A 63,007-nucleotide genomic window follows, 5' to 3' on the forward strand; every position below is an offset into this window, starting at 1 on the left:
CCCCTCCCCCCCCACACACACAACACCCACCCCCTCCCCTCCCCCCCCACACACACAACACCCACCCCCTCCCCTCCCCCCCACACACACACAACACCCACCCCCTCCCCTCCCCCCACACACACACAACACCCACTCCCCACACACACAACACCCACCCCCTCCCCTCCCCCCCCACACACACACAACACCCACCCCCTCCCCTCCCCTCCCCCCCACACACACACAACACCCACCTCCTCCCCTCCCCCCCCACACACACACAACACCCACCCCCTCCCCTCCCCCCACACACACAACACCCACCCCCTCCCCTCCCCCCCCACCCCACACACACAACACCCACCCCCTCCCCTCCCCCCCCACCCCACACACACAACACCCACCCCCTCCCCCCCACACACAACACCCACCCCCTCCCCTCCCCCCCACACACACGACACCCACCCCCTCCCCTCCCCCCCACACACACGACACCCACCCCCCACACACAACACCCACCCCCCCCCCACACACACAACACCCACCCCCTCCCCTCCCCCCCACACACACAACACCCACCCCCTCCCCTCCCCCCCCACACACACAACACCCACCCCCTCCCCTCCCCCCCCACACACACAACACCCACCCCCTCCCCTCCCCCCCCACACACACAACACCCACCCCCTCCCCTCCCCCCCCACACACACAACACCCACCCCCTCCCCTCCCCCCCACACACACACAACACCCACCCCCTCCCCTCCCCCCACACACACACAACACCCACTCCCCCACACACACAACACCCACCCCCTCCCCTCCCCCCCCACACACACACAACACCCACCCCCTCCCCTCCCCTCCCCTCCCCTCCCCCCCACACACACACAACACCCACCTCCTCCCCTCCCCCCCCCACACACACACACACAACACCCACCCCCCTCCCCTCCCCCCCACACACACACCACCCACCCCCTCCCCTCCCCCCCCACCCCACACACACAACACCCACCCCCTCCCCTCCCCCCCCACCCCACACACACAACACCCACCCCCTCCCCCCCCACACACACAACACCCACCCCCTCCCCCCCCACACACAACACCCACCCCCTCCCCCCTCCCCCCCACACACACAACACCCACCCCTCCCCTCCCCCCCCCACACACACAACACCCACCCCCTCCCCTCCCCTCCCCCCCCACACACACAACACCCACCCTCTCCCCTCCCCCCCCACACACACAACACCCACCCCCTCCCCTCCCCCCCACACACACAACACCCACCCCTTCCCCTCCCCCCCCCACACACACAACACCCACCCCCTTCCCCCCCCCTCCCCCCCCCCACACACACAACACCCACCCCCTCCCCTTCCCCCCCCACACACACAACACCCACCCCCTCCCCTCCCCCCCACACACACACAACACCCACCCCCTCCCCTCCCCCCACACACACACACAACACCCACCCCCTCCCCTCCCCCCCCACACACACAACACCCACCCCCTCCCCTCCCCCCCCACACACACAACACCCACCCCCTCCCCTCCCCCCCCACACACACAACACCCACCCCCTCCCCTCCCCTCCCCCCCACACACACACAACACCCACCCCCTCCCCTCCCCCCACACACACACAACACCCACCCCCTCCCCTCCCCCCCCACACACACAACACCCACCCCCTCCCCTCCCCCCCACGCACACACAACACCCACCCCCTCCCCTCCCCCCACACACACACAACACCCACCCCCTCCCCCCCACACACACACAACACCCACCCCCTCCCCTCCCCCCCACACACACACAACACCCACCCCCTCCCCTCCCCCCCCCCACACACACAACACCCACCCCCTCCCCTCCCCCCCCCCCACACACACAACACCCACCCCCTCCCCTCCCCCCCCCCACACACACAACACCCACCCCCTCCCCTCCCCCCCCCACACACACAACACCCACCCCCTCCCCTCCCCCCCCACACACACAACACCCACCCCCTCCCCTCCCCCCCCCCACACACACAACACCCACCCCCTCCCCCTCCCCCCCCCCACACACACAACACCCACCCCCTCCCCTCCCCCCCCCACACACACAACACCCACCCCCTCCCCTCCCCCCCCCACACACAACACCCACCCCCTCCTCTCCCCCCACACACAACACCCACCCCCTCCTCTCCCCCCACACACTCAGCTCCCCCCCCCCCCCTCCTCCTCCTCCCTTACCGGGCTCTCTCGGCCTGTCTGGCGGGTAATGCTAAGCGCTGTCCGCTGTGTACCCGCGGGGCGGGGTGCCCGGGCTGGCAGCCTCTGACTCTGGGCTCTGTCCCCCCGCTCCTCTCGCTAGGCCTCGGCTGCCGGGCTTCAGGCCGCTCATCGCCGCCGCCGCCGCTGCTGCTGCTGCGGGGCTTCCTCACTGCATCCCTCCCCCGAGGGGCCCTGGCCCTGCCGTTCAGTGTGTGATCCGAGCGCTGGGACTGTCCTCACATCCTCCCCAGGACAGCGCGGGCCGGCCGGGCCGATTCTCCCCTAGCAACCACGCGGCGCCGCCAATCCCGCGCTCACAACGTGCGCGCCCACGTGACATTACGTGACAAGGGTGAGGAAGGGCGTGCGCGCTGCCAGGATGCGGGGGGCGCGCTGCCAGGATGCGGGGGCGCGCTGGCGGGAGGTGGGGGCGCGCGCAGTGGCTGGAAAGAGAAACAATAGTTTGAATTGATTTATTATTTGATTTGTAAGAACATAAGAACTAGGAGCAGGAGTAGGCCATCTGGCCCCTCGAGCCTGCTCCGCCATTCAATAAGATCATGGCTGATCTTTTTGTGGACTCAGCTCCACTTACCCGCCCGCTCACCATAACCCTTAATTCCTCTACTGTTCACAAATCTATCTTGGTCTTAAAAACATTCAATGAGGTAGCCTCAACTGCTTCACTGGGCAGGGAATTCCACAGGTTCACAACCCTTTGTGTGAAGAAGTTCCTCCTCAACTGGCGGCACGGTAGCGCAGTGGTTAGCACTGCTGCTTCACAGCTCCAGGGTCCCGGGTTCGATGCTCGGGTCACTGTCTGTGTGGAGTTTGCACATTCTCCTCGTGTCTGCGTGGGTTTCCTCCGGGTGCTCCGGTTTCCTCCCACAGTCCAAAGATGTGCGGGTTAGGTTGATTGGCCATGTTAAATTGCCCCTTAGTGTCCTGGGATGCGTAGGTTAGAGGGATTAGCGGGTAAAATATGTAGGGGTAGGGCCTGGGTGGGATTGTGGTCGGTGCAGACTCGATGGGCCGAATGGCCTCCTTCTGCACTGTAGGGTTTCTATGATTTCAACTCACTTCTAAATCTGCTCCCCCTTATTTTGAGGTTATGCCCCCTAGTTCTAGTTTCACCCTCTGGTGGAAACAACTTCCCTACTTCCATCCAGCCCCGCAACCCCCGCAAGGCCGGTTCTCTCCCCCCCCCCCCCCCCCCCATCCACGGCATGATCGCTGGACCACCCGATCATTCCCATGTCCAGCCCTGACTCCCACCCCGATCTCCAGCCCCCCGCTACCAATTCCCTCCCCCCAACAGTTACATCCCCAGCATGCTGCCCTCCCCTCAGCCCTCCCCTGCTTCCCCTATGCAGTGTGGCAGCGGGACCCCCCGACCCCCACCAATCGCCCACAGACCCCGCCCACATCAGGCCCCATCCCCTAGCCCCCATATGCCCTGCCCCTTGGCACTGGCCCATGCCTGAGGGGCAGTGCCAACATGCCTCCTGGGCATTGGCACTCTGCCCCCTTGGCAGTGCCAGGGAGCACAGGCTGGCACTGCCAGGGTACCAATGCCCCAGGGGACATCCCTCCCCCCGCTGCCCGACCTTCTAGGGGGCCCGATTGCCTCCCCTTCACTCTAGTGGGTTTGGGCCACGAGTTCCCCGAAAGTGGGGAGCTATAGTAATCCCCACTGGAGTGAAACACTCTGGTGGAGGGAGAGATGCTAGCGGGCCAGGAGACTTCAGTCCTGGGCCCACTAATTGTATTTAAATTCTATTTAAATGACAATTTAAATGGTCTTGGCATCTCCCCACTGATTACCGACATGGAGCAGACACTATCGGAAATCCGGCGCTGGGAGATGCAATTAGGGCGCAAACGCTCACGCGAACTCCGCAAATCAGTTGACACGAGAATCTCCTGGCCCACTGCACCTTTGTCATTTGCTTTGAACCATTTCTCTCCACCAATTATAAAAGTATTGTAAAGGTCAGTGAGGGGTTGCTTTTTTGACTAAAGATAAAGCATCATCTAATTGGGAATTGTATAACCAACAAAACACAAGCACCTTTCATCTGGAGGTAGTTTGATGCATACATTGCTCATTGTTCCCTTGTGTGTCAATGTATTCAAGAATGTTAGACCCCAATTTTAGCTACGGACCAGTTTTCGGTGAGCGAGATTAGGTACCATGCTGATTTGCCGAGCTGCAACAATATAATTTCACCTTCCCCTAAAGAGATTCCAATCACGCATTCCTCCTTCCATTATCTTCCACAAGAGACCTGATATTTCTAAAGAGGCCAATGTCACATCTGGAGTCACGCACAAGTAGATTGCAGTTTTGCCACAATTATGGGTATCTTGGGTCAGAGCTCAAGTCTTTACTCATGGCCAAGTGAATGCAGAATCTGTATTATTCTTCACTCCTTGCAGCACCAATTGGTGTAGGAAGGCACAAGGATGGGTGAAATGCTGACTAATGGCAAGTGCATGCGGGCAGATCACATGATAAAACCTCCAGGAATACAATTCACCGCATTTAGCAACCATGTTTGATACTTGAGTATATCCAAGTTGTAAGTGACTTCCTCACTAAGTCAGTGAGGATTTTATTCACTGAAGTTTAGAAGAGTGACAGGGAATCTTGTAGAAACTTATAAAATTCTAACAGGGTAGATTCAGAAAGAATGTTCCCGATGGTGGGGGAGTCCAGAACTAGGGGTCATAGTTTGAGGATAAAGGGTAAACCTTTTAGAAGTGAGGTGAGGAGAAATTTCTTCACCCAGAGGATGGTGAATGTGTGGAATTCACTACCACAGCAAGTAGTTGAGGCCAAAACATTGTCTGATTTCAAGAAGAAATTAGATATAGCTCTTGGAACTAGAGGGATATGGGAGGAAGGGGGGAATCAGGATATTGAATCCGATGATCAGCCATGATCAAGTTGAATGGCGCGGAGCAGGCTCGAAGAGCTGAATGGCCTACTCCTTCTAGTTTCTATGTTTTTCTATGTTTCATCCTCAGTGGGTCCTCTCGTGACGGAACAGCCCAATGTGGGATTGGCACGGATGTCCACCAGAAATGGCAGTTTGGATTGTCACTCTTTGGTGCTTGGGGTGAACAGGGAACCTGGAGGAACAGAAAAGAGAAACAGAAAGGAAGCAGAAGATGCTCCAGTCAGAAAAAATATATCGTGTGGAGAGTAAAAGCATTGAAAGTGAACCAGTATGCTTTTATCACAGTATGACAGGGCATCTCAAAGCCTCCTATTGGAAGCGGAAGGCTAAAACAGTGGCAGTAGTAAGAACAATTAAAGAATCCCCAGAAATGTTGTACCGGAAGAATAAATGAATACTTAAAATGTAGCATTGGAACAAGTGAAACAAGTTCTCTCAGAACACACTAGAAAGAAGGATCTGGTTCAGGATAGTCAGGAGAATTCTTCCTTGACCACTGCTGAAGTGAGTCAGGACTCTGGAGGTGCAAAATGTTTAATCTCAAAGGGAGAAGTGTTCTTTGACTCTGCTGACAAAACAAGTAAACCAATTAAAATTTTGAGAGATACTGGAGTAGATTGGTGGACACAGTAAGAAGTTTAACAACACCAGGTTAAAGTCCAACAGGTTTATTTGGTAACAAAAGCCACACAAGCTTTCGGAGCCTTAAGCCCCTTCATTGGGCCATTGTTAAAACTCTCTGAGTGGGAGTGACTTTTGGAGAGAATTCCAAGGAGAGATCTTCAAAGGTGAAGCTGGGAATACCTGAGACGGAGTTTCAATGAAATTGTTTGACTTGGTGTTTACTGATGTTTAGGTGGATTCTTGAGAAATCCATGGACTCTGTCTTGGTTGAATCTGTCATTTATTACTCTGTGGCACGGTGTATTTGATCACAGCTGATCTGATAATTCACAAGCACCTCATACCTGCCCTGAATGTTTTGGTATAAGATAGATATTGTAAATTGTTTTTAACCTTTTGAATTTGTGAGGTAAATTTTGGTTTTGTTTGTTCAAAATCCATGGAATCCTGTGGCCTTTTTCTCAACCATTATCTACTTTAAACAAAACATTATTGATCCCTAACCGGATCTCCGCCAATGTCCTGGTGGTCTGGCCAAGGGTCGTAACAGCATCCCATCCACACCTTAATCATTTACTGCTTTTACTACCAGTGCACATTTGCAGCAGTAATGGCACGCACTGCAGAGACTCCCCAAGTCTTCTTCTTTGGCATCTTCCATACCTCTGGCCTTCACTGCCTAGGAGAACAACAGCAACAAATGCATGGGAAACAGGGTGGCACAGTGGTTAGCACTGCTGCCTCACAGTGCCAGGGACACGGGTTCAATTCCCAGCTTGGGTCACTGTCTGTGCGGAGTCTGCAGGTTCTTCCCGTGTCTATGTGGGTTTCCTCCGGGTGCTCTGGTTTCCTCCCACAGTCCAAAGATGTGCGGGTTAGGTGGATTGGCCATGGTAAATTGCCCCTTAGATTCAGGGGGACTAGCTAGGGTAAATGCATGGGGTGATGGGGATAGAAACTGGGTGGGATTGTGGTCGATGCTGACTCGATGGGCCGAATGGCCTCTTTCTGCACTGTATGGATGCTATGATTCTATGAGTAAAGTCCAACAGGTTTATTTGGAAGCAAAAGCCACACAGTGTGTGGCTTTTGCTACCAAATAAACCTGTTGGACTTTAACCTGGTGTTGTTAAACTTCTTACTGTGTTTATTACCCCAGTCCAACGCCGGCATCTCCACATCATGATTCTATGAAACATACAAGTTCCCCTCCAAATCAGTCACCATCCTGATTTGGAAATATACTGCCGTTCCTCCACTTTCATTGGTTCAAACTGCTGTAACTCCTTCCCGAACAGCACTGTGGGTGTACCTACACTGCATGGACTGCAGCGGTTCAAGAAGGCGGCTCAGCACCACCTTCTCAAGGGCAATTAGGGATGGGTGATAAACGTTGGCTTAGACAGTGATGCCCACGTCCCGTGAATGAACTTAAAGCAAAAGATGAGCAGAGCCAGGGCTAGGTTGGGTCACGTTACAGATCTGGAAGTACATGGTCTTAGTGATTTTTGGTTAGACGCTTCGAGGAAATATAACACGAAGGTTATGAACAGACTGGTTTCATTTCAGACAGTAGCCAGGGAGAGGGACACTGTCGGTGGCTAGGGAATGGAAGTTGTAGTCGGGGCCAGAAACAATGGCTTCAGTTTCTCAAAATTTGGTTGGAGGAAATCTCTGCTCATCCAGTACTTGGTGTCAGATAGTCAGTCTGATAAATTGAGCTACAGTGGAGGAGTCGTGAGAGCTGGAGGGCAGGTGATCATATAGCCAACTATGCTGCTGGATATTGTGACTGAGGAGCTGCAGGTAGGTAATAAATAGGAGAAAGCCATGGATGGATCCTTGGGCAACACCTGAAGTATCAGTGCAGGAATAGGAAGAGACACTATAGCAAGTGACACTCTGGCTCTCTTAGATCAATAAGAATGGAACCATAATATGAAGGCAAAATGCTGCAGATGCTGGAATCTGAAACAAAAACAGAAAGTGCTGGAGAATGAGGGGGGATCTTATAGAAACATATAAGATTATGAAGGGAATAGATAAGATAGAAACAGGGAGGTTGTTTCCACTGGCAGGTGAAACTAGAACTGGGGGGCATAGCCTCAAAATAAGGGGAAGCAGATTTAGGACTGAGTTGAGGAGGAACTTCTTCACTCCAAGGGTTATGAATCTGTGGAATTCCCTGCCCAGTGAAGCAGCTGAGGCTACCTCGTTGAATGTTTTTAAGGCAAGGATAAATAAATTTTTGAACAGTAAAGGAATTAAGGGTTATGGTGAGCGGGCGGGTAAGTGGAGCTGAGTCCACAAAAAGATCAGCCATGATCTTATTGAATGGCGGAGCAGGCTCGAGGGGCCAGATGGCCTACTCCTGTTCCTAGTTCTTATGTTCTTATGGAGAAACCCAGCAGGTCTGACAGTGTCTGTGGGGACAGAATAGGGCCAATGTTTCAAGTCAGGATGACCCTTTGTCAGTGCTGGAACTATGGAAGAATAGAACCATGCAAGTTCAGTCCCACCCAGCTGGTAGACATGAGAAATGCAATGGAGGACAATGGTGTGGCAAATCATGTGAGTGGCTGCAGACAGATCAAGAAGGAGTATTATGGATCCTCGTTTTCACCTCCTTCAGTCTGAGCAACCCTCTGAAAGCTCTGCACTCCTCTGATCCTGGTCCTTGTCATTTTCATCATTCCACCATGAGGGCCATAAGTCCATAAAACATAGGAGCAGAATTAGGCCACTCGGCCCATCGAGTCTGCTCTGCCATTCAATCATGGCTGATATTTTTCTCATCCCCATTCTCCCGCCTTTTCTCCATAACCCCTGATCCCCTTATTAATCAAGAACCTATCTATCTCTGTCTTAAAGACACTCAATGACCTGGCCTCCACAGCCTTCTTGCGGCGAAGAGTTCCACAGATTCACCACTCTCTGGCTGAAGAAATTCCTCCTCATCTCTGTTTTAAAGGATCGTCCCTTTAGCCTGAGGCCGTGCCTTCAGTGTTGAGATCTGAAGTTCTGGAATTCTCTCTCTGCTTCTCCCCCCTCCTCTAAGACTACTTCTTAAAATCTATCTTTGATTTGATTTATTGTCACATGTATTATTATACAGTGAAAAGTATTGTTTCTTGCGCGCTAGACAGACAAAGTATACCATTCAGAGAGAAGGAAAGGAGAGAGTGCAGAATGTAGTGTTACAGTCATAGCTAGGTTGTAGAGAAAGATCAACTTAATGCGAGGTAGGTCCATTCAGAAGTCTGATGGCAGCAGGAAAGAAGCTGTTCTTGAGTCGGTCGGTACGTGACCTCAGACTTTTGTATCTTTTTTCCGACGGAAGAAGGTGGAAGAGAAAATGTCCGGGGTCCTTAATTATACCAAGCTGTGATACAACGAGAAAGAATGCTTTCTATAGTGCATCTGTAAAAGTAGCTGCCATGCCAAATTTCCTTAGTCTTCTGAGAAAGTGGAGGTGTTGTTTCCTTTCCTTATTGACTGCGGTCTGTGGGTTAGGAAGTCTATGATCCAGTTGCAGAGGGAGGAGATGGGCCCCAGGCCACGAAGTTTGGAGATGAGTCTTGGGGGAATAATGGTGTTGAAGGCTGAGCTGCAGTCTATGAATAGGAGTCTGACATAGGTGCCTTTGTTATCTAGGTGATCCAAGGTTGAGTGTAGGGCCAGGGAGATGGCGTTTGCTGTGGACCTGTTGCGGCGATAGGCGAACTATAGTGGATCCAGGCAGTTTGGGAGGCAGGAATTGATTTGTGCCATGACTAACCTTTCGAAGCACTTCATAATGATGGATGTCAGAGCAACCAGACAATAGTCATTAAGGCACGCTGCCTGGCTTTTATTTGGTACCGGGATGATCATCTTCTTGAAGCAGATAGGGACCTATGTGATGAAGCTTTTGTTCTAATGTCACCCCATGTGACTTGGCACCAAAGTTGTTTGATTACGCACCTGTGGAGTGCTTTGGGTCATTTCATTACAGTAAAGGCATTACAGAAATGTAGGTTCTTGTTGTTGTCACAGACCTGCCATTAGAACGAATGGCAAAAATGCTGGGAAACTTAACCTAATCTACAACCCTGGAGAAAATGGATACATTGAAGGGAAAACTAGGTAACTGCATGAGGGAGAAAGGGTGGGTGGGGGGCGGCGGGGGGGGGGGGGGGGGGAGGTGTTCTGCTGATAGTATAAGCTGCAGAGGGGTCAGGAAGAGGCTCAAGCGGACCATGAATGGACCAGTTGGGCTGAATGGCCTGTTTCTGTGCTTTCAATTCTATTTTTGAGTTGCGAGAGATACAGCACTATATCTTCTTGTCAGACAATGTACAGCCTTCTGGTCTTTTGAAAAGTTGCTTATCTATAATTTCTTCCATATACGGCTAAGATTCTATTCCAGTGCTTCCCAAACTATTTTCAAATTTGATCTCATTTTCACGCTTGAAGATTAGCACAGTCCCAGGCGCCAACCAAAGCAAAGCAGCATTAGATCAGCATTGTAACGTTCAGGATATAATTATTAAAGTTCATGTGTTATAGATCAACAGATAAAATGCATCATACGAATATGAAAATCCCAGGCTCTCAGGGGGCTCCTGCGGTTGTTAAATTTGCGTCTGCTTCCATCGTCACTGCAGTGAGGAGACCTCCGGGAAACCTCTTACATATTTAGGTGAACGCATTGTCACTTCACAGCACGTCCAATCACTGCGGCCCAAGTGTCCCAATGCTGAGACAATGCAAGGAGTGGGGGAGATAGAGTCATGGAAACAGGCCCTTCGGCCCAACTTGTTGATGCTGCCCAGTTTTTACTATTAAGCTAGTCCCAATTGCCTGCATTTGGCCCATCTCCCTCTGTACCCATCTTACCCATGTAACTATCTAAATGTGTTTTAAAAGATAAAATTGTACCCACCTCTACTACTACTTCTGGCAGCTAGTTCCAGACACTTACCACCCTCTGTGTGAAAAAATTGCCCCTCTGGACCCTTTTGTATCTCTCCCCTCACACCTTAAACCTATGCCCTCTAGTTTTACACTCCCCGACCTTTGGGAAAAGAAGTTGACTATCTACCTTATCTTATTTTATAGACCTCTATAAGATCACCCCTAAGCCTCCTACGTTCCAGGGAAAAGAGTCCCAATTTATCCAGCCTCTCCTTATAACTTAAACCATCAAGTCTCAGTAGCATCCCAGTAAATCTTTTCTGCACTCTTTCTAGTTTAATACTGTCCTTTAATTATCCTTCAGCTTTAACTAATCCTTTAGATTAACATGATTTTCTATCCTGTGACCCCCATTTGTTGTTTCCACCACCCCAATTGTATTGTGGGTCAACCCACAGCACGTGGACTGCAACATTTCAAGAAGGCAGCTCACCACCTCTTTCTCAAGAGGCAACTAAAGAGTTAAAGTTTAAAGTTTATTTATTAGTGTCACAAATAGCCTTACATTAACACTGCAATGTAGTCACTGTGAAAATCCCCTCGTCGCCACACTCCGGCGCCTGTTCGGGTACACTGAGGGAGAATTTAGCATGGCCGACGCACTTAACCAGCACGTCTTTCAGACTGTGGGAGGAAACCGGAGCACCCGGAGGAAACCCACGCAGACACGGGGAGAACATGCAAACTCCACGCAGACATTGACCCAAGCTGGGAATCGAACCCAGGTCCCTGGCGCTGTGAGGCAGCAGTGCTAACCACAACTAGGGATGGGCAATAAATGCTGGCCAGCCAGCGATGCCCATGTCCCATGAATTAATAAGAAATAAATAAATTGGGGTGGCAACCCAAAGCTTGAGAACTGCTGCTCTGTACCTCAGGTTGCCAAATTATCGCTATCACGCTGGAGCTTCCGAGAACTTAATTATCGACATTGAGAAATTCAGGAGTTTGTTAGTTTTAAAAGTGTTGGAGCTAGGGTTAAAGGTTGTTTGCTTGAAAAAGAGACAGGAAACCATATGATGAAACCTCCAGGAATTCATCCAACCAGAGTTGGCAACCCTGTCTATACCTGAAATAATAATCATCTGTTTGATCCGTGGATGCTTAATGTGCCCGCTGAGTGTTTCCAGATGTTTCTGTTTATGTTTCAAATTTCCTGCATCTGCAGCTTTAGAAAGACTTGCACTTATAAAACACTTGAACACGTCTCTTAGCAATAGAGAATCGTGTATAATCCATTACTTTGAAATTGACTGTTGTCATTTAGGGGAGCATGGCAGCTATCTTTCGCAGAGCAAGATCCCATGGGGCGGCACGGTGGCACAGTGGTTAGCGCTGCTGCCTCACAGCTCCAGGGACCTGGGTTCGATTCCCGGCTTGGGTCACTGTCTGTGTGGAGTTTGCACATTCCCCCCGAGTCTGCGTGGGTTTCCTCCGGGTGCTCCGGTTTCCTCCCACAGTCCAAAGATGTGCAGGTTAGGTGGATCGACTGTGCTAAATTGTCACTTTGTGTCAGGGGGACTAGCTCGGGGGACTAGCATGGGGTTATGGGGATAGGGCCTGGGTGAGATTGTGGTCAGTGCAGACTTGATGGGCCGAACGGCCTCCTTCTGCACTGTCCGGATTCTATGATTCTCTATGATACGCAACACAAACATGAAGGATAAATTAACCCGATTTCTTTTTATTTTTTTTGGTGGTATTGGATGAGAAAAATGACTCGGACAATAGGCAAACTTCTTGCTCCTTTAATACTGCAATGAGATTTTTTTCCATATACACAAATGTGATGTTATAAATAAAAATATAGAAACATAGAAACATAGAAACCCTACAGTGCAGAAGGAGGCCATTCGGCCCATCGAGACTGCACCGACCACAATCCCACCCAGGCCCTACCCCCACATGTCAAGATGAGGCTGGTACAAGTAAAAGTGACCACTGTGGGGCATTCTAGGCTGAGAGGTCACACTCTTAGGATAAGGGGTAGTAAATTTAAAACAGAATTGAGGAGAAACTACTTCTTCCAAAGGGTTGTGAATCTGTGGAATTCACTACCCCAAAGTGCGGTGGATGCTGGGATAGTGAGTAAATTTAAGGAGGAGTTAGACAGATTTTTAATTGGGAATGGGGTTGATGGGTTATGGGGAGAAGGCAGGAAAATGGGGATGAGGAGCATATCAGCCATGATCGAATGGCGGAGCAGACTCGATGGGCCGAATGGCCTAAACTTTCTCTTATATCTCATGGACTTATGAAAAAGCTGTTGTAAGTAAACAGCTGGTTCACAAATGTCCTTTAGCAAAGCATCTCTGCTGCCCTTAGCCAGTCTGTCCTTTGTTTAATTCCAGTCCCACACCAAAGTGGCAGACTCTCAAATACCCCCTGAAGTGATCTAGTGAGCCATCTTGGTTGAGAACGGAGCAACAATTATTGGTTTGATTTGATCGTAAGAAGGGGAAAGCAGCAAGCCTGCTACACAGAGTGATGATCCATCCTTTCTTTTTAAACAGCATCGCCCTTCAAGTTGCTGACCATCCAGTTTTCCATATGTTTTTCTTCCCAGGAGAGCATTTTCCCCGCATTTGTACAGCTGGGGAAGCTGTCTGGCCGGTGGACTCTTATCATGCAGGCATGAGGTCTCTCTCTTTCTTGCCAAGCCCACACAACAATACCCTCCCCTCGCTCTGGGAGCTCTGAAAGAACCACTGACTGGTAAGATACCACCATCCTACTTCCCTCTGAAATAAAATCACGCGCTACATGAGTGGTGCTGTAAACTACTGGGCTATGGGTTGGGCGCAGGAAGGTGGGATTAGAAAAGACACCCAGGCGTCCTTGAGCTGGCATGGACAAGGTGGACCGAATGGCCTCCTTCTGTGCTGTAAGTTTTCTATGGTTCTATGTTGCAGGATAAACTCGTCCATTGACAATGAGGCATCGTAGCCTGATTCACAAGTATTGTTACCCAATTTGAACAGAACTCTGTTTCTTTACATGGCGTCAGTGACTGCACTTAATTGACTATAAGGCACTTCTATGAAACTCACAAAGGTCAGAATATACCATCTTTCTACACAAGCCTTGAAGACATCAGTGCTCCAGAATCTGAAATGTACAAACCTGAGACATTGTGTACATTTTGCACAATGTAAGTTAATTTGTTGAATCTGATTTACACCATTTAAAATACAAATGCTCCATCTGTTTAAATTTTAATCCTTTCAAAGCCAAAAAGGACTACAGATCACAAACTCACTCAAGTCATGCATTGTCTGTACCTGTAAAGACTTGATTACCTGTAAAGACTCGCATTCCAACCATTATCTTGAAATTAAGTCTTTGTCTATATATGCCCTGTTTGTGAACCAAACTCTCCGCTCACCTGATGAAGTAGTAAGAAGTCTCACAACACCAGGTTAAAGTCCAACAGGTTTATCTGGTAGCACAAGCTTTCACAGCACTGCTCCTTCATAAGGTGAGTGAAGAGCTAGGTTCACAAACAGGGCATACATAGACACAGACTCAATTTACAAGATAAACTTAATGTCTGTGTCGATATGCGCAATCTTCTTGGAGATCCTCTCCACTTTGAGCCGGCGGTTTGCGGTGTCGGTGGTAGCCATGATATGGAGATGCCGGCATTGGACTGGGGTAGGCACAGTGAGAAGTCTCACAACGCTAGGTTGCCCTGTTTGTGAACCCAACTCTTTATTCACCTGATGAAGGAGCAGCACTGTAAATAAACCTGTTGTTGTGAAACAACCTAGTGTTATGAGACTTCTTACTGTGCCCACCCCAGTCCAACGCCGGCATCTCCACAACAAAGCCACTGCACAGAGAGTACAGGGCAAAACCCTCTATCCATCTCCTTGCTTGCTCCAAAACTGAATCCAATTCATGGTTCCCCACAAAAGAGACACACTAGATCCAAGCTGACAAGAACAGACATTCCACCTGATCTCAGCCTTGATCCTGCACTTGACCTGCGCTTCCAATTGTTTAACTGTTACTGATCATTCATTTTAGATAGAATATCCTGGTTCGCACCTTTAAACTCAGCTGGTTGAGTATCCAGTTCAGACCCACAGTGAAGTTGGGATTAAGTGCCTTGTGGAATATGATATATCCTGAGACACCATGGAACGGAAAGCTAACAAATTAGTGTGAATAATGCAAAATGCACTCAGCTTTAATTGTTTAAGTGAACGAGGTGAAGCTTTGTAGAATCTTCATCTTCAATCAGGAGAATCAGTGACATAGTGAATTGGAGCAAATAGCCATAATTAACCTCATTACTTTTTCTTGTTCCTTACTTTTATCAGGTCTTTTGGCGTCAATCATTGAATTGGATTTGTAAGAGAAAGAAGAAAATATTTTCCTAACAGGGAGGTGATGGCCTAGTGGTATTATCATCACTAGACTATTAATCCAGAAACTAAGCTAACCTTCTGGGGACACGGGGTTTGAATCCCGCCACGGCAGATGATGGAATTTGAATTTCATAAAGAATATTTGGAATTAAGAATCTACTGATGACCAAAAACCATAGTCAATTGTTGGAAAAACCCATCCGGTTCACTAATGTCCTTTAGGGAAGGAAATCTGCCATCCTTACCTGGTCTGGCCTACTTGCGACACCAGAGCCACAGCAATGTGGTTGATTCTCAACTCTTGGAAGCAAGGGATGGGCAATAAATGCTGGCCCAGCCAGCGACGCCAATGTCACACGAATGAATTTTTTAAAATGAGACAGCTTCCAATATACTAAATCAACACTAGTATATATTCCATGGGACTAAAGGAGAAAACCATGGAATTGTGGATGTGTTGATTGTCATCTTTCAAAATTTGTTGTTTCCTCTGACTAGAGGGTTTAGAACAAGGAGTCACAGTCTCAGGATACAGAGTAGGCCATTTAGGACTCAGATGAAGAGAAATTTCTTCACTCAGAGGGTGGTGAACCTCTGGAATTCTCAGAAGCTGTGGCTATTTAAGGAAATAGATAGATTTCTAGTCTCTAAAGGTAAATATTCCCAGACCCGTTTAATTATTCATAGAATCACTGCCGTACAGAAAGGTGTCATTCAGCCCACTGAGTCTACAATCGACTACAATCCCACCCAAGCCCTATTCCCGTAACCCCACACATTTACCCTGCTAATCCCCCTGACACTAAGGGGCAATTTAGCACGACCAATCTAACCTGCACATCTTTGGACTGTGGCAGGAAACCGGAGCACCCGAAGGAAACCCACGCAGACACGGGGAGAAAGTGCAAACTCCACACATTTGTCACAATGATGCCTTGTAATGTTAAGCCATTCGAAACCAAGATTTCCATTTCTGTCTATTTATTTACTTCATAATTGAGGATGGCAGATAACTGGCAGCGAATTGGAATGCAGCAATCTCAGGTGACATCACAAATAACAAGAGCAAAGTTCAGCCACTCACAGCTGGATACAGTTACTGCTACTGAACATCCACCTGACATCAGCAATCGTGACCAAGATGTTGGATTGTCATAAAAATCCAACTGGTTCATTGAATTCCTTTAAGGGAAGGAAACCTTACCTGGTTTGGCCTATACGTGACTCCAGTCCCACACCAATACGGTTGATTCTTAATAGCCCTGCGAGGAGACCCAACAAGCCACTCCGTTCAAAAAATGCCTGACACCATCACCTCAGAGCAACTAAGGATGAACAATAAATGCTGACATTGGCGGCCACTTTTATATCCCAGGAATGATAAAAACTTATTTGCAGCAATATCATTTTATTCTCTTGTGTTCTAAAAGCACCAGCTATGCTGGGTTACAATCCCAGATGCTCGGAAACCTCTCTTGTTTCACTTGTGCGTGAATTCAAGGGCAATAAATGTGAGTCGCGTAAATTTGAAGGTGAGTCATTGTGGCTTCAACAATGAATGATTTATTCTCAATATAATATATACACAGGATAATGGTGTGACAGAACTGCAACACAAGTCTACTCTCTTGTAGATGGAAGTGGTCATGGGTTTGAAAGGTGCTGTCTAAGGCTCTTTGATGAAATGCTGTGCAATTGTCTGACACTAAGACCTCTGGGATGCCATAACTTGTCAATGGTGGATGGTGGCCATTGTAGACTTCATCAGTTGGATATCCAGCCATTGAGAATGTGCGAACAGTTCTGCAAAGTCTGTGTGCAGTCTTGACCATGTCCGACCCGGCCATTCTCATGGATGCATATCTGCCGTTGGCGTCCATGACGGCTGGGCTTCACATTCAGACATTGGTTGACCATTCTTTTGATTTATCGATACCTGACCACCAAACGTAACTTTGGGCTATTGTTTTTGAAGTTATCGGAATGCTTGCTCCCCAAGACTGGGGCCACGGCTCCTGTGTTGACCTGCGTTGAAGAGATCTGCTGTTGACCATCAGGGCTATTTCTATTGGTGGTACCGTAGTGAGTTGGTACCTGGTCCTGGCGGCACGGTAGCACAGTGGTTAGCACTGCTGCTTCACAGCTCCAGGGTCCCGGGTTCGATTCCCGGCTCGGGTCACTGTCTGTGTGGAGGTTGCACATTCTCCTCGTGTCTGCGTGGGTTTCCTCCGGGTACTCCGGTTTCCTCTCACAGTCCAAAGATGTGCGGGTTAGGTTGATTGGCCAGGTTAAAAATTGCCCCTTAGAGTCTTGAGATGCGTAGGTTAGAGGGATTAGCGGTCGGTGGGATTGTGGTCGGTGCAGACTCGATGGGCCGAATGGCCTCCTTCTGCACTGTAGGGTTTCTATGATTTCTATGGTGTAAAGTGTGTGATTTAGATCCTTGTTAGGCTCTGCAGCCAACTTCTTTAAGAAAGTTAAACTAACGTTGTTGGGTTTTTATGTATTTGGTTCTGCCTGCTTCATTCTGCACCATGTTTGTAAATGACTCTGACTTTTACAACAAAATATACATACTTTCTGCACCAGCAAGTTTCTTGGGAATGCTCTCCCCCACATCGAAAACAAGCTTCCGCCACCAATGCCGTTCTACCCTTCTTGGGTTCTGCTGCATCCTCACTCAGGCTGTTTCTCGCAGCAGCACCTCATTGGGATCACCTTGGGCAGCACAGTGGCACAGGAGTTAGCATGGCTGCCTCACAGTGCCAGGGACCCGGATTCGATTCCTAGCTTGTGTCACTGTCTGTGTGGAGTTTGCTCGTCCTCCCTGTGTCTGCGTGGGTTTCCTCCCACAAGTCCAAAAGATGTGCTGGTTAGGTATATTAGCTATGCCAAATTCTCCCTCAGTGTAGCCAGGCGCCAGAGTGTGGCGACTAGGGGATTTTCACAGTACCTTCATTGCAGTGTTAATGTAAGCCTACTTGTTACACAAAATTAAACTTTAAAACTTTAACTTTATTATAGTTCACTTACGCTCTGCTCAGCACATTCAGTTGCCAGGGTCGTCTTTACAGCTTTTTCCGAAGAGATTTGAGTCCCAGCCAGCAGTCTTTTCTGTATTGTGAGGATGTTGATTCTGCACACGAGTCTCTTAGCATCTCCCCTAAAGCTGGGCCAAACTCGCAATGCTCTGTTAACCTCTGAAACTGGCCATGAAACTGGAGACAGTCTCCCCTAGCTCCCGGACTGCAGAATTATATTTATTCCTCAATATGATGATTGAACATTGGGAATTAAAATGATCCTTTACCATTTCCACTATTTGGTCAAAAGACTGTGCGCCTGAAGCGTCCGGCGATGTTAGACTCCTCAGTCGGCTTTACGCTAGTGGGCCACAGACAGAGTAGTATCACCTTTCGTTTTTCCTCTGTTGTGATCTCATTAGCTACAAGGAAATAATACAAAATTTCAACATATTGCCCCCAGCTTTCCAGTTCTGGGTCAAGCACTTCAATCTTCCCGATTAAAAGTATTTTTATATGCCATATAAGACCATAAGACATAGGAGCAGAATTAGGTCATTCGGCCCATCGAGTCTGCTCCGCCATTCAATCATGGCTGACATTTTTCTCATCCCCATTCTCCTGCCTTTTCCCCATAACCCCTGATCCCCTTATTAATCAAGAACCTAGCTATTTCTGTCTTAAAGACACTCAATGACCTGGCCTCCACAGCCTTCTGTACATTACTGTAAGTCTCTTCTTGGATCGCAGTAACTTCATTGCAGTGTTAATGTAAGCCTACTCGTGACACCTATATACTTTAAACTTAGATTTAATCCTCTAACTGCACACTGCGATCTCCTGATGACTATCAATGGTTTGCCTTGTTGCCAGTGTGGTAAAGTCATAGGTGACTCATTGTGGCTTCAATAATGAATGATTTACTATATAATATTATATGCAAGATTAGGATCTGACAGAACTGCAATACAAGGCTATTCTCTTCTCCCTATCCCCGCTCTCGATTGGCTCGGCTTCCTGCATGGCCCCTCCATAGGGTCTGGCCCAATCACAAGGCCCTCAAGGATTGCCCCCTTAAAGGGGCCATGTTACCACGCTAAAATTTGATGAAAAGCTTACACTTTGACAGGAGAAAGCAGAACGATGTGGAAAACCAGAGATTTGGAGATTCAAATTCATGGGACTTTAAAATCACCTTCTGGATTGAGCCCATAAAAAATATAAACGGAACGCTGGCTTTTATGACAAGCATAAAATATAAAAGTTGAGATGTATTGGTGAATCTATCAAAATTGAAGTTCACCTGAGGCCGGTCGTAGTTTCAAATTCCACTCCAGAAACTGGAGTGTATGATCTAATGCAGCATTCCACTCCAGTGCAGGACTGAGGGAGTGCTACTCTGTTGGTTGACGTGCTAAAATGAAGACTTGGCTTCCCTCTCACATGGGCAGAAAAGCATGTTGAGACATCCAGAGATCTGAAAGGTGCTATATGAACAGAAGTTGTTCTTCCAAGTCTTAATAACACCACATTTAAGTCCATAAGACATAGGTGCAGAATTAGGTCACTCGGCCCATCGAGTCTGCTCCGCCATTCAATCATGGCTGATAATTTTCTCATCCCCATTCTCCTGCCTTTTCCCCATAACCTCTGATCCCCTCATTAATCAAGAACCTACCTATCTCTGTCTTAGACACTCAATGACCTGGCTTCCACAGCCTTCTGTGTCAAAGAGATCCACAGATTCACCACTCTCTGGCTGAAGAAATTCTTCCTCATCTCTGTTTTAAAGGATTGTCTCTTTAGCCTGAAGTTGTGTCCCCTGGTTCCAGTTTTTCCTACTAGTGGAAACATCCTCGCCATATCCACTCTTCCAAACCCTCGCAGTATCCTGTAAGTTTCAATAAGATCCCCCCTCGTCCTTCTAAACTCCCAACGAGTACAGACCCAGAGTCCTCCACCATTCCTCATACAACAAACTCTTCATTCCAGGGATCATTCTTGTGAACCTCCTCTGGATCCTTTCCAAGGCCAGCACATCCTTCTTTAGATATGGGGCCCAAAACTACTCACATTGCAAGAGGATTGGAATTTAAAAGTAGGATGCTTTGGTACAGCTGTACAGGGCACTGGTGGCGCCACATCTCGAGTGCTGTGTACAGCTTTTGTCTCCTTATTTAATTGCGTTTCAGAGAGGTTTCACCCTGGAATTGGGGGTTATCTCAGGAGGAATCGCTGGATAGATTGGGCCCATTCACATTAAAGTTTAGAGGAATAAGAGGTGGCATTATTAAAACACAAGACTTGACAGGGTGGATGCTGAAGGGATGTTTCCCTTTGTGGGGGAGTCTACAAAAAGGGAGCACAGTTTAAAAATAAGAGATTTCTCATTTAAGATGTGTTGAGATTTTTTTTCTCTCTCAGGGAGATAAGATTCTTCACTAACAAGGGGGTCAAAAGGTATCAGGGAAAGTGAAATTGAGGCTACAATCAGATCAGCCATGATCTTACTGAATGATAGAACATGCTTGAGGGGCTGAATGGCCTACTCCTTCGCCTAATTAATATGCAACTCCAAAATATCACGATATTGAAGTCAGAGAGAGGATACTATGCAGATGTTGCTCGTATGAGGAAATAGAAACGTAAAGACTTTTGAGAATTGGAATGAACTTTTAAAAGGGGTTATTTAATGGAAGTATTCAAAACTATGAATGCACAAGATACAATAAATTAGACATTGGCAATTTCTAGTGCTTGAGGTATTTTGATTGAGGGATATACAAGTATTTTTTCTGGAGAAATTTTAGTAAATTCAAAATTGAGCTGATATGATTGCCAGAGTAAAGGACATGAGAATTGTTTCATCATGAGTTAACATTGAAGTCCTGTCCATCACACAAACCAACCTCGCATCCATTGACTCTGTCTACACTTCCCACTGCCTCGGCAAAACAGCCAGCATAATTAAGGACCCCACTCACCCCGGACATTCTGTCTCCTACCTTCTTCTGTTGGGAAAAAGATACAAAAGTCTGAGGTCACGTACCAACCGACTTATGAAGAGCTTCTTCCCTGCTGCCAACAGACTTTTGAATGGACTTCCCTTGCATTAAGTTGATCTTTCTCCAGCTATGACTGTAACACTACATTCTGCACTCTTCTTTCCTTCTCTATGAATGGTATGCTTTGTCTGTATAACACACAAGAAAAAAATACTTTTCACTGTATACTAATACGTGACAATAAATCAAATCATTGAGCACATCAAAGCAACGTTCTTTGTGATGATTGAATTACAACTCCAGTTTTCAAAGATGGACACCAATATTTAAAACCAAACTTCAATGCAATTGAGATAATTTATTAGAAACAAACAATCTGATAGGAAAACAATGCAGTGTAGCCGATAACCCTGAAAAAAAGGTGTGGTTGTGTTACAAAGGATTGACAAGAATACAAGACTAGCAAAACCATAAAAACAGAGGAATAATTTTGCGCTTTTTTTTTGTCTTTTTAATACTAGCATGTAAGAATTTCAAAAGTGAATTACATGTTAAGTATAAATGAATATAAATTGATAAATCTTTTGTAAGTGAAACTGCGTTACAGAAAATTGAAGTACTTCACCAGTAAAACTGGTTTCAATGCATTATTAACCAAATAAGATTTTCTATTGACAGAGAACTGCGGGATGGAAACCCAAAGTTTGTGGTAAATCTACCGTAACAATAAATCCTGTTGAAAAACATTAAACTTTGTTTGGATGTGTTCCTTTAATCAGCATTATTACTTGCCAATGAGAAGAATTAGAAATACTGTAGACGGCACAGAGATCCTGCATAGCAAGGCTGGAACTGTATTGTACCATTTTTCATCAAATAAAAACCCAATTGTGGTCCTTTAAGTTCCAGCTTCCTCTGAACCTTTGCCATTCTTTAACCAACTTGTTGCCTTTAAATTGAAGCCTGAACTGACATGCTTTGTTCTTGCTGTGGCCCTCAATGCTCCCCCTGCGGTTGGGGTCTACCAACCACCAGAGCAAATGTCAGTCACGGAGAAATGCTTTTAGTATTTGCAAGTTAAGCTACCTGTGTGAATCATGTAAAGGCAGAAAGATGTCGGGGGACTTGAAATAAAAACAGAACGATCATCGACCTGAAACATTAATTCTGTTTCTCTCTCTGCTGCCTGATCTGCAGAGTGTTTCCAGAGTTCCTGTTCTTATTTATGGGCAATTGGGCCACATTGCGGAACACCACAAGGGTGGAAGAATTCATTTTTCTTTCTCTTCTAAAATCTTTCCCCAATTTCTAAAAATAAAAGTAAGTAAAAGTTTATTTATTAGTCACAAGTAGACTTCATTAACAATGCAATGAAGTTACCATGAAAATCCCCTAGTCGTCACACTCCGGCGCCTGTTTGGGTACACTGAGGGAGAATTTAGCATGGCCAATACACCTAACTAGCACGTCTTTCGGACTGTGGGAGGAAACCCATGTAGACACGGGAAGAATGTGCAGACTCCGCACAGACAATGACCCAAGCCGGGAATCGAACCCAGGTCCCTAGAGCTATGAGGCAGCAGTGCTAATCACTGTGCCACCCCTTTTGGCCCCCTCACCTTGGTTCTCAGCTATCCAAATGCAGCCTTATTAAAATCCGTATTTCCCAAACTAACGGCACAGCCTAACACTTAAGGTGAAAGCGAAAACACTTGATCACATTTTAAAAATTGGCTTACATCCAGCAAGAGCTTCTTGCGGAGATTTCAGGAAATGAAATGTTCTGCAGTTGTAATAACAGATTCCTTGCTTCAGAGAAATTGTGGATCTTCTGCATTTAAATTGTGGAGTAAATCAAGGTTTCAAAGAATTATTTTTTGTTGTGAGCTTCAGCTCATTATGCAAACGATTGTGAGAATAGTTTGATGCTAATAAATAATAAAGAACATGAAATCGCATAAGTACTAGAAAAGGAAACCTTTGCAAGGATATGGGGAAAGATCAGGGTGAGGGGAGTTAAACAGTTTGGATTGCTCGAGAGAGCCAGCATAGTCATGATGGGCCGAATGGCATTCTTCTGTTTTTTAAAAAAGTTTATTTATTAGTGTCACAAGTAGGCTTACATTAACACTGCAATGAAGTTACTGTAAAAATCCCCTAGTTGCCACAGTCCAGCGCCTGTTCGGGTGCACTGAGGGAGAATTTAGCATGGCCTGCCAGCATGTCTTTCGGAATGTGTGAGAGGAAAGCGGAGCACCCGGAGGGAACCCACGCAGACATGGGGAGTACATGCAGACTCCACACAGACAGTGACCCAAGCCAGGAATCGAACCCAGGTCTCCTGGCGCTGTGAGGCAGCAGTGCTAACCACCATGCCGCCCTGTATTGGATCATTTTAAAGATAGGAGAAAACAAAATGAAGGAGGGACCAAAACAAAGGGAAGATAAAGCAGTAACAAAGAGGAAGGCAGTAAATCAAAAGGGTGGACATAAGCCAGGGAAGAGGGGAATCGAATGAGTTTTGATTTTCTGTGGTAGGATGAACAGAAGGCTCCTGAAACATAATTCTCCTAAAGCAATTGACACGAGAGACCTATCCTGACAACTAGTAAACTTTCTCCCAGTGGACTCTTTAGCTAAAAGTAAACAGCTCAGCAATACGGATCAGTCTAATGTCACAGAGTGGGGAAGCGGGGATAAGGTCCGAAAAACCTGCCAAGGTCAATCCCCACCCTGACACAACATTCCATTTTGTCAAATCACCATCTATATTTTGCTTGAGGGCTGGGAGGCTTTTATTTATATGGCAAGGCTAGCACTGAAACTGTGAAATTGTGTATGAAACGGAACACGAGGCGAACCCACAGCGACAGCACACCAAATGCCTTTCGGCAATCAGTGGCTGCTGTTAGTCTGGGAAACCAAAATCTGAACTTGTCTTTGTGTTCAGACACTGACAAGAGGTACCGCGTGTTTCCAGTATTTATTTCAGATTTCCAGCATTTTGTAATTAACCTCCTCTCCTGGTTTAGCAACCCTGTCAGAGCCAGCACTGAAGCGTCTGAGCACAGAGATCTACAAATACCCCCAAAAAATACACTTCAGTCACAACAATCACATTGCTGCCTTGTTGAGTTTGGTTTATCTCACACTATAATAAACTTCTGGTTGTCAAAAGAGATAACAGAAAGGCACGCAATTGCACCTCTCTAGACTGCTAAGACTCAACATTTCCAAGGTTACTTGTGGAAAGGGCATTTTTGTTGTCTGTGACACTGTTTAATACACCGGTGTTAATACACTGTGTTGATGCACAGTTTTGGGAGCTGCCCTGATCCTCCTACTATCACACCACAAATTCTGTCACACGTTGGTGTCTTGACAGCAGTGACTTACACATTCAAAACAACCAGCAAATATGCAGTTTTTGGGGGATGCCTGATTGGCTGGAAATTAATTACATGATGAGGAAATGTATTGAAGGACTGATGCTTCTTTTGAACCCCACTGTCTGCCAATTCCCGTTCCTGAGGCACAGACAGACTCCTCGTTGGGCTGTGCCATCTTAGGTAATCTGTGTCCTGTTCCTCACCCAATCATAGAATCCCTACAGTGCAGGAGGCCATTCGGCCCATTGAGTCTGCATCGACCACAATCCCACCCAGGCCCTATTCCCGTAACCTCACATATTTACCCTGCTAATCCCCTGACACTAGGGTCAATTTAGCATGGCCAATCAACCTATCAATCTTCATGTTTTAAGCCTCAATGCTAACTGTCGGCAGGCTATCAAACTGAGGGGAGTCGGATCCAATCCTGTCCTTGCCTCTCTGTAAGAAGTCTCACAACACCAGGTTATAGTCCAACAGGTTTATTTGGTAGCAAACGCCACTAGCTTTCGGAGCACTGCTCCTTCGTCAGGTGAGTGGGAGTTCTGTTCACAAACAGGGCATATAAAGACACAAACTCAATTCACAGAATAAGGATTGGAATGAGAGTCTTTACAGCTAATCAAGTCTTGATTAGACTAGATTAATTAAGACTTAATTAGCTGTAAAGACTCGCATTCCAATCATTATTCTGTAAATTGAGTGTGTGTCTTTATATGCCCTGTTTGTGAACAGAACTCCCACTCACCTGACGAAGGAACAGCGCTCTGAAAGCTAGTGGCATTTGCTACCAAATAAACCTGTTGTACTTTAACCTGGTGTTGTGAGACTTCTTACTGTGTTTACCCCAGTCAACGCCGGCATCTCCACATCTTGCCTCTCTGAACATGCAAACATATAGAGAGGGTATTAGGCAGTGATGAGAAGCAGCAGTCTCCTAGATTTTTCCTTCCGTCCCATCAAAAGCCCTACAAACGCCCTGGTTGGAAGCAGCAAAACAGGGGTGGGGCCTGGGAGTTTGCTAGCCTGGTCAGCTCAGACATTCAGTGCATAAAATGCAGCAAACAACAAGGGGGCCTGGAGAAGCAGTCTGAATCCCCACCTAAACTTCTGATCTCAGTCACACTGCCAGGTGAGCTCAGAGAGGATCAGCAGAAGCGAGGGAAACGGGCACCCTGCACAGCCTCACAAGGCAGCGACCCTGGAAAACTAGGAAATAAGTGGGGTGAGGGAGGGGAACAGAGAAAAGCTTATCATTGAAGACAAAGACATGGGCAGCAAATTAACAGGTCACAAAAATAGACCGCACCAAAATCACTCATTTGGGAGGACAGGGAGAGGGGTGTTTATATTTTGGCTGCATGTTCCACAAGTATGAGACTGCTTTTTAATGCATGACATTGTTTTGGGAGCAACTAAAAAAGGTGATCCTCGCAGCCAAGTCTTGGTAAGTGATTATCGAATGAACTCAAGTGCTAATTATAAAATTTAGACCTTCAATGTCCCCTCTTATCCAGGTGCTCAACTATTGCTCAGCAATTGGCCCAAAAACGTCGACTTATCCTAATTGCACAGCGAGTGTTTCAGAGCAAAGTGGCAACGTCAACTTTGTCACTTCACAGCTGTCGAGTCCTTTTGTTGCACCCAAGGTTTATTTTTCAAAAAGTTCTGGTTCAGTGATAATGTCCGTGTCAGACTTTTATAATCTCTGTAACTGCTGTCTTAAAGCAAAACCTGAAATCTCCATGTTAACCAAAAAAACACACCTTTTAAAGAAAAATGCAATTAGAAAGTGAGCCTCACACTCTGGTATTCCCCTACTGTAAACTTGCATTGTAAACACAATACAGAATACAATTGATATTCATACAGCGGGAAAGGCCACTTTTAGTAAATTTACAGGTGTGTAAGTTTTGAAAGTTACGAGTGGTATATCCTTTTTTCATGTCCTTCAACATCAGAGACCAACACATAGCTAGCATTTCAGTAATGTGGACCTTTGAGGATCCTACATCCAATTCTTAACAACTTTCATCAAACCTTCCCAGTAGAAAAGCCCGCGATTGCCATAATAAAAAAAGTAAGATTTAGAATCTAAAAATCCTACATCGCAAGTATACAGTCAGCAAATTACAACTAGCCGTCAGTGTTCGCATTATATTTTCTTTCATCTTCTGCGACAAGATTCAGCATCAGGCTCTGGTTAAAGCACTTCAGCACATACCCCAGGTTGATGCTGTGGTGCAAGACTGTGGGAGTGCCGCATTGCTGGAGATACTGTTCTTCAGGTGAGTTGACAAACGGAGCTACAGCCTGGTGGTGCCAGTTTGTTAAGATGGATATGAAAGAAACCCCACAGCTGTGCTTAAAGGTCGATTTTCTCCCTCAACCAACCGCACCGAGAATAAAGACAGATTATTCAGCTTGTTGTTTCTTACTGGGATCTGCGACGCACAAAGCTGCTGCCATGTTCGCCAATGTAAAGAGCTGTTGCACTCCCAACAAGGTAGTTCATCATATGCAAAGCACCTCGAGACATCTGATGCAAGGGTCTGAAGTTTCTTTTTTATAAACCACGTTTATTGCTCATGTTAGCGGAGAGGAACACAACTCCCTATATGTCTACAATTGTGTCTCGAAAGATACAATGATGGCTAGTTGGCTACCAAGCCCAAACTTGATGAATTCATGGTGTTTCTAAGTGGCGTGTAGGTTGGGTATAGCTGCCAATTCTGGCCACCAGGTTTTGCGGTTGACCAAGATGGTATTGTGGCTTTAACATTCGTCTTGCTGGTTTGACTGCTGGATTTAAGATTGCTTCAGTGTTCATAACTGGGATCAGGAAAAGAGAGTTCAGTCCAACGAGGCTGTGGTCATCGATTTCAAAGTGCGCCGGAAGGGAGCTTGATTTCCCCCTAACTGGGTAAGACTGGCATCACAAGCTGGCTAAATGCCATTGCTGTTTCCACAGGGCATCTACTCATCCTCAGGGAACCAGGGAGGCACAGGATGTCCATCAGTCTCTCAATGCCGTGAATCAAAGGAGGTTGTTTCCCGTTTACCTCTGTGTGTTTTGTGCAGCCGTCACATCCAACAGGAGACGGGGTTGCCTTTGTACTGAGGGGGGTGTGCATTTCCAATGGGGTGTGGCGAAAGGCCATCTTGACAGACGTTTGGTTCAATGTCCCGCATTTGACAGCCAGCCCGGCCTCACTCTGCAGTTTACAACAGTTTGAGCAAGAAATGGGTGGTGCGGTTCCAGGCTTCTCTCGGATGGTCCTCAGGTCAGTGCAGTAAGTGAGGGAGGTCAGGACAGTTCCCCAGAGACAGAACGCAGCCACTGCAATGCCAGAATTCCCACGGCCAGGATCAGTTCCTACGATGCAGCATGGAAGACTGGAAGGAGTGCCCGGAGACCAGACCAAATTAACGGCAGCCGTGTCAAATGGTGTTGAAAGAAAGGTCTTGGCCTCCTGCATGCATTCCACTGGGTCCAAGACAATCTCTCTGCTCAGAACAGGTTCCTGGTTCTGGGAGATCACATATACCTGGCTCTTTGAGCATATTGCCTGTCGTAGGACTGCAGTTCCAGCGATAATTCCTGCAACACTGGTTAGATACACAAGACCCATCATGCAGGCGACCTACAAGGAAAGAAAAAAGACCAAAGACTTGAAAATCCATCTAATCCAGCTCAATTTTTTAATCCCTTCTCAAATCTGCAGTCAATCTATACAACATATTAGGGTCACTGATGAAACAGACAGAGATTGTTGTTGAAATGTTAATTGGATTGGCAGCATTGCCGTGTACCCAGTGCACAAACAGAACATGTTGATGTGCCAAAGCTGCCTTTCAAAGCTTCACTTAACCACCAATATCAGCCACAGCACCAGGGACCCGGGTTCAATTGCAACTTCGGGTCACTGTCGGTGTGGAGTTTGCACGTTCTCCTTGTGTCTGGGTGGGTTTCCTCCGGGTGCTCCAGTTTCCTCTCACAGTCCAAAAGATGTACAGGTTAGGTGAATTGGCCGTGCTAAATTGACCATTAGTGTGAGGGGGACTAGCAGGGTAAATATGTGAGGTTGTGGGAATAGGGCCTAGGTGGGATTATGGTCGATGCTGACTCGATGGGCCAAATGGCCTCCTTCTGCATTGAAGGGATTCTATGATCAGCAGATAAAGCAAAGTTAGTGATGAACAAGATTCCAGACTAATTACCCAAGGCTCTCCTGCAACTGATAACCAACTAGTTCCCATAACTGAAAAAAGGTGTCTAAGAGGCAGTAGGTGGGTCAAAGAATTAATTACATTTCCTCTTCCTACCATTTTGCACCTATCATTCCACTGGAAGATGTGGCAAAAACTTCCCTGACTCTTGATGATGATGGAAAGTCATTGGAACCTTAATCCCTATATCAAATCTCTCCTGCCTTCCACCCTAATACAGACCTGCCCTCCTGCTCTTTCCTCCTTTCTCTGTTTCTTGCCTAAAACGTGTTACATCTCCAACTTTCTCCACTTCTGATGAAAGGTCATCAACCTGAAACACACAAGCTCTGTTCCTCTCTTCACAGACGCTGCCAGACCTCGGCACTTTGTTTTTATTTCACATTTTCAGCATCTGCAGTATTTTATTTCTCCATACATAGTGTCTCTCTTCAAGAGTGCTAATTGGTTGATAGGAAATATAGAACATAGAAAAGCTACAGCACAAACAGGCCCTTCGGCCCACAAGTTGCGCCGAACATGTCCCTACCTACTAGGCTTACCTATAACCCTCTATCTTACTAACTTCCATGAACTTATCCAAAAGTCTCTTAAAAGACCCTATCAAATCCGCCTCCACCACTACTACCGGCAGCCGATTCCACGCACCCATCACCCTCTGAGTGAAAAACTTACCCCTAACATCTCCTCTGTACCTACTCCCCAGCACCCTAAACCTGTGACCTCTTGTGGCAACCATTTCAGCCCTGGTTAAAAGCCTCTGAGAATCCACTCTATCAATACCCCTCAACATCTTATACACCTCTATCAGGTCACTTCGCTTCGCCAAGGAGACAAGACCTAGCTCTCTCAACCTATCCTCATAAGGCATGCCACCTAATCCAGGCAACATCCTTGTAAGTCTCCTCTGCACCCTTTCTATGGCTTCCACATCCTTTCTGTAATGAGGCGACCAGAACTGGGCACAGTATTCCAGATGGGGAGATATGGCAGACATCTGAGGACAATTAATCCCAAGAGAACGATACACAACTTGGCTCATAAATTTACTTGCCTCGGTTCAAAATCTGAACAGTGGATTTCTTTTATTCATTCACAGAATATGGGCAATGCTGGCAAGGCCAGCATTTATTAACCATCATTAATTATGCTCTAATGACTTGCTCGGTTCATTTCATAGGGCAATTAAGTGACAACCACACTGCTGTGGCTCTGGATAAAAGCAAATTACTGCGGATGCTGGAATCTGAAACTGAAAGAGAAAATGCTGGAAAATCTCAGCAGGTCTGGCAGCATCTCTGACAAAGCTTTGACAAAGGGACATCGAAACGTCAGCTCTTTTCTCTTACAGATGCTGCAGCTCTGGAATCGCATGTAGGCCAGACCGGGTAAGGACAACAGATTTCCTTCCCTAAAGGACATTAGTGAACCAGATGGGATTTTTCCCGGTTTTTATCACTGTCACCATTATTGGTACTAATTTTTTTATTCCAGATTTATTTAATGAGCTGAATTTAAACTCCCCACTGGCTGTGATGGGGTTTGAACTCATGTCTCCACAGCATTAACTATGCCAGTACTTCCCAAACAATTTTCCAATGTGAACCCATTTTAACACAACCCCGGGCACCAACACATACAAAACAGCAACAAAGAAGCATTGCAATATTCAATATATAATTATTAAAGCTTGTATATTATTGATAAAAAGATTTTTTATCCGTATAAGGGCAAAATGGCAGCTAGGGCAGTGGCATGCTCCTCTTGCCAGGTGTGGACAATTAGGGAGCAATCTAGTCTCCCTGAAAACTTTGCCTGCAGGAAGAGTGTCCAGTTGCAGCTCCTCACAGACCGCATTGTTCGGTTGGAGGTGCAGGTGGATGCACTGCGGAGCATACAGGAGGCAGAGACTGTGATAGACACTAGTTACAGGGAGGTTGTCACACCACAGGTTCAGACAGGTAGATGGGTGACTGCCAGGAGAGGCAGGCAGGTGGTGCAGGAATCTCCTGTGTCTGTTCCCCTTTCAAACAGGTATATCATTTTGGATGCTGTTGAGGGGGATAGCCTGTCAGGGGGAGATACCAGCAGCAGCCAGGCCTGTGACACCACAGCTGGTTCTGCTGTGGGAAAGGGTCGGGCAAAGAGCAAGCGAGCAGTAGTAATAGGGGACTCGCTAGTTAGAGGCACAGACAGGCGTTTCTGTGGCCACAATCGAGACTCCAGGATGGTGTGTTGCCTCCCTGGTGCCAGGGTCAAGGGCGTCTCTGAGCAATTGCAGGACATTCTTAAGGGGGAGGGTGAGCAGCCAGAGGTCGTTGTACATATTGGTACCAACGACATAGGTAGGAAAAGGGATGAGGTCCTGAGATGTGAATATAGAGAGTTAGGCAGAAGGCTAATGCGCAGGACCTCGAAGGTAGGAATTTCAGGACTATTACCGGTACCACGTGCTAGTGAGAGTAGGAATAGGAGGATTAGACAGATAATGCCTGGCTTGAGAGCTGGTGCCGGGGGCATGGATTTAGATTTTTGGATCATTGGGATCTTTTCTGGGGAAGGGCTGATCTGTTCAAGAGGGATGGGTTACATTTGAACTGGAGGGGGACTAACATCTTGGCGGGGAGATTTGCGAGAGCCATTCAGGGGGGGTTTAAACTAGTTTGGCAGGGGGGTGGGATCCAAAGCAGTAGGGAGACAGAAGAGAAGTTTGAGGACAGCACGGAAATTAAAGAGAGCGGTGTCAGTAATCCGAGTACTAGACAGATCAGACAGAAGCAAGACAGAGAGCAAGGGAAGTCCAAATTAAACTGCATTTAGGCCCCCAAATAGTCAGCGGGAAATTGAAGATCAAATATGTAAGGAGATTACAGATAGCTCCAAGAAAAATAGGGTGGTAATAGTTGGAGATTTTAATTTTCTCAACATTGACTGGGACAGCCACTAGTATTAGAGGGTTGGATGGAGAGAAAATTGTTGAGTGTATTCAAGAGGAATTTCTCATTCAGTATGTGGAGGGCCTGACTAGAGAGGGGGCAAAACCTGACCTCCTCTTGGGAAATAAGGAAGGGCAGGTGACAGAAATGTTAGTGAGGGATCACTTTGGGACCATAATTCTATTAGTTTTAAGATAGTTATGGAGAATGATAGGTCTGTCCCAAAAGTTAATATTCTAAATTGGGGCAAGGCCAATTTTGATGGTATCAGGCAGGAACTTTCAAAAGTTAATTGGGGGAGTCTGTGGGAAGGAAAAGGGACGTCTGGTAAGTGGGAGACTTTCAAAAGTGTGTTAACCAGGGTTCAGGTTTCCTCTTAGAGTGAAGGGCAAGGCTGGCAGAAGTCGGGAACCCTGGATGACTCGGGATATTGAGGCCCTGGTCAAGAAGAGGCACATGACGTGCATAGGCAGTTGGGATCAAGTGAATCTCTTGAAGAGTTTAGGGGGTGTAGGAGTAGAGTTAAGAGAGAAATCAGGAGAGCAAAAAGGGGACACGAAATTGTTTTGGCAGATAAGGCAAAGGAGAATCCAAAGAGCTTCGACAAATACATAAAAGGCAAAAGAGTAACAGGGGAGAGAGTAGGGCCTCTTAAGGATCAACAAGGTCATCTATGTGCGGATCCACAAGAGATGGGTGAGATCCTAAATGAATATTTCCCATCAGTATTTACTGTTGAGAAAAACATGGATGTTAGGGAACTTGGGGAATTAAATATTGATGTCTTGAGGAGTGTACATATTACAGAGAAGGTGGTGATGGAAGTCTTAAAGCGCATCAAGGTAGATAAATCTGCAGGACTTGATGAGGTATATCCCAGGACGTTGTGGGAGGCTAGGGAGGAAATTGCGGGTCCCCTAGCCCAGATATTTGGATCATTGATAGTCACGGGTGAGGTGCCTAAAGATTGGAGAGTGGCAAATGTTGTGCCTTTGTTTAAAAAGGGCTGCAGGGAAAAGCCTGGGAACTACAGGCCAGTTAGCCTCACATCTGTGGTGGGTAAATTGTTGGAAGGTATTTTGAGAGACAGGATCTACAGGCATTTAGAGATGCAAGGACTGATTAGGGACGGTCAGCATGGCTTTGAGTGGAAAATCATGTCTCACAAATTTAAGGGGCAACCAAGAAGGTAGATGAGGGCAGTGCAGTTGATGTTGTCTACATGGACTTTAGCAAGGCCTTTGACAAGGTACCGCATGGTAGGTTGTTGCATAAAGCTAAATCTCACAGGATCCAGGGTGAGGCATCTAAATGGATACAAAATTGGCTTCTTGACAGAAGCCAGAGGGTGGTTGTAGAGAGTTGTTTTTCAAACTGGAGGCCTGTGACCAGCGGTGTGCCTCAGGGATCAGTGCTGGGCCCACTGTTATTTGTCATTTATATTAATGATTTGGATGAGAATATAGGAGGCATGGTTAGTAAGTTTGCAGATGACACCAAGATTGGTGGCCTGGTGGACAGTGAGGAAGGTTATCTCTAATTGCAGCGGGATCTTGATCAATTGGGCCAGTGGGCTGACGAATGGCCGATGGAGTTTAATTTAGACAAATGTGAGGTGATGCATTTTGGTAGACTGAACCAGGGCAGGACTTACTCAGTTAATGGTACGGCGTTGGGGGAAGTTACAGAACAAAGAGATCTAGGGGTACATGTTCATAGCTCCTTGAAAGTGGAATCACAGGTGGACAGAGTGGTGAAGAAGGCATTCGGCCTGCTTGGTTTCATTGGTCAGAACATTGAATACAGGAGTTGGGACGTCTTGTTGAAGTTGTACAAGAGAGTAGGAATAGGAGGATTGATCAAGATCCCGCTGCAATTGGAATACTGTGTGCAATTCTTATAGAAAGGATATTATTAAATTAGAAAGAGTGCAGAAAAGATTTACTCGGATGCTACCGGGATTTGATGGATTGAGTTATAAGGTGAGGCTGAATAGACTGGGACTTTTCTCTCTGGAGTGTAGGAGGCTGAGGGGTGACCTTATAGAGGTCTATAAAATAATGAGGGGCATATTCAAGGTAGATAGTCAATATCTTTTCCCAAAGGTAGGGGAGTCTAAAACTCGAGGGCATAGGTTTAAGGTGAGAGGGGAGAGATACAAAAGTGTCCAGAGGGGCAATTTTTTCACACGGAGGGTGGTAAGTGTCTGGAACAAGCTGCCAGAGGTAGTAGTAGAGGCGGGTACAATTTTATCTTTGAAAAAGCATTTAGATAGTTACATGGGTACGATGGGGATAGAGGGATATGGGCCAAATGCGGGCAATTGGGATTAGCTTAGGGGTTTAGAAAAAAATAAGGGCGGCATGGACCAGTTGGGCCCAAGGGCCTGTTTCCATGCTGTAATCCTCTATGACTCTATGATCAACATATACCTCGTATAGATGAACGTGTGAATTTAAAGTACTTTGTAAAAATATTATTTTATGCACTCGTGTAGGTTTCTGCCAAGCTCCCCATATTCCCCAATGACAAAAGACTCAGCTGAGTCCCTCACACCCACCCCCTCAGCTCCTCTTTCCCTTTTACACACACAAACCAGCTCCCCTCCCCCGGCTTCCCCCACTCGCCACTCAGTGCTCCCTCTTCTCAATCCCCTCTCCCATTCAACTACTGTTCCCAACACCCCCACACACTCAACAGTCCCTCTTCCCAATCCCTGTCCCACTGCTCACTCAGCAGCGCACACACAAACCTATTCCACCATCCACCCTTTTGTTCTCGCTTGCACAAGCCCCAGGATGTTACTGAAGTTTATTCATAGTTTATTTATTTATTCGTCACAAGTAAGGCTTACATTAACACTGCAATGAAGTTACTGTGAAATTCCCCGAGTCGCCACACTCTGGCGCCTATTCGGGTCAATGCATCTAACCAGCACGTCTTTCAGATTGTGGGAGGAAACCGGAGCACCCGGAGGAACACGCAGACATGGGGAGAATGTGCAAACTTCACACAGACAGTGACCCAAGCCGGGAATTGAACCCAGGTCCCTGGCACTGTGAGGCAGCAGTGCTAACCACTGTGCCACCGTGCCCCCCACAGCAGGAGAACTTTGCAGGATCCACAGGGCTGAGTTTGCTGGTGTTGTTTTCAGTGCCTAGGTCAATACTGGGTGATCTGTCCAGTTTCATTTCATTTCGACTTTGATATAACCGAGTGGCTTGCTAGACTATTTCAGAAGATATTTAAGAATCAACCACATTGCTGTGGCTCTGGAGTCACGTGTTGACTAGGCCAGGTAAGGATGGCAGTTTTCCTTCCCTAAAGGACATTAGTGACAATGGTTTCACGGTCATCATTAGACTTTTAAGTTTAGGTGCTTCAGTGAATTCAAATTTCACCGTTTGCCATGGTGGGATTCGAACCTGGGTCCCAGAGCATTATCCTAGCTCCCTGGATTACTAGCCCAGTTACAATATCACTATGAGAAAATGGCCTGGGTGTGACTCCACTGAACATTGCAATGCCAGCATCACCCATTTCCCAGGAACCAGCAATGTGGTCATGGTATGCCTTCTGAATTCAATGTAGTTGTTGTAGGATTGCCCACACGATAGGGACTTTGTCTTATGGGGAACCTGTTCTGGGAAATGAAACTGAATATGTGCATTTAGTTGCTCTGCAGCTTCCTCCTTCCTTGTCGTAAAGAATCAAACTATTAATAAGGGTGTGACTGCACACTACCTTAACAACATGCTGGTAGAGTTCTGTAAATGCTTGCTGCCACAGTGCCTGTTCCAATATCACGCACAAATCAGTGTATGTGAACCAGCCTCTTTTCAGTCCTTGCGACTCAGCAACCCTGCAAAACGTGAAGGAACATGATTAAAACCCAAAGAGCTTGGAAGGATGGCTGATGTGTTTCTGTTTTAGCTCCTGTGACTTCCTTCCTAAAGGATTGGGCAAGGGGAGCTCGTTAACATTGAGAGTTAAAGTTTATTTATTAGTGTCACAAGTAAGGCTTACATTAACACTGCAATGAAGTTGCTGTGAAATTCCCCTAGTCACCGCACTCCGGAGCCTGTTCGGGTCAATGTACCTAACCAGCAAGTCTTTCAGACTATGGGAGGAAGCCGGAGCACCCGGAGGAAACCCACGCAGACACAGGGAGAATGTGCAAACTCCACACAGACAGTGACCCAAGCCAGGGATTGAACCCCGGTCCCTGGCGCTGTGAGGCAGCAGTGCTAACCACTGTGCCACCCAGTAGTTTTGAGTAGTTGCAAAAACTCTAATGAGCTGATCAAGTGACCCACAGCGAGGTTGTACATCATGTTAACCACTGCAATTATAATAATTCATGACAAAACACAGCTTCTCAATTACAGGTCTGCTGCGGCTCTGTGGGTAGCGCTGGAGACTCGGGAGTCAGAAGGGTGTGGGTTCATTCACGGAACCTCTGATCCGCTGCACTTTTTGAAGTACAGGGGGTTAGTTAGCCCCAGTGTCTGACCAAAGATATCCCTCAATTAACATCACTAAATACAGATGATCTGGTCACAGCTGCTTGTGGGAGCAAATTGACTGTCAATTTCCAGCATGACAATTGTGACTTTAAAAGTACGTAACTGGCAGTAAAGCGCTTTGGCACGTTCCGAGGTCATGAAAGGTGCTATATAAATGTAAAACTGTTACAGCCGTAATTATGAATTTTCTTTAGTTGCTGTGCTCTAGTTTTGAATTCCTGCTCAAAAGCAGCTCCATGAAAAGCTATCTGGATGCAAAATCTCCTCCCATTACCCAGCAGGAGCATATGGACTGGCAGCGGAAACAAGATTCAATAGTAAATTACTGAAGAGAATTGTATATGTATCTGATAAGGACAGGTCTGCAGGGCAGTGGGGCTAATTGAAGGCTGAAATCGATTCTGGGGACACTGAGGGAATTAAGGGATATGTGGATAAAACAGGGAAGTAGAGCTGAGCGAGATGTGCCATGATCTCATTATCAGAGAATCCCTACAGTACAGGAGGCCATTCGGCCCATCGGATCTGTACCGGCCACAATCCCAAACAGACCCTATTCCCGTAACCCTTATTTATCCTGCTAATCCCTTTGACAGTAGGGTCAATTTAGCATGGCCAATCAACCTAACCCACACATCTTTGGACTGTGGGAGGAAACCGGAGCACCCGGAGGAAACCCACGCAGACACGGGGGAGAACGCGCAAACTCCACACAGACAGTGACCCGAGGCTAGAATTGATTCCTGGTCTCTGGCACTGTGAGGCAGCAGTGCTAACCACTGTGCCACTGTGCAGTGGTTAGCACCATATTGAATGACAGAGCAGGCTGGCGGGAACATATAGTTACTCCAGCTCCAATGTCTGATGTCAATTCAGGATCTCCGTTGACTTACAAAGCAATTTTGAAGTGTAGTTTCCGTTGTAAGGTTAGGAAACACAATGGCCAATGCACGCACAGCAAGATCCCAGAGACAGCAATGTGTGACTGACCAGATTATCTTTGTTAGTGACATTGGTTGAGGAATAAATATTGTCCAGGACAGCTAAGAGAACTTGACTGCTTTTCTGCCAAGCAGTGCCAGTGAACCTCTAAGAGGGCAGACAAGGCCTTAGTTTAATGTCTCATCCAAAAGAACAAGGAACAAAGAAAATTACAGCACAGGAACAGGCCCTTCGGCCCTCCTCGCCTTCACCAACCATGCTGCCCATTCGAACTAAAACTCCCTATTCTTCCAGGGAACATATCCCGCCATTCCCACCCTATTTATGTATTTGTCAAGACACTCCTTAAAAGTCACTATCGTATCCGCTTCCACTACCTCCCCCGGCAGCGAGTTCCAGGCACCCACCATCCTCTGTGTAAAAAAAGTTGGCTGATAACATCTGGCAAGATAGTGGCCAGGGGTTGGCAGTTGGAGACAGCTGTGATTTGTTATCCTCGATGGGTTGAGAGTGCCCAGAGAAATCATTTTCTCTTTGCTGTTGAAGCTTATACGGTTTGAAATGCTCTCTGGAGCCCATTCTATATCACACAACAATACTGTGGAGAGTGTATTGGACAGGAGACTAATTGGAAGTCCCAATGTAGTTAATTGTATTTCAGATCAGTAAATGAAATTGAGTTATGGACTTTGCTGTTAGGCATGTGACCTCATTAACTATTTGCATGGCTCATGCCGGGGAACTTTAAATATTTTGTGCATTCCTTGGTAAATTGTCAAGACAAATGGTAAGCTTGATGTATTACTTCTTTGGTTACTGAAGGGTGGTAGTTGTTAAGTAAAAACAGATGCGAAATATAATGTGTTTTGAGAGTTGCTCGGGACATTTTCAGGTAAAAAAAAAATCAATTTAAGTGGCTAAAATGCCACTGAAGCCACATGCATGACTAGTCAGCAATTTCTATTGGACAACACCAGTGCAGAACATCCGAGGTCAGATTATTTCTACGTATCCGAAGTCACCAGGACAGCATTTTCAGTTTGTCTGGCTTACTCATTTTACCACTGTAAATTTCAGCACTGTAACACACCAATCTGTAACCACAACAAGTGCTCTTCACCAACACCCAGCACTCACCTTCCCTCCAATCGACTCAAAAGCTCAAAGAATTCCTGGGTATTTACATACAAGTTCCAATCCTGCAAAGCCAAAGGAAAAGAGACATTTAGTCACAAGCTTTCATATTATAGACAGCTAACCATCGGACTAATAAACTTCTTTTTCAACCCTTCTGCCACTGGCCAAATGGCAGCTCCTAATGAACAGCAGGACAAACACCATAAACTTAATTGAAACCCGATTGAAAAAAGGTCAACTCAGAAAAGTGATCTAGGGAAGTGTATACCTTGCTCACAATACTCACCCACTTCCAAGTTCAGACAGATTTTTCTTTGATGTCTTCTGATAAAGCAGCTTTCTAACTCTCCTGAAGATCCTCGATTTGGGTCTTACTCTCTGCTTGACAACTCTGGCGATACGTCTCACGCTGTAAGGAATATTCCTTTCGAGCTTCCCAATAAACAATGGCCCGCAATTTCATACAAGGGGAGGACTGTGTGACATGCCAAGCTGCCCTATTGGTCTAGGTCTCAGAGCCGTTTAGCTCTGAGACTATTGAGAAGCTCTCAGCCTGAAGGTCACTTTTAAGTCAAGGTTTTGAAGAGGTGGTGCAAGTGACACATCTCCTTAGCACTTAAAACTAAGCTCAACCGCCCCCCCCCTCCCCCATATCAAGAATCAGTCAGTGCAGCCCGAAAACAGGCTGTTTGAGTAAGAGCTCACTTACACTTACTGTTCTGACGAAAGATCATAGACCTGAAATGTTAACTCTGCTCCTCTCAAAGAACAGTACAGCACAGGAAACAGGCCCTTCGGCCCTCCAAGCTTGTTCCGCTCCTTGGTCCAACTAGACCAATCGTTTGTATCCCTCCATTCCCAGGCTGCTCATGTGACTATCCAGGTAAGACTTAAACGATGTCAGCATGCCTGCCTCCACCACCCTACTTGGCAGCGCATTCCAGGCCCCCACCACCCTCTGTGTAAAAAACATCCCTCTAATATCGGAGTTATACTTCGCCCCTCTCACCTTGAGCCCGTGACCCCTCGTGAACGTCACTTCTGATCTGGGAAAAAGCTTCCCACCGTTCACCCTATCTATCCCCTTCATAATCTTGTGCACCTCTATTAGATCTCCCCTCATTCTCCGTCTTTCAAGGGAGAACAACCCCAGTTTACCCAATCTCTCCTCATAGCTAAGACCCTCCATACCAGGCAACATCCTGGTAAACCTTCTCTGCACTCTCTCTAACACCTCCACGTCCTTCTGGTAGTGCGGCGACCAGAACTGGACGCAGTACTCCAAATGTGGCCTAACCAGCGTTCTATACAGCTGCATCATCAGACTCCAGCTTTTATACTCTATACCCCGTCCTATAAAGGCAAGCATACCATATGCCTTCTTCACCACCTTCTCCACCTGTGTTGCCACCTTCAAGGATTTGTGGACTTGCACACCTAGGTCCCTGTGTTTCTATACTCCTGATGACTCTGCCATTTATTGTATAACTCCTCCCTACATTATTTCTTCCAAAATGCATCACTTCGCATTTATCCGGATTAAACTCTATCTGCCACCTCTCCGCCCAATTTTCCAGCCTATCTATATCCTGCTGTATTGCCCGACAATGCTCTTCGCTATCCGCAAGTCCAGCCATCTTCGTGTCATCCGCAAACTTGCTGATTACACCAGTTACACCTTCTTCCAAATCATTTATATATATCACAAATAGCAGAGGTCCCAGTACAGAGCCCTGCGGAACACCACTGGTCACAGACCTCCAGCCGGAAAAAGACCCTTCGACCACTACCCTCTGTCTCCTATGGCCACTCACAGATGCTGACAGACTGAGTATTTCCAGTAGCTACAGCTTTTATTTGAGAAACTGTTCTTCTTAGAGCAGCGAGGCTAAAAGATTTGAATGACTTCGACAAAGTAAATAAGAAGAAACTATCTCCAGTGCCACCAGAGGACAGAAATTAAGATGATTGGCAAAAGAATCAGAGGGTAATATGAGGAAACTTGGAAAAAAAAGTGTTGTTTGATCTGGAATGTTCTGCTGAAAAGGTGGAGGAAGCAAATTCAATAGTATCTTCCAAAAGGAAATTTAATAAGTATTTGAAGGAGGAACAAATACAATGGGTTGAATAGCTTCCTTCTGTGTTGTATCAATTTGAATCCAAGGAGAAATCTTATAGATTGTCCGCTGGTCTTTGTTCCCAAAATGGCATTCAGAGCAAATGCAAAAAGGGTGTTTTACAAGGATATGATTCTGGTGCAGAGGCTTGTAAGGAGCAAGCACGAGGGAGATACACAGGATGACAGTGCTCCTGCTCCAGTACTAATATTTGGTGGAACTTCACCTAGAAACACAAAAGATAGGAGCAGGAGGAGGCCATTTCTGAAAGATGTGCTGGTTAGGTGCATTGACCCGAACAGGCACTGGACTGTGGCAACGAGGGGAATTTCACAGTATCTTCATTGCAGTGGTAATGTAAGCCTTACTTGTGACTAATAAATATTAACTTTAAACTTTATTTGGCTTTTCGAGTCTGCTCCGCCAATCATCATGATCATGGCTGATCGTCCAACTCAATAGCCTAAATCCTGCTTTTTCCCCGTAACCCTTGATCCCACTCTTGGGTCACTATCTGCGTGGACTTTGCACGTTCTCCCCGTGTCTGCATGGGTTTCCTCCGGGTGCTCCGGTTTCCTTCCACAGACTGAAAGACGTGCTGGTTAGGTTCATAGACCCGAACAGGTGCCGAAATGTGGCGACTAGGGGAATTTCACAGTAACTTCATTGCAGTGTTAATGTAAGCCTTACTTGTGACTAATAAATAAACTTTAACTTTAAGTGCAGTAACTAGCCGCCTCTTGAATACATTCACATCATTAACCTTTATATTAAAAATAATGAGGGGCACAGATCAGCTAGTCAATAGCCTTTCCCAAAGGTAGGGGAGTCTAACACGAGAGGGCATAGGTTTAAGGTGAGAGGGGAGAGATACAAAAGTGTCCAGAGGGGCAATTTTTTCACACAGAGGGTGGTGAGTGGCTGGAACAAGCTGCCAGAAGTAGTAGTAGAGGCAATTTTGTCTTTGAAAAAGCATTTAGACAGTTACATGGGTAAGATGGGTATAGAGGGATATTGGCCAAATGCAGGCAATTGGGATTAGCTGAGGGGTTTTAAAAAAAGGATGGCATGGACAAGTTGGGCCGAAGGGTCTGTTTCCATGCTGTAAATCTCTATATAACTGTGTTACACCACACCTCTCATGGGGCTAACGACTGCGAGTTTTTATTTAATTTTGCAAGTGTGTCAGGTGAAACGTTTCAAGTGCGAGGTTTATTGTAGGTGCAAGTCTATTAATATAATAGACTTATTATATTATCAAACGGACAGCTCAGGTAACTTACGATTGCCCGCAGAAAGTTCATCTCCAGTGTGTTGACCACTTGAACGTCCAGCTTGCCCGCAGCTCCCCACTCGTCGTTAAACACCTCCTCTTCCTCTCCCTCATCATACAAATACTTACTGGCAACCATCTGTAACAGAGCCAAAAATGCTTGAAAACAAAACACTCACCGGCACCGTCACTACACTAGGAGCACTAGCTAAAAGTAACCCTGCCTAACAAAAACGATTTCCTGAACTTCCTAAGCAATCATTTAGAAAGTATTTTAATTGCACAAGACGAGATACAGGCCTCCCAAGCCAACAAGCATTTGCTAAAAGAATGAAGATGTTATTTCCAATTATACATTTTCTTATCTAATGCCTTAGAAACACGACAGCATTCTTCACATCAAATTAATTACTCTGAAGTACAGTAACTATAAAGAGTATTGATAGAGTGTAATTATTTCCTGTTATCATAGGCAGGTTAGTAACTATTGGATCTGGAGGTGTAGAGAAGATTCCAGATTCATTGCATCCAGGAGGAGCTAGAGTCAGAAGGGGAACAGGAGAAGACACAGCAGATTCAATCATGAATACAGCAGTTGGGACGTCTTGTTGAAGTTGTACAAGACATTGGTAAGGCCACACTTGGAATACCGTGTACAGTTCTGGTCACCCTATTATAGAAAGGATAGATCAGCTAGATAGTCAATATCTTTTCCCAAAGGTAGGGGAGTCTAAAACTAGAGGGCATAGGTTTATGGTGAGAGGGGAGAGATACAAAAGGGTCAGAGGGGCAATTTTTTTCCACACAGAGTGGTGAATGTCTGGAACAAGCTGCCAGAAGTAGTGGTAGAGGCGGATACAATTTTGTCTTTTAAAAAGCATTCAGACAGTTACATGGGAGGATGGGTAAAGAGGGATATGGGCCAAATGCAGGCAACTGGGATTAGCTTAGCGATTGAAAAAAAAGGATGGCATGGACAAGTTGGGCCAAAGGGCCTGTTTCCATGCTATAAACCTCTATGACTCTATGTTCATTGCAGCAAACAAACAAGACTCAGAAAACAGTAAGGATTCAGGTACTTTAAGCAGGTTAAAATCTTTGAACAGTACTGAGGGAGTGCAGTGCCATTGGAGGTACCATTTTTTGAATAAGAACTGAGGCCATGCCTGTCCTCTCAGTTGGACACAGATCCCATGGTATTATTTCAAAGATCGGCAGGGTAATCCCTCAATCCATATCAATAATACAGATGATCCAGTCAGTTTCGTACTGCTGCTTGTGGGAACTTGCTGTGTGCAAACTGGTTTCCCATATTACAACAGTGACTGCACCTGAAAAAGTTCTTCATTGGGCTGCAAAGTGCTTGGGACGTCCCAAAGTTGCGAAACAGACTATACGAGTGCAAGTCTGTCCTAATTGCAGCCCGCAAGAGCAAAGACAGTGCTGTGGTTTTGACTCACCATGGATATTAAAAAAAGGTCAGATGAGGAGATCTGCTGCAGGTACTCCGGATTTCGATGGCGTAGACGTTCAATGTAGACAAGAGCAAGCATCATTGCACAAGGTGAAATACAGGCCTCCCTGTGGAAAAGGCAGGCATCATTAACCCTTATAGATTTTAAAGTAAAGTTAAAAGTTTATTTATTAGTCACAAGTAAGTTACTGTGAAATTCCCCTAGTCGCCACAGCCCGGCGCCTGTTCGGGTCAATGCACCCTAACCAGCACGCCTTTCAGAATGTGGGAGGAAACCGGAGCACCCGGAGGAAACCCACACAGACACGGGGAGAACGTGTAAACTCCACACAGACAGTGACCCAAGTCGGGAATCGAACCTTGGTCCCTGGCGCTGTGAAGCAGCAGTGCTAATGACTGTGCTACCGTGCCACCCCGTGCATGCTGATGATTATTTGGTGAGCAGTAGATGGTGATTAGGGTTGGAAAATAGAATGGAGAGGATAGGTTGAGGGCTTGCTTTAAATTATGTTGATTTTTCAATATCAATTTCAATGAAGACAGTGCAATTAATGGCTATTCTTAGTCAAGATCTTTCAGAGCCCAATAATGCTGTAAACCAAAGTGCTTTCAACGAAGCTAGAAAGTTCACAGATAAGATCCACTGTCACTTCCTTGGGAAAACCAGGAATGAGCAACACATCTGCTGTTACTAAACAGACACATCCCAAAAATAATTGAAAATTAAAAATAAATCCTGCATTAACTAGCTTGGGAAAAGTCACCCCCCAGCCTTGTCAGCTATTAATCACCCAACACCAACCTGCCATCTAGATATCCCTCCAACTTTGACCCTTCGTGTCTTCTCTTTGTAAAAGGTCTAAAAGACGTGGCTCAAGAAATACATGATGTGGAGATGCCGGTGTTGGACTGGGGTAAACACAGTAAGAAGTCTCACAACACCAGGTTAAAGTCCAACAGGTTTATTTGGTAGCAAAAGCCACTAGCTTTCAGAGCGCTGCTCCTTCGTCAGGTGAGTGGGAATTCTGTTCACAAACAGGGCAAATAAAGACACAAACTCAATTTACAAAATAATGGTTGGAATGCGAGTCTCCGTTGTCTGCATGGTCTCCCCAATGTACCCAATGCATGGTACATTGGGGAGACCATGCAGACGCTATGACAATGGATGAACGAACACCGCTCGACAATCACTAGGCAAGACTTCCTGTTGGGGAGCACTTCAGCGGTCACGGGCATTCGGCCTCTGATCTTCGGGTAAGCATTCTCCAAGGCGGCCTTCACGACACACGACAGCGCAGAGTCGCTGAGCAGAGACTGATAGCCAAATTCCGCACACATGAGGATGGCCTAAACCGGGATCTTGGGTTCATGTCACACTATCTGTAACTCCCACGACTTGCCTGGGCTTGCAAAATCTCACTAACTGTCCTGGCTGGAGACAATACACATCTCTTTAAACTGTGCTTAACCCTCTCTCCACTCACATTGTCTGTACCTTTGAGACTTGATTACCAACCATTATTTTGTAAATTGAGTTTGTGTCTTTATGTGCCCTGTTTGTGAACAGAATTCCCACTCACCTGACGGAGGAGCAGCGAGCGCTCCGAAAGCTAGTGGCTTTTGCTACAAGAAATACATGACATGGTGGTATAACAAAAACTGCACTCTGCAGGACATTCAATAACTGTTGGAGAACAAGAACGATGCTTGTTGGGAACTCTTGAATATCACAGGTCCATCTAAAAATAATTCACTAACAACCCGCACCAAATACAGAGATTAGGCAACTACCTGCTGCAACTTAATCTATAAACCTACCTAGCCACGTGAGCTGCATACTTCTTCCGGAGTTTTCGGATGGGACTTGGTGCTGATTTCTGAAGCAGTTCTACAGCAATGTCTGAAAGAGACAAGGTCTTTAAATTAGTTTCTTCATTTGATAGTATAGAACATGAATATTGCTGGAGAGAGGCACATGCTGCTGAAGCTTTTCGTCTTGCACTCATCACGTCAATCACAAGAATGGCAAATTTCGAACAATCACAACAATTTATACTATAGGGGTAAAGGGAGCTGATTGGCTGGCAAGTCGACACAGGTGGGCCAAGGTGTTGCCATGGATTAGGTAATGTGGAACTACAGGGTCCCCATATTTCTGTATCATTCAAAACAGGCACAAAGAGTCGGTTTCCTCGGGGTGCTCTGGATCCCCCCCCACAGTACGAACGAGGTGCTGGTTAGGTGCATTGGCTGTGCTAAACTCTCCCTCAGTGTACCCGAACAGGCGCCAGAGTGTGGCTACTAGGGATTTTCACAGTAACTTCATTGCAGTGTTAATGTAAGCCTACTTGTGACACTGATAAAAATAAAAAGTTTGAAGACATTCTTTTTGTTTGCCGAAGTCGGGTCAACGCATCTGAATGTGTGTGCTTCCTAGCAAGAGTTACAAGCCCAACTAATTGGCCCAGAACACTCAGTCTCTGGATATTCATAACTTGATGGATGTACGCTGGAAGATGCTCTGGGGAAGCACTCAGATGTCCCCATGCATATACTACACGGGACTTGCCCAGGAAGTTTTAACATCAAACTGAAACTTTTTCTTTTTAATGTTTCTTCCAGGCTTTTGGATATTTCACTTGAAACTCTTCTTTCAAGAAGGCAGTCGATTAGAAAGGCAACTTGTTTGTACTTTCCCAATTCGGCTTTATATTTTCATTCTTACCTATAATGCACATTATGTTGTCCACCATACACAAGGGACAAGTTAGGAGTGCGATGGAATATTCTCCACTTGCCTGGGTAAGCGCAGCTCCAACAACACAAAGAAACTCAACACCATTCAGGATAAAGCAAATTGCTTGATTGGCACCCCATCTACCACCTTTACTCCCTTCACCATCGATGCACAGTGATAGCAGTGTGTAACATCTACAAGATGTACTGCGGGAACTCATCAAACCTCCTTCGACAGCAACTTTCAAACACAACTACTACCATCTGGAAGAACAAGGACAGCAGATGCATGGGAACACCATCACCTGCTGCAAATTCCCCTCCAAGCGACACACCATCCTGACTTGGAACTACACCGTCTTTCCTTCACTGTCGCTGGATCAAACTCTTGGAACACCTTTCCGAACAGCACTGTCGGTGTATCCACAAACATGGACTGTAGTGATTCAAGAAGGCGGTCATCACCATGTTTACAAGGCAATTCGGGATGGGCAATAAATGATTTATTATTGTCACATGTATTAACATAGTGAAAAGTATTGTTTCTTGCGTGCTATACAGACAAAGCATACCATTCATAGAGAAGGAAACGAGAATGTATTAAAACATTGTTAGAGAGTTTAAAAGAGTTAGAGTGAAATTTTAGAAGCATAGAATGAGAGTAAAAGATAGAATTAGAAGGTATGCTGGGCACAGCTTGCAAGAAGTTACCTCGCTCCGGTGCCATCTTGGATAGAAAATGGTGGCCTAGCCAGTGATGCCCACATTCCGTTAAAATTTAATTTTAATATCTCTGGATCATGTGCTCTTCCTGTCAAATTTCCCATGTTATGTATGCTCTGAATACTGAGCAACATCACTGGTGACTAGTAACGAATTCAAGTTGTATAAATGTATATAAAATTACAATGACCTTTTGGGACTTTAGAGGGCAGAACTGGGGACAGTGCTATGATGTCAGAGATGCTAAACAGAGACAATGATTGCTTGCTCAGGAGATCTTACGGGATCTATAGTTCTCCCTGTCCCTTGGCCAACATTCATCCCATAACCGACATGACCAAAAACTAAATAACTTATCATAGAATCCCTACAGTGCAGAAGGAGGCCATTTGGCCCATCAATTCTGCACCGACCACAATCCCACCCAGGCCCTATTCCCGTAACCCCACATATTTGCCCTGCTAATAATCCCCCTGACACCAGGGTCAATTTATCATGGCCAATCAACCTAACCCGCACATCTCTGGACTGTGGGAGGAAGCCAGAGCACCCAGAGGAAACCCACGCAGACATGGGGAGAACGTACAAACTCCACACAGACAGTGACCCGAGGCAAGAATTGAACCCGGGTCCCTGGCGCTGTGAGGCAGCAGTGCTAACCACTGTGCCACCGTGCCGCCCATTATCATTTGTTTGACTGATGTCTGTGGCATGTTGCTTTGTCCGGGTCCACTGTCATGCTTGCCCACATAACAAAATCACATTTCAAAAGTAATTCAATGGCTATAAATTGCATGAGAATGTCTGAAGAATGTGAGAGATCCCTCTAATTACAAGCTCTTGCCTTTTTTAAAAAAATAGCTCGACCACATGGATATGCACAGATCTGGGAAAACAAACGGCAAGTCTGTTTGTAAGCAACCACCATACCCCTTAAGCCAAGTGTAACCTCAACAACTGGTCATTGGGAATGTACAACTGCTGCATCAACATTTCTGCAATTAGACTTGCGCTGAATATCAAGGCATCATCTATATCGCAGTGTTCACGGTGACATTACTGGGAGCTATGACTGTAACACTACATTCTGCACTCCTTCTCGATGAACGGTATGCTTTGTCTGTATCACGAGCAAGAAACAATACTCTTCACTGTATACTAATATATGGAACAATAATAAATCAAATCAAAATCAAAACATTGCATCACTGGTGGCCAGCAGTTTGGTTTAAAATGGAATGTGCAAGCTATTGGCCAAAACAGGCTGGTACACCTCGACAAAGGGATAAAGCTGTGGTCAGAAAGACCACAGCCACAATGCCCAAAGAACTGCAAATGTAAAACCTGTATTTATATGGTTCCTTAAGATGCAGCTGTCAGCATTCTGAAATCTTCCCATAACACATGTTTCTGCAACCCTCAGCAAATTATTACGATTAGAAATATTTTTATCAAGGAACTAATCAAAGCCTTGTATGTCAGTAAGATACACACGTACCAGTGACAGGACAGGACAGAGCGTCCATGTTGTAGTCCATGTCCCGACTGTAGTAGAGTCGCTTTTTCACTCTCTCCGTCAGCTTGCTGTGGCCAGGAAGAAGCTGCAGAGAGAAATAACGGCAAGCGTTAGCTGAAAGAATACCTACTGATGCCTCTGTCCTAAAGGGGGACTTAAAACTTTTCAGTTCCACGATAAATCTCAGGAAACCAAAACTCCACAAAAGACCACCAGAGTTGCAGCCAGGCAGCCGTACAAGTTTGCATTGGTATACAACTTTTACAGCAGTAACAACATCCCAAGACCCTTCACAGGAGTGAATGTCAAAGAACATTTCACATTCAGTCACGTAAGGCGATATTGGGATAGGTGACCAAAAGCTTGGTCATGGAGGTAGGTTTTAAGAAATGTCTTAAAGGAGGAAAATGAGACAGAAGGGTTGGGAAGTTTTAGGGAGGGAATTCTGGAGCTGAGAAGGCACAGCCATCTATGATAGAGCGATGAAAAGCATGGATGTACGAGGGGCCAGAATGGGGGAGCCTGAACATTATGCTGCAGAGTCATCAACAAATCTGTGACCAAAGTTATTGAGAATTACACACATAATCTTCCTAAGGGAGTGCCATTTGCAGGCAACACCATGGACAAGAACAAGAGGTGAAAAATACATTAGCCAGAATTTTGCAGTCAGTTACAGCACTTGGCGCTGGCCTTGAAGAAAGCTGCCTGTGGCACTGTTTTGAAGAATAATAAACAGGCAGTTTATCCATCAGCAGTGCCAAAAACTAACAAACTGTTTATTAATTTCACCACCATCTCTCCACTAGCACTAAGTTGTCATAGCTAATGAAAAACTCAAAGCAGAATTCAGTGCAGGCTTACCAAGTTAAACATGAAGGACTTAGTTCAATGGCTAACTTCAATGTCTGGTCTGTGCCCAAACCATACCACAGCAAGAAGTCTCAACACCAGGTTCAAGTCCAACAGGTTTATTTGGAATCACGAGCTTTCAGAGCGCTGCTCCTTCATCAGGTGAGTGGAAGTCTCACAACCTGGTGTTGTGAGATTTCTTACTGCACCCACCCCAGTCCAACGCCAGTATCTCCACATCATGGCTACCATCGACACAGACAAACCGCCGGCTCAAAGTGGAGAGGATCTCCAAGAAGATCGCACATATTGACAGAGATATCAAGTTTTTACAAAGATGCAAGAAAGCAGTCAAAATCCCAAAAGGACTACAGATCACAAAAAATTCCAAATAAACCTATTGGACTTTAACCTGGTATTGTGAGACTACTTACTGTGCCCACCCCAGTCCAACACCTGCATCTCCACATCATGGGTACCATACCAAGTGTGTTATTTCCATGTAATCTAGCGTTATCCCTTCCACTTGTACTGATTATGCCACGGTCAGTCAAGGGTTTATTTGTCGATAGCCTCTGATCGCCAGTGTAAAGCTGCACTGGCAATGTGTCACTAAAAAAAATAAACCTCGATAGGAATGACTCTAAACTTTGTGGATAAAATTACTGCTTTGCAGATAGCACCTAAGAATCAATATTGTTTCCAACTGATATTAAAAATGTCATTCAATTCCTGATGCTGGCTTAAAAAGCAGTTAAATCTGTCTCTGCAGGCTCTGCCGATAACGTGTTACTCAGTCTAGTTATTGAGGTCACATTTAGGGCAATAGCATCATTACAAAGCCGGTTCTGACCCACTTTTTGTTCCTTCTGGTGATTGGCTGGTCCACCAAAGCATAAAGAGTAATCAGAGTGTTCCCTCCCATCATATCCTGGTCAACAATTCAGCGTCCGGCAACAACAGACAATGTTGCCGTCATGATGGAACCTGGATCTGTCAACTAATATTTTAAAAGTCTTGTGCATAGGACGCATTTGACACGTTGCTGACTGGTTCCAAGTGTAGCAGCTGTAAATTAGATTGAATGAGACAAGGAACATAGAAATCAAAACCAACAATAAAACCCCCTCAGAATCTCTACAGTGCAGAAGGAGGCCATTCGGCCCATCGAGTCTGCACCAACCACAATCCATTCTAAGACGACGCTATTTCACAGGAAGGCAGCAGTGGACTTCTCCTCGGTGTCTTGCTCAATAATTCAACCCTCAGCCAACATCATGAAACATAGAATATAGGAGCAGGAGGAGGCCATTGGGCCCTTCGAGCCTGCTCCGCCATTCATTACAATCATGGCTGATCATCCAACTCAATAGCCTAATCCTTCTTTCTCCACATAACCTTTGATCCCATTCGCCCCCATGTGCTACATCTAGCCGCTTCTTGAATACATTCAATGTTTTGGCATCAGCCAGTTCCTGTGGTAATGAATTCCACACGTTCACCACTCTTTGGGTGAAGAAATGTCTCCTCATCCCCATCCTAAATGGTCAACCCCAAATCCTCAGACTGTAACCCGTGGTCTGGGCTCCCCCACCATTGGGAACATCCTCCCTGCATCTACCCTGTCTCGTCTTGTTCGAATTTTATAAGTCTCTATGAGATTCCCCCCTCATTTGTCTGAACTCCAGCGAAAACAATCCTAACCTAGTCAATCGCTCAATGAAAAAAAGATTACTTCGTTCATCATCTCATGACAGTTTGTGGGAGTTTGCTGAGCGCAAAGTGGCTGCTGAATTTCCTGTATTATACCAGTGATTGTACCTCATGGCTGCAAAGTGTTTTGGGAAGTCCCAATATCATGCAAGGTGTTCTGTAAATGCAAACTATTCTCTCATCATGCAGGCATTCTGATCTCGCTGGTTATTTATCTCATTGTTGGCTGGACGGTTAGTTTGTGATATGGGGTGATGCCAACAGTGCAGGTTCAATTTCCGTACTGGCTGAGGTTATCCCCGAGGTGTGGTGACCCTCAGATTAAATCACCACCAATCAGCTCTCTCTCTCTCAAAGAGGAGAGCAGTCTATGGTCCTCTGAGACGAGGGAGACATTTACATTTAATTCTAAATGTACCACCTCTGCGAGCCGAGTAAGCAGCAGCATCTAGCTTCAGCTACTTCCATTCACGCCTGCATCTCAAGTTCAGGCCACTCTTAATAGTCCCTTTGCTTTGAATCACCAGGTCCCACTAAATTGGATGGGGGTGCATCGCAATGCAGTGCAACCCATTGTCTGAGGACCGAATGGAAAAATGCTTCATGAACCTAGGAGGATGTTTTCAGAAAGAAAGTATTTTATACAAAACAGTAAAGCAATACTTCAAGGAAAACAGAATACTTTACACAGAAAACATTATCTTCTGACCTTGCTAGAAAGTGTTCCATACACAGAGAACCATTGTAACACAGTACTTATTGTCCCTCCCTGAATATTGAATTATGTAGTAGAACAGCAGTAACTTTTTAAAATTCATTCTAGGGATTTGTGCACTGCTGGCTAGGCTAGGCGAGCATTTTCTGCCCAATGCGAATTGCCCTGAGAAGGTGCCGAACTGCCTTCTTGAACCGCTGCAGTCCAGGGGACATGAATATAGCTGAGGAGGACACTGGGTTGCAAGGGAGTAGAATAGACAGTATTACAGTTGATAAGGAGGATGTGCAGGATATTCTGGAGGGTCTGAAAATAGATAAATCCCCTGGTCCGGATGGGATTTATCCAAGGATTCTCTGGGAGGCAAGAGAAGTGATTGCAGAGCCTCTGGCTCTGATCTTCAGGTCGTCGTTGGCCTCTGGTATAGTACCAGAAGATTGGAGGTTAGCGAATGTTGTCCCATTGTTTAAGAAGGGGAACAGAGACTTCCCCGGGAATTATAGACCGGTGAGTCTCACTTCTGTTGTCGGCAAGATGTTGGAAAAAATTATAAAGGATAGGATTTATAGTTATTTGGAGAGTAATGAATTGATAGGTGATAGTCAGCATGGTTTTGTGGCAGGTAGGTCGTGCCTTACTAACCTTATTGAGTTTTTTGAGAAAGTGACCAAGGAGGTGGATGGGGGCAAGGCAGTGGACGTGGTATATATGGATTTTAGTAAGGCGTTTGATAAGGTTCACCATGGTAGGCTTCTGCAGAAAATGCAGATGTATGGGATTGGGGGTGATCTAGGAAATTGGATCAGGAATTGGCTAGCGGATAGGAAACAGAGGGTGGTGGTTGATAGTAAATATTCATCATGGAGTGCGGTTACAAGTGGTGTACCTCAGGGATCTGTTTTGGGGCCACTGCTGTTTGTAATATTTATTAATGATCTGGATGAGGGTATAGTTGGGTGGATTAGCAAATTTGCTGATGACACCAAAGTCGGTGGTGTGGTAGACAGTGAGGAAGGGTGTCGTAGTTTGCAGGAAGACTTAGACAGGTTGCAAAGTTGGGCCGAGAGGTGGCGGATGGAGTTTAATGCGGAGAAGTGTGAGGTAATTCACTTTGGTAGGAATAACAGATGTGTTGAGTATAGGGCTAACGGGAGGACTTTGAATAGTGTGGAGGAGCAGAGGGATCTAGGTGTATGTGTGCATAGATCCCTTAAAGTTGGGAATCAAGTAGATAAGGTTGTTAAGAAGGCATATGGTGTCTTGGCGTTTATTGGTAGGGGGATTGAATTTAGGAGTCGTAGCGTTATGTTGCAACTGTACACAACTCTGGTGCGGCCGCACTTGGAGTACTGTGTGCAGTTCTGGTCCCCACATTACAGGAAGGATGTGGAGGCTTTGGAGAGGGTGCAGAGGAGGTTTACCAGGATGTTGCCTGGTATGGAGGGGAGATCCTATGAGGAGAGGCTGAGGGATTTGGGATTGTTTTCGCTGGAAAGGCGGCGGCTAAGAGGGGATCTTATTGAAACATATAAGATGATTAGAGGTTTAGATAGGGTGGATAGTGATAGCCTTTTTCCTCTGATGGAGAAATCCAGCACGAGGGGGCATGGCTTTAAATTGAGGGGGGGTAGTTATAGAACCGATGTCAGGGGTAGGTTCTTTACCCAGAGGGTGGTGAGGGATTGGAATGCCCTGCCAGCATCAGTAGTAAATGCGCCTAGTTTGGGGGCGTTTAAGAGATCCGTAGATAGGTTCATGGACGAAAAGAAATTGGTTTAGGTTGGAGGGTCACAGTTTTTTTTTTAACTGGTCGGTGCAACATCGTGGGCCGAAGGGCCTGTTCTGCGCTGTAATGTTCTATGTTCTATGTTCTATGCAGTACAGGTCCACCCACAGTTGTGTATGGTGGCAGTTCTGACCCAGCTAGACTGAAGGAATGGTGATATAATTCCATGTGAGAATGAACATAAGGACAAGGAGCAGGAGTAGGCCATCTGGCCCCTCGGGCCTGATCCGCCATTCAATAAGATCATGGCTGATCTTTTTGTGGACTCAGCTCCACTTACCCGCCCGCTCACCATAATGTTTAATTACTTTACTGCTCAAAAATGTATCTATCCTTGCCTTAAAAACATTCAATGAGGTAGCCTCAACTGCTTCACTGGGCAGGGAATTCCACAGATTCACAACCCTTTGGATGAAGAAGTTCCTCCTCAACTCAGTCCTAAATCTGCTCCCCCTTATTTTGAGGCCATGCCCCCTAGTTCTAGTTTCACCCGCCAGTGGAAACAACTTCCCTGCTTCTATCTTATCTATCCCCTTCATAATCTTATATGTTTCTATAAAATGTCCCCTAATTCTTCTGAATTCCAATGAGTATAGCCCCAGTCTACTCAGTCTCTCCTCATAAGCCAACCCTCTCAACTCCGAATCAACCTAGTGAATCTCCTCTGCACCCCCTCCAATGCCAGTGTATTCTTTCTCAAGTAAGGAGACCAAAACTGTACACAGTACTCTAGGTGTGGCGTCACCAGCACCTTATACAGCTGCAACATAATCTTGCAGTTTTTAAACTCCATCCCTCAAGTAATGAAGGACAGAATTCCATTTGCCTTCTTAATTACCTGCTGCATCTGCAAACCAACTCCTTGAGATTCCTGCACAAGGACACCCAGGTCCCTCTGCACAGCAGCATGCTGCAATTTTTTACCACTTAAATAATAGTCCATTTTCATAGAATCATAGAACCCTACAGTGCAGAAAGAGGCCATTTGGCCCATCGAGTCTGCACCAACCACAATCCCACCCAGGCCCTATCCACATATCCCTACATATTTACCCACTAACCCCTCTAACCTATGCATCCCGGGACACTAAGGGGCAATTTAGAATGGCCAATCAACCTAGCCCTCACATCTTTGGACTGTGTGAGGAAACCGGAACACCTGGAGGAAACCCACGCAGACACAGGGAGAACGTACAAACACCACACAGACAGCGACCCGAGCCGGGATTCGAACCCAGGTCCCTGGAGCTGTGAAACAGCAGTGCTCACCACTGTGCTACCGTGCCGCCCATTTTGCTGTTATTCCCACCAAAATGGATGACCACACATTTCCCAACATTGTACTCCATCTGCCAGACCCTCGCCCACTCACTTAGATGGTTTGCAGCTTGGAGGAGGATTTGCAGGTGGTGATGCTCGCATATGTTAGCCATCCTTGTCCTTCTGAGTGGTAATGGTCACGCGTTTGGAAGGTGCCACAAGAAGTTTGGTTTTACTGACAATCTGACAGCTTTCATGGTTATTGATTCCCTGGTTCTGGGTGACAAATTGTCAGATTTATTTAATCCAATCTCACTACTTGCCACAACTCATGATTACTGGTGCAGTATTGCAATGGAAGGCTGCTGTACCATTTACTTGCGTCCAAGTGATAAGCAAAGTCGGCACTCCTGGAAACACATCACCAACTTCACCTTCAGCTTCAACATTTTCCGAAACACCAAAAGGCCATTCTGACCCTCTGACTGCCCTCAACCTTACCAACTAACCCCATTCTATCCCTCAACTCCTGACCTCTGCAGAAACAAACATCTTTGCCTCTTGAACTCATTCATACTGGTCACTGCACTGATTTTCCTTGGTAACCTACTCAGCTTATCACCATAAAAACGGTTTCACCTGATTATCCTTAACTCATTATTTGCTCGTTTGTAACTGCCACTCTCGGATTTTCCGACGCTTTGATATGGTGAAAAACAATCGCATTAATCAACTTTAACTTCAGTGAGATTACCTCAAATTCTCTCTTTCTGCAAACACAGAGTACTACACTTCTGTTACGCTTGGCAATAGGTTAACTTTCCTGATGCCAGAAATCGCTTTCGGAGCTGACTTCTGCACAATCTCAGGAGTAACAGTATTCTTTCGGAAGTTAAGGACTTGACATAGGACTCTGGATGAGATCCAACCAACCCTTAACAATAGACCAACCCAGTGACAATAGACCTCTTTCGATCTGCCCCAATTGGACTTAGAAGCTTCTATCAGGTAAAGGGTGACAGGAAATAATGAATGTCAGACTAAATATAAATGAGCTCTTTGTAAAGAGGCACCTAGCCCATTTAGGCTGCCATAGTGAACTTTCCAATGCAGCCATTTGGCTCGTCATAACTGGGCTGCGTCTCTGTTATCCATTAGAGCAATGAATCTAAATCATTGAAATACTTTTATCAATAATAATTTAAAGGCATGCTAAGTAAGTACAGCACATAAAGGAATAGGATATATATTCATTGAATCGCTACAGCAGCAGGAGGCGGCAATTTTGGCCCATCAAGCCTGCACCAACAACAAACCCACTCGGGCCCTATCCCTGTAACCTCACATATTTATCCTGCTAATCCCCCCGACACTAAGGGGCAATTTATCATGGCCAATCCACCTAACCCGCACATCTTTGGACAGTGGGAGGAAACCGGAGCAACCAGAGGAAACCCACGCAGGCATGGGGAGAACGTGCAGGCTCCACACAGTCAGTCACCCAAGGCTGGAATCGAACCCGAGGCCCTGGCGCTGTGAGGCAGCAGTGCTAATCACTGTGGCACCTTGCTAGTGATAAAGTATGAAGAAAAGCACCATAAACACCAGCATGGCTACATGGCCATTTTCTCTCCTGCCTATGTAAATATTGATCCATATAATTTTTAATGGCAATTATGGATTCTACTTCTATCAGTACTACTGACTGGGTGTTGAAAATGGTTTAAAAAATCCCTCCCAACTTCTCCCTTCATTCTTGGATGCTGCACATTCCTGGATTTAGCTCAAAACTCTTCAAATATTATTTAGAAACAATCTATTCAAATGTCCCAAAGCAGAATAATATTTACTTATTCATATTTTGCACTTGACTCTCCCTCCATACTCGGGTTCATTGGCATTGTTATTATATTGGTTCATGATAGACCAGTGAGTACTTGGGTGCATGAAGCAAGCCAATGAATCAACATGAGAGAGCCCACATTTGGCTGGATCTTTACCCTCATAAAATTTTCATCAGGTTGGAAGGTCTGCACATTTGGCAAACTTTTCTTTGGCTTCCCGAGTAGCAAGTGACATGTTATTTTTTCCATTGCTGAACATTCCAACTTCAACCTGGGTCAATAAGTGGTGACGGAGGCTGGGGTCACTCTCTGCTAATGGCCCAAAACTGCAGAAACGATTTGGCAAAGGTCTGCTCCCTACTCAGCAAGTTTGCGAAAGAACAAGTGAGTGTTGTGATCTTCTGAACAGATACAAAATAATCTGTCTCGGTTCACTGAAGGTCCAGAAAATTTAACAGCTCCCTTCCTGATGATGTATTATGATGTGGAGATGCTGGCGTTGGACTGAGGTGGGCACAGTAAGAAGCCTCACAACACCAGGTTAAAGCCCAACAAGTTTATTTGGAATCACGAGCTTTCGGAGCGCTGCCCCTTCATCAGGTGCTCCTTCATCTTCTCTCTCAAATTTTTACAAATGCACCATAGAAAGCATCCTATCTGGTTGTATCACGGTTTGGTATGGCTCCTGCTCGGACCACAAGAAACTACAAAAGGTTGTGAATGCATCCCAACCCATCACTCACCTGATGAAGGAGCAACTCTCCAAAAGCTCGTGATTCCAAATAAACCGGTTGGACTTTAACCTGGTGTTGTGAGACTTCTGATTGTGTATTAGACCTGTATTGACACCACACTGAGGCATCAAGTCTAAGTGGAGTTCTCTCAGGTGAAATTACTTCACAGCAACATGCTAATGATAGTAACTACACTCACAGCATACAGAATAGCAGCACTAAAACACATGCACATTAAAATTAATACAATAAGCAGATACAACTACCTAGTCTCTGGCTGTTCAGTCACCCAGATACTTCTGCATCGGTTGATTTGTTCAACCATTTGTTTCCTTCCTTTATTGTTCCCAGAAAATTCTTCAATGTTGCCCCTCCCAGTTATTCTCCTTGGTACACTCCCCATCTTTATCATTCAATACCCTTTATTTTAAAGTCATTCACAGAATGTGGCTATCGCCTATTTACCCTTGAAAACGTGGTGGTGAGCTGCCTCCTTGAATACAACACAAGGGCTTGCTGGGCCATTTCACAGGGCAGTTTAGAGTCAACCACATTGCTGTGGGTCTGTAATCCTGTGCAGGCCTGACCCAGAAAGGACATTAGTAAATCTGGTGGGATTTTACAGCAATCAAGTTGTTTCATGGTCACCATTACTGATATTAGCTTTTGATGGCAATTTTATTTAATTTATTGAATTGAAGTTCCCCAGCTGCCATAGGGTTTGAACTAACGTCTTTGATGTCCAGGCTTTTGGATTATTAGTCCAGTAACAAAAGTGGAAATGGTCGAGAACTTCAAGTTCCGAGCTGTCCAGATCACCAACAACCAGTCCTGGTCCCTCCACGCCAACGCTATAGTTTAGAAAGCCCACCAACGTCTCTCAAGAGGCTAAGGAAATTCGGCATGTAAGCTAAGACTCTCACCAATTTTTACAGATGCACCATAGAAAGCATTCTTTCTGGATGTATCACAGCTTGGTATGCCTCCTGCTCTGACCAAAACTTCGAGAAACTACAAAGGGTTGTGAACGCAGCCCAGTCCATCACGCAAACCAACCTCCCATCCATTGTCTCCGTCTACACTTCCCGCTGTCTCGGAAAAGCAGCCAACATAATCAAGGACCCCTCACACCCCGGACATTCTCTCTTCCATCTTCTTCCATTGGGAAAAAGGTATAAAAGTCTGAGGTCACATACCAACCGACTCAAGAACAGTTTCTTCCCTGCTGCAAGCAGACTTTTGAATGGACCTATCTTATATCAAGTTGATCTTTCCCTACACCCTAGCTCTGACTGTAACACTACATTATGCACCCTCTCCTTTCCATCTCCCCTATGTTCTCAATGAATGGTTTGTATGCTTTGTCTGTATAATGTGCAAGAAACAATATTTTTCACTGTATCCCAATACATGTGACAATAATAAATCAAATCAAACTATACTACTGATACACAGTTCAAACCCAAGGAGCACGATTGGCGAACAGCTAGATTAACCATTGAACCGCCAGTTCTGCCAGATCTCAATCTTCCAGTATCACCCTGTAAGGCAAGGGTAACCCCTGGATTTTGTTATCTATCAAACACCTGCTTGTCACCGCCACCAAGTTAGTAGGAACTTGGAAACAGGAGCCTGCCATTTAGGCCCTGGAACATTTTAGTACGGTCATGGCTGATCCATGACTAAACTTCTTTTCCCATATCCCATAAATACCTTTAATTAACCAGATAACAATCCCAGATTTACAATTAACAAATAACATAGCACCATTTGTCATTCACAGAAAGGAATTCTAATTTTCTATAAAGTCACCATAGTCCCAGATGACTATCGGGTGACTGGTGGTGATTTAACCGGAGAATCAGCATACCTCAAGCAAGGGGCAAGGTTGAGAAGGCAGGATAGGGGTTGAAGCCACTTTGTAGAATCGCTACAGTGCAGAAGGAGGCCATTTAGCTCATTGAGTTTGCATCAATAATCCCACCCAGGCCCTATCCCCATAACCCCATGCATTTTACCCGAGCTAATCCCCCTAACACTAAGAGGCAATTTACCATGGCCAATCCACCTAACCTGCACATTTTTGGACTGTGGGAGGAAACCGGAGCACCTGGAGGAAACCCACGTAGACATGGGGAGAACGTGGAAACTCCAAAAGACAGTGACCGAAGCCAGGAATCGAACCGGGGTCCCTGGCGCTGTGAGGCAGCAGTGCTAACCACTGTGCCACCCCCAATGGGGTGACTGGTGGTGATTTAACCTGAAGATCAGCGCACCTCAGGCAAGGGACAAGGTTGAGAATGCGGAACGGGATTTGAAGCCACGTTGTTGACATCATAAACCAGCTGTCCATCCAACTGAGCTAAACGGACCCTCATCTTGTGTGTGAATAAGTGAACCAACTTCACTCGAGTTTGGGTCTGATGAAGGGTCATCCAGAGTCGAAACATTGGCTCTATTCTCGCTCCGCAGAGTGCTGTCAGACCTGTTGAGTTTCCCCAACATTTTCTGTTTTTGTTTGCGTCTGAAAGGTCTGGCTGTAATCCCTCATAGTCCTGGACTCCCCAACTAATCTACCCCTTCAATACATTGAAAAGTTGACTAATTTGTGCCTCAGCAAGGTCAGGGCTGCCCGTCCAGCTGTTTCCATCCCTTTTCCTCACCCTCTAAGCTGCATGTCTGAGCCCAGAGCTCCGGCACCTCCAGCTCACACCCCCTCAGCCCCTCTATTGTCCATGGGAGCCAGACCCAACTCCACTGACCCCCATTCCCAGCAGGTAAACATCCCATTCTGCCCCCAGCCCAGCCACAACTGCCAGATTAAACAGCCTTTTATTATTATTTCAGACTGCAAATCTCAAAGCAAAGCCGGGAACGGATTGATGATAAAGATATTCATGCTGAGTGGAGGGCAAGCTGCCGCCTCCCAGCCCCGGGCGGCTTGTAATCCCGCTCACAGGCCCCCGAGCCGCGGCCTGGAGTTTGGAGCGGCGCCGCCAGCGTTGCGCTCAGCGCCGGGTAGCGAACTCAACCAAGTCCGGGGCGGGAGGCCCGGCTCAGTGAGCCGCCACCGGAGCCGAGCCCTGCGATCCGAATAGCCGCCTTGCCGCGGGAGAGACACTCACACTGAACTCCTGGAGCCCACAGCGCGGGAAGGAACGGGAGTCAAAGAGAGAGTCCACCCAGTCCGCCATCTTAGCGCAGGAGGGGGAGAGGGGCCAGGGGGAGGGGCATAGGGAAAGGGGCGGGGCCAAGGAGGGGGGAGGGGTCGGGAAAGAGGGAGGGGCCAGGAGAAAGGGGCGGGACCAGGGCGCGGAGGAGGGGCCAGGGAAAGGTGAAGAGCCAGGGCGAGGGGGCTGAGGGGGTGGGACCAGGGAGAGGGGGAGGGGCCAGGGTAAGAGGGGGGGCAGGGAAACGGGGCAGGGAGTGGGAGGGGCCAGGGAAAGGTGAAGGGCCAAGGTGAGGGTAAACACAGTAAGAAGTCTTACAACACCAGGTTAAAGTCCAACAGGTTTATTTGGTAGCAAATACCATAAGCTTTCGGAGCGCTGCTCCTTCCTCAGGTAAAGGAGCAGCCTGTTCCAAAAACTAGTGGCTTTTGCTACCAAATAAACCTGTTGGACTTTAACCTGGTGTTGTGAGACTTCTTATTGTGTTTACCCCAGCCCAACGCCGGCATCTCCACATCAGAGCAGGAAAGGAGCAGCCAGACTGAGAGAAGAGGAAACTGTACCTCAAAATTATAACATACTGTATGGCTGCTGAGCTTCTCTGGCACTTTCTATTGTGAATGGCACAGTGGTTAGCGCGGCTGCCTCACAGCGCCAAGAACCCGGGTTCAATTTCGGCCTTGGGTCACTGTCTGTGTGGAGTCTGCATGTTCTCCCCGTGTCTGCGTGGGTTTCCTCCGGGTGTTCCGGTTTCCTCTCACAGTCCAAAGATGTGCAGGTTAAGCAGATTATCCGTGCTAAATTGCTCCTTAGTGTCCCAAGATGTGTAGGTTAGAGGGATTAGCAGGGTAAATATGTGGTGTTATAGGGGCTTGGGTAAGATGCTCTGTCAAAGACTCGGTGCAGACTCAATGGGCTGAATGGCCTCCTGCACTGTAGGGATTCGATTATATTCTTTGAAACAATATGTGTAATTCAGCCTGGAATAAATTCAATGGTCCAGCTTCCATTGTTCTCTGGGGAAGCGAATTTGACAGACTAATTGTAAAGATGCTTGTTCACCAGTTTAGGGAAAACACAACTTGTTTATTTTCAGGTTTACAGAGGCTTGTAGCCTCGTGGCTGCAATCAGCTTTCGTGATGACACCGAGATTGCGTTTATTGGGATGATTCCCCACCCTGCTCCTCGATTAGTTCCCCAGGTCATACTCTGCAGATTGATCCTTAAAGAGACCATCGTTACCGTCAGAAACTCCCTCAGAGAGAAAGGAAATCTGCTTAGAATCATAGAATCCCTATAGTGCAGAAGGAGGCCATTTGGCCCATCAAGTCTGCACCGACCACCATCCCACCCAGGCCCTATCCCCATAACCCCACGTATTTACCCTGCTAGTCCCCGACACTAAATGGCAATTTAGCATAGCCAATCAACCTAACCTGCACACTATGGGAGGAAACCAGAACACCCGGAGAAAATCAACGCAGACATGGAGAGAATGTGCAGACAGTGACCCAAGCCCGGAACCGAACCCAGGTCTCCGGCGTTAGGAGGCAGCAGTGCTAACCACTGTGCCACCGTGCCGCCGTGTGTTAAATGGAAGGCCCGTAATTTTTAAACTGTGTCCCCTGGCTCTGGATCCTCTCAGGAGGAGAAACATACAGTCAGCATTCACTGTGTTAAGTCCCCACAGGATCTATATGTTTCAATAAGATTGCCTCCAGTGCTTAAAACTTCCAATGGGTACAGGCCCAACCTGCTCAACGTTTCCTCCTAACTCTTCCTTCATCCAAGGAATCCGTCAAGTGAATCTTCTCTGAACTGCTTCCAATGCCAGTTCTACCCTTTCACCAAGAAATACTGTACCAAGCTGGGAATGGAGCAATGTAATTAATGGAGGAGGGAATTGTTTGAGAGCAAAGGGAGAGACATACGCTGATTGATGGCACACAGTGGAAGCAGAATGAGGAAGAGAGTGGAACAGTTAGCAGTGGAAGATAGAGAAGTGGTCAGCGGAGAAACAAAGATCAGCAGGGAGGCAGAGAGGGGCAGTTATTGCCAATCAAGTGCAGAAGTTTAGTCTCGCGGTTTGGCTTCTTGCAAAGTTGTCTCCAAATATTTTTTTGAATGCATTATTTTATAGTTAAAAGTTTAAGTTTATTTATTAGTCACAAGTAGACTTACATGAACACTGCAATGAAGTTACTGTGAAAATCCCCTAGTCGCCACACTCTGGTGTGGGTACACTGAGGGAGAATTTAGCACGGCCAATCCACCAAACCAGCACATCTTTCGGACTGTGGGAGGAAACCGGAGCACCCGGAGGAAACCCATGCAGACATGGGAAGAACGTGCAGACTCCGCACAGACAGGGACACAAGCCGGGAATCGAACACAGGTCCCTGGCACTGTGAGGCAGCAGTGCTAACCACTGTGCCACCGTACCACCTGTGTCAACTTCTCTGTTTTGTGAAGGGGTAATTTCACACTGGCAACAAAGCTAAAGTCGCCAGATGACAATAGGCTGCTCTCCTCTTTCAGGGGGAGAGCTGATTGGTGGTCATTTTAACCTGAGGGTCACCACACCTCAGGTGAGGGGCAAGGTTGAGAAGGTGGGGCCTTCATGAATAACCTCAGTCTGTCAGGGAATTGGAACGTACTCTGTTGGCATCGCTCTGCATCACAAACTAGCTGTCCAGCCAAATGAGCTAGCCGATCTCCCCGGTAATAG

The 63,007-nt window shown here is 46.3% G+C and overlaps 2 protein-coding genes across 7 annotated transcripts in view; both read right to left on the reverse strand.

The window, feature by feature from the left end:
• The window catches only part of ttll4 (tubulin tyrosine ligase-like family, member 4), a 73,027-nt gene extending 70,453 nt beyond the window's left edge, over positions 1-2,574 (reverse strand). For all 6 annotated transcript variants that reach the window (XM_078227841.1, XM_078227842.1, XM_078227840.1 and 3 more), the window contains exon 1: positions 2,238-2,574. The gene's annotated coding sequence lies outside the window, so the exon portion shown is untranslated. The remainder of the gene's footprint in view (positions 1-2,237) is intronic.
• A 23,676-nt stretch (positions 2,575-26,250) lies between these two features.
• cnppd1 (cyclin Pas1/PHO80 domain containing 1) lies at positions 26,251-60,319 on the reverse strand. The gene is made up of 8 exons (XM_078227846.1): positions 60,234-60,319; positions 48,187-48,289; positions 45,048-45,129; positions 43,213-43,333; positions 41,763-41,891; positions 38,363-38,424; positions 35,502-35,619; positions 26,251-28,235 (listed from the first exon to the last, which is right to left on the reverse strand). Exons 1-8 carry the CDS (start codon positions 60,300-60,302, stop codon positions 27,507-27,509), a joined length of 1,413 nt encoding a protein of 470 aa, XP_078083972.1. The 5' UTR covers positions 60,303-60,319; the 3' UTR covers positions 26,251-27,506.
• Positions 60,320-63,007: the final 2,688 nt, after the last annotated feature.

This window comes from Mustelus asterias, chromosome 14, assembly GCF_964213995.1.
Source record: "Mustelus asterias chromosome 14, sMusAst1.hap1.1, whole genome shotgun sequence".
In the NCBI taxonomy this organism is placed as follows: domain Eukaryota; kingdom Metazoa; phylum Chordata; class Chondrichthyes; order Carcharhiniformes; family Triakidae; genus Mustelus; species Mustelus asterias.

Bases quoted from the DNA above. Each gene is read 5' to 3' on its own strand.
- cnppd1 (XM_078227846.1), bottom strand. From the start codon at position 60,302: ATGGCGGACTGGGTGGACTCTCTCTTTGACTCCCGTTCCTTCCCGCGC. The intron at 48,290-60,233 runs GTGAGTGTCTCT...TTCTCTCTGCAG, and splicing joins GTGGGCTCCAGGAGTTCAGT to CTTCTTCCTGGCCACAGCAA. The intron at 38,425-41,762 runs GTAAGTTACCTG...TTGGCTTTGCAG, and splicing joins TGAACTTTCTGCGGGCAATC to GATTGGAACTTGTATGTAAA.